General features: G+C 46.7%; 4 protein-coding genes across 4 annotated transcripts; 2 read left to right on the plus strand and 2 right to left on the minus strand.

Annotated features, from left to right (window-relative positions):
* The first annotated feature begins 15,817 nt into the window (after window positions 1-15,817).
* LOC109763333 (F-box/LRR-repeat protein 25-like) lies at window positions 15,818-17,720 on the plus strand. Its single transcript, XM_020322168.4, has 3 exons — window positions 15,818-16,646; window positions 17,000-17,155; window positions 17,245-17,720. Exons 1-3 carry the CDS (start codon window positions 15,831-15,833, stop codon window positions 17,428-17,430), a joined length of 1,158 nt encoding a protein of 385 aa, XP_020177757.1. The 5' UTR covers window positions 15,818-15,830; the 3' UTR covers window positions 17,431-17,720.
* Window positions 17,721-25,117: 7,397 nt separating this feature from the next.
* LOC109763344 (uncharacterized) lies at window positions 25,118-29,918 on the minus strand. Its single transcript, XM_040400181.3, has 2 exons — window positions 29,706-29,918; window positions 25,118-28,469 (listed from the first exon to the last, which is right to left on the minus strand). Exon 2 carries the CDS (start codon window positions 28,453-28,455, stop codon window positions 25,543-25,545), a length of 2,913 nt encoding a protein of 970 aa, XP_040256115.1. The 5' UTR covers window positions 28,456-28,469; window positions 29,706-29,918; the 3' UTR covers window positions 25,118-25,542.
* Window positions 29,919-32,949: 3,031 nt separating this feature from the next.
* Window positions 32,950-35,729, plus strand: LOC109763343 (F-box/LRR-repeat protein At2g42720). The gene is made up of 4 exons (XM_020322180.4): window positions 32,950-33,296; window positions 34,103-34,941; window positions 35,043-35,198; window positions 35,288-35,729. The coding sequence occupies exons 2-4, from the start codon at window positions 34,120-34,122 to the stop codon at window positions 35,516-35,518; spliced, it is 1,209 nt and encodes a 402-aa protein (XP_020177769.1). The 5' UTR covers window positions 32,950-33,296; window positions 34,103-34,119; the 3' UTR covers window positions 35,519-35,729.
* A 720-nt stretch (window positions 35,730-36,449) lies between these two features.
* Window positions 36,450-41,237, minus strand: LOC109763348 (uncharacterized). The gene is made up of 2 exons (XM_020322184.4): window positions 41,150-41,237; window positions 36,450-39,742 (listed from the first exon to the last, which is right to left on the minus strand). The coding sequence occupies exon 2, from the start codon at window positions 39,726-39,728 to the stop codon at window positions 36,651-36,653; it is 3,078 nt and encodes a 1,025-aa protein (XP_020177773.1). The 5' UTR covers window positions 39,729-39,742; window positions 41,150-41,237; the 3' UTR covers window positions 36,450-36,650.
* Between the last annotated feature and the right edge of the window lie 30,586 nt (window positions 41,238-71,823).

Below are 71,823 nucleotides of genomic sequence, written 5' to 3' on the forward strand. Positions count from 1 at the left end.
GCGGCACTGCCTTGAGTGCATGGGGGCACACCGCGGAGCCCCAAGACGGGCGTCTACGCATGCCTGAACACTTTCACATATGCATCGGGACCCGTGCGATGTTTCGGTGACATAGCTACACCCCGAATCCCCCCACCAACTAGAATTCCCTCCGTGTCGACCGTTTCCCCCCTCTGTGACACGGCGATAGCGACGTTCGTAACGGGGGGCAATCGATATACAATCAGGGTATATTTTTTTAGATAAGGCATAACTATCTTATGCAAAAACAAAAACTAAAATAAAGTAAAAATTAGAAAATAAAGTAAAAATAAAAAAAATAGTATGCCGACGGCGAGGCCGTCGGCATACCTGTGCACACACGGAGGTGCAGTCCCACGGATCGATGACGTGGCATGGCGCACGGATCGATGACGTGGCAGAGGGGCCTATGCCGACGGCTATACCGTAGGCATATATTTGCCATAGGTAGTATAAAGCGAAATTTAAAATAAAACTAAAAAAATGTATGCCGACGGCTAGGCCGTCGGCATATCTGTGCACACACGGAGGTGCAGTCCCACGGATCGATGACGTGGCATAGCACACGGATCGATGGCGTGGCAGAGGGGTATGGGCCAGGTCTATGCCGACGGCATCGGCTATGGGCTGGCACGGGTATGCCGACGGCCGCCGTTACCACCCGTCGGCGTAGGCTCAACGTCGTCAAACGGTCAGCGCTGACGGCAAGGGCTATGCCGACGGGCCCCGTAGGCGTACCTCGAGCGGTCCCGACGGCCCCGTCGGCATATATGTATTTATGCCGACGGCTTTTCTACGCCAACGGCCTGCCCTTGGCCGTCGGCATAGCGGCATTTATGCCGACGGATGCCGTCGGCATATATTTGGCCGTCGGCAAACGAAGTTATTCTGGTAGTGATGGCAACATACCTTGTAATACAAACTTGAAGTTGTTTTGCAGCCGTCAAGAAGCGCTTGACCGAGATGGAGACCCTACTCCTGACTGCTCAAGATCAGGCCTAGGCCACCCGGGACGAGGCGTTGGGAGGAGGCACACAAGACGGCCGCCTTTCTCCATCCAGTAGGAGCAAGGACGTGCCGAGCCGCCCGGGACGAGCTCACCCTCATGAAAAGAGCACCTTGGCAGGCATACGGAGCTCAAGTTGGAGAGGGACTCCTTTGCGGAGGGATCCAAGAAGCAGACGCTCCACCTCAAGAAGGCCAATAGGCGCCAAGCAAGTAGCATATAGCAAAACACTACCACATTACTGGCTAGGTAAAAAAACACTCTTTTTGATGTTTCAAAAAGCTATCACCTTTTTGTTCCCTGTTCCCAAAAACCCTAGCCGCCGAATGATTATTACTTTAATCCGGATTATGACATGGAGGGCCCGCTCGTCAGCTTCACGTGGCAAAAAAAAGTCAACACCGTTATGTAAACAGTTAGTTGACCGTTATGACTGGATGGGGCCCACATGTCATCTTCTTCTCCTCCCTTTTCTTCTGTATCCCGTCGGGCAGACCCACCCTACACCCCCGCCGTCTGAGCACCGCGCCGGCGAGCAGCGCCACTGTTGCATGCTTCTACTGCTGCCACCGCCGCCATTGCTGCTTGCCGGTGCTGTGTTCTGCTGTTGTCCTCCGCCGGTACGTGCTGCTGCTTGCCGCCGCCGCCTCGTGCTGCTCGCCGCTACTCTTCGCCGCCAGGTTGCATGCTGCTCGAGCCACCGCGCGGCCCGTGCCGCTGTTGCGCGCGCCCGCGGCCATGCGCCGCCGCTGCTGTTCGCGCTCGCGGCCGGGCGCCACCACCGTTGCTATATACTTTGTGGCTGAGCGCCGCCGTTGCTCCGTTGCTCCTCGCGGCCAGGCGCCACCGCCGCTGCTATATACTTCATGGCTGAGCGTCGCCGTTGCTCCTCGCAGCCGGGCATCGCCGCTGCTCGCGCTCGTGGTTGGGCGCCGTCATCGCTCGCGCTCGTGGCTGGGCGGCCCGCCGCCGCTGCTCTGACGCGTGCATGTGCCGCTGCTCCTCGCGCTCGCGGCCGGGCACGCCGCCGCTGTTCCCATGTGCAGCCCCGGTCGGGCACGCCCTTGAGCTCCGACGCCAGAGCAAGGCCGGCCGACGCGCGCGGGTCTCTTCGCCGGCTCCGACGAGCTCGTCACCGGCGGGACCTGATTGCTTTTTATATTTTTTGGAAAGGACCCGATTGTTTTTTTTGTAGGGACCTGATTGGCTTTTAAAAATATGTGGGGCCCAAGGTTTTTTATTTCGGAAACACAATAATTTCGGACCTCACTAAAATATGCAAAATTTATTTCGGATTTTTTGATTTCAAATTTCACTTAATTTTAATGAATTCTAACATAATTTAAATTTATTTTGAAATTAGTTTGGATCTACCTCAAAATTTAGAGGTTAAAAATATTTCGGACCCCACTGAAATATGTGAAATTTCGGAAATTTCACTGAAATTTCGTTGAAATTTTTAACCCTGGTGGGGCCCACCTATCATAACATGGCAATGGTCAACCTAACAGTCAAATCTAACAGTCAACCTGACGGGTGGGCCAAACATGTCATAATCTTGATTAAAACTTAACGGTTGAGTCATTTGGGGTTTTTATAAACAGGGAACCAAAAAAGTGATAGCGTTTTGAAAAATCAAAAAAAGTGATAGTTTTTCGCTATATACTCGGCGCCAAGCTAGCACCGAGGAGGAGGTGAAGCGAGCCGGCGAAATCATAGCCGGTAAGCCGTATCTTCTGCAATGTATTTTTGGATGTCAAGATTATGCCGAGCTGACTCAAGCTTGGCATACGTAAGCAAACTCAACCGATCTGGCCCGAAGCGTCGCTGTGGCCTCCTAGTTCTCCAATGGGAGCCACAATTCCGAGCACATGCTTGATCGCCTCTTCCAGCTCTAGTTTCAGGCCGCCTCCTGCCCTGCGATTCTTGGAGACCGACTGAAGTAGCTCGGGGAGCTGCAGACGGTTGTTGCTCCGCAAGTGATGAAGGGCATCTTCTAGGTGATTGCTGACTGGAAGGCGTCCGCTGCCCGGGAAGGAGTGTGCCAGTCGTGGGCCATGCGCCATGCCCACTACCCGAAGATCGACATCTCCAGTCGTGGGCCATGCGCGATGGAGTGTGCTTGGCTGACCGAGTAGGATGAGTGAAGTGGAGAAAACATTTGACACTGAAGACTAGGGTTGCAGAAACCATAGTTCTACAGTTTTGTATCAAAAATCATTAATTTCGAGGCAATTTTTTTTTTGCACAAAACACTAGTCACCTGCTTCGTCCGTTTTAATCATGATTATGACAGATGGGTCCCACCAAAAAGGGTGATGTGGCATGACATAATGGATCGCAATAGACAGAATATAAGGGACTACGTTATAAAAGGGTCTAAGAGATAACGTAATTTTTTCATTAAAAAAAGAGGATAAGAGCATCTCCAGCCGTTCGGCCCACAGGAAGCCGAAAAAGAGCCGCCGGGGGCCGAAGCGGCGTTTCCTTAGCACGTGGGGGCGGTTGCGTTCCCAGTCGACGCGCCCCCAGGTCGCCGCGAAAAGGGCGCGAACTCGGCGATATTGCATAGAATTTGTACAAACTCGGCGATATTCGACAGAAATTTGTACAAAAAACAGATAAAACATGCAAACTACCCCTAGAACTACACCTAGCCCTGCTACGCCGTGGCCGCCGCCTGCAATCTACATGCCGAGGAGCCTGTAGAAACAGGTGTAGTCGTCGTCGTCGTTGTCGTCGTCACGCGCCCCGCCGGAGCCGCCGCCGTCCATGCTGCACCCCTGGCCAGGGTCGCCGACGTGTGGTGGGGCACTGGACGGCCCGGCCTCGTCCTCGTCATCGCTGTCGAGGACGATGTCGCCGCCCTCCTCGCGCCTGCGGCGCCGGGCCTGGAGCTTCGCGTATGCCCGTTCGCCGCCGCGGCGTCACCGGGGTACCTCTCAGCCATTGCTCGTCGGTGGGGAAGAGAGGGGGAGTGTTGCTTTGCGTGGCTCTACGAGGCGAGGTGTGGCGACTATGGCATTCACCGGCGGGGAGATCGGCTTTTATAGCCAAGGCGGGGCGGTGAGAGCTCGCATGCCGGGCGACACGTGGCGGGAGCGGGCGGGACGCGCGTCGATGGCGCCATCACTGTGCAGCCCGTGAGGCATCAATGGAGGCTGACTGGCGCGGGAGCGCGGCAGCCTTGGCCAGCCTTGGCATTGATTCCCGCGGGAACCGAGGCGATGAGGACGACGGAGCGGCGTCTCGCTGACTCGGTGGGCCCATCCCGTTCGCGCCAAAACCGCGTCCCCCGACGCCCACAGGCGCCCCCAGCGCGCCGGGTTCGGCCTGGGTCCGCCGGCGCCAGTTTCTGCCCAAATCGGCGAAAACGGGCTCCTGGGGGCGCGACTGGAGATGCTCTAAGGTTCTGGCAACGCTGCTTGCTCGCGCCTGGCCGCCTGGACGCCGGCGCCGCTGCTCGCTCACGAGCCGCCGCCTGCGCCACTGCTACTGCTCGCTCCAGCACTGCTGCTACTCATCGTCGCTGATGCTCGCGACCGGCACTGGTGCTACCCGTCGTCGCTGATGCTCGCGGCCGGCACCACTGCTGCTGCTCGCTCTCGTTGCTGCCCCTTCCCTGCTCTACCTCCCTTGCGCCAATAGCCATGGCTCCGTGAAGGAAATATGCCCTAGAGGCAATAATAGTATTATTTATTTCCTTGTATCATGATAAATGTTTATTATTCATGCTAGAATTGTATTAACCGGAAACATAATACATGTGTGAATATATAGACAAACAGAGTGTCACTAGTATGCCTCTACTTGACTAGCTCGTTAATCAAAGATGGTTATGTTTCCTAGCCATAGATATAAGTTGTCATTTGATTAACGAGATCACCTCATTAGGAGAATGACGTGATTGACTTGACCCATTCCGTTAGCTTAGCACTCGATCGTTTAGTATGTTGCTATTGCTTTCTTCATGACTTATACATGTTCCTATGACTATGAGATTATGCAACTCCCGTTTAGTGGAGGAACACTTTGTGTGCTACCAAACGTCACAACGTAAATGGGTGATTATAAAGGTGCTCTACAGGTGTCTCCAAAGGTACTTGTTGGGTTGGCGTATTTCGAGATTAGGATTTGTCACTCCAATTGTCGGAGAGGTATCTCTGGGCCCACTCGGTAATGCACATCACTATAAGCCTTGCAAGCATTGTGCCTAATGAGTTAGTTGCGGGATGATGTGTTACGGAACGAGTAAAGAGACTTGCCGGTAACGAGATTGAACTAGGTATCGAGATACCGACGATCAAATCTCAGGCAAGTAACATACCGGTGACAAAAGGAACAACGTATGTTGTTATGCGGTCTGACCGATAAAGATCTTCGTAGAATATGTGGGAGCCAATATGGGCATCCAGGTCCCGCTATTGGTTATTGACCGGAGACGTGTCTCGGTCATGTCTACATAGTTCTCGAACCCGTAGGGTCCGCACGCTTAACGTTACGATGACAGTTTTATTGAGTTTTGATGTACCGAAGGAGTTCGGAGTCCCGGATGAGATCGGGGATATGACGAGGAGTCTCGAAATGGTCGAGACATAAAAATCGATATATTGGACGACTATATTCGGACTTCGGAAAGGTTCCGAGTGATTCGGGTATTTTTCGGAGTACCGGAGAGTTACGGGAATTCGTATTGGGCCTTAATGGGCCATACGGGAAAGGAGAGAAAGGCCTCAAAAGGTGGCCGCACCCCTCCCCATGGTCTGGTCCGAATTGGACTAATGAAGGGGGGCGCACCCTTCCTTCTTTCTCCTTCCCCCTTCCCGACTCCCCCCTATGGCGCGCCTCTCCTCTTGGCCGGCTGCCTCCCCCTTGCTCCTTTATATACGGGGGCAGGGGGGCACCCCAGAAACACAACAATTGATCCTTGAGATCTCTTAGCCGTGTGCGGTGCCCCCCTCCATCATATTACACCTCGATAATACCGTTGCGGAGCTTAGGCAAAGCCCTGTGTCGGTGGAACATCATCATCGTCACCACGCCGTCGTGCTGACGAAACTCTCCCTCAACACTCGGCTGGATCGGAGTTCGAGGGACGTCATCGAGCTGAACGTGTGTAGAACTCGGAGGTGCCGTACGTTCGGTACTTGATCGGTCGGATCGTGAAGACGTACGACTACATCAACCGCGTTGTGATAACGTTTCCACTGTTGGTCTACGAGGGTACGTGGACAACACTCTCCCCTCTCGTTGCTATGCATCACCATGATCTTGCGTGTGCGTAGGAAATTTTTTGAAATTACTACGTTCCCCAACAGTGGCATCCGAGCCTGGTTTTATGCGTTGATACTATGCACGAGTAGAACACAAGTGAGTTGTGGGCGATATAAGTCATACTGCTTACCAGCATGTCATACTTTGGTTCAGCGGTATTGTGAAATGAAGCGGCCCGGACCGACATTACGCGTACGCTTACGCGAGACTGGTTTCACCGTTGCGAGCACTCGTTGCTTAAAGGTGACTGGCGGGTGTCTGTCTCTCTCACTTTAGTTGAACCGAGTGTGGCTACGCCCGGTCCTTGCGAAGGTTAAAACAGCACCAACTTGACAAACTATCGTTGTGGTTTTGATGCGTAGGTAAGAACGGTTCTTGCTAAGCCCGTAGCAGCCACGTAAAACTTGCAACAACAAAGTAGAGGACGTCTAACTTGTTTTTGCAGGGCATGTTGTGATGTGATATGGTCAAGACATGATGTGATATGATTTGTTGTATGAGATGATCATGTTTTGTAACCGAGTTATCGGCAACTGGCAGGAGCCATATGGTTGTCGTTTTATTGTATGCAATGCAATCACCATGTAATGCTTTACGTTATCACTAAGCGGTGTTTGACGGTAGCATTATAAGTGTGATGTTAATCCTTTATGTGATGTTAATCCTTTATGCATCTTATCTTGCTTTGTTTGACGGTAGCATTATAAGATGATCCTTCACTAAATTATCAAAGTATAAGTGTTCTCCCTGAGTATGCACCGTTGCGAAAGTTCTTCGTGCTGAGACACCACGTGATGATCGGGTGTGATAGGCTCTACGTTCAAATACAACGGGCGCAAAACAGTTGCACACGCGGAATACTCAGGTTAAACTTGACGAGCCTAGCATATAACAGATATGGCCTCGGAACACGGAGACCGAAAGGTCAAGCGTGAATCATATAGTAGATATGATCAACATAGTGATGTTCACCGTTGAAACTACTCCATCTCACGTGATGATCGGACATGGTTTAGTTGATATAGATCACGTGATCACTTAGAGGATTAGAGGGATGTCTATAATTGAACTTGAATTTATCATGAACTTAGTACCTGATGGTATTTTTCTTGTCTATGTTAATTGTAGATAGATGGCCCGTGCTGTTGTTCCGTTGAATTTTAATGCGTTTCTTGAGAAAGCAAAGTTGAAAGATGATGGTAGCAATTACACGGACTGGGTCCGTAACTTGAGGATTATCCTCATTGCTGCACAGAAGAATTACGTCCTGGAAGCACCGCTGGGTGCCAGGCCTGCTGCAGGAGCAACACCAGATGTTATGAATGTCTGGCAGAGCAAAGCTGATGACTACTCGATAGTTCAGTGTGCCATGCTTTACGGCTTAGAAACGGGTCTTCAATGACGTTTTGAACGTCATGGAGCATATGAGATGTTCTAGGAGTCGAAGTTAATATTTCAAGCAAATGCCCGAATTGAGAGATATGAAGTCTCCAATAAGTTCTTCAGCTGCAAGATGGAAGAGAATAGTTCTGTCAGTGAGCATATACTCAAAATGTCTGGGTATAACAATCACTTGATTCAACTGGGAGTTAATCTTCCGGATGATAGCGTTATTGACAGAATTCTTCAATCACTGCCACCAAGCTACAAGAGCTTCGTGATGAACTATAATATGCAAGGGATGAGTAAGACAATTCCCGAGCTCTTCGCAATGCTAAAGGCTGCGGAGGTAGAAATCAAAAAGGAGCATCAAGTGTTGATGGTCAATAAGACCACCAGTTTCAAGAAAAAGGGTAAAGGGAAGAAGAAAGGGAACTTCAAGAAGAATAGCAAACAAGTTGCTGCTCAGGAAGAAACCCAAGTCTGGACCTAAGCCTGAAACTGAGTGCTTCTACTGCAAGCAAACTGGTCACTGGAAGCGGAACTGCCCAAAGTATTTGGCGGATAAGAAGGATGGCAAGGTGAACAAAGGTATATGTGATATATATGTTATTAATGTGTACCTTACTAATGCTCGCAGTAGCACCTGGGTATTTGATACTGGTTCTGTTGCTAATATTTGCAACTCGAAACAGGGGCTACGGATTAAGCGAAGATTGGCTAAGGACGAGGTGACGATGCGCGTGGGAAATGGTTCCAAAGTCGATGTGATCGCGGTCGGCACGCTACCTCTACATCTACCTTCGGGATTAGTTTTAGACCTAAATAATTGTTATTTGGTGCCAGCGTTGAGCATGAACATTATATCTGGATCTTGTTTGATGCGAGACGGTTATTCATTTAAATCAGAGAATAATGGTTGTTCTATTTATATGAGTAATATCTTTTATGGTCATGCACCCTTGAAGAGTGGTCTATTTTTGTTGAATCTCGATAGTAGTGATACACATATTCATAATATTGAAACCAAAAGATGCAAAGTTTATAATGATAGTGCAACTTATTTGTGGCACTGCCGTTTAGGTCATATCGGTGTAAAGCGCATAAAGAAACTCCATACTGGTGGACTTTTGGAACCACTTGATTATGAATCACTTGGTACTTGCGAACCGTGCCTCATGGGCAAGATGACTAAAACACCGTTCTCCGGAACTATGGAGAGAGCAACAGATTTGTTGGAAATCATACATACAGATGTATGTGGTCCGATGAATGTTGAGGCTCGTGGCGGATATCGTTATTTTCTCACCTTCACAGATGATTTAAGCAGATATGGGTATATCTACTTAATGAAACATAAGTCTGAAACATTTGAAAAGTTCAAAGAATTTCAGAGTGAAGTTGAAAATCATCGTAACAAGAAAATAAAGTTTCTACGATCAGATCGTGGAGGAGCATATTTGAGTTACGAGTTTGGTCTACATTTGAAACAATGCGGAATAGTTTCGCAACTCACGCCACCCGGAATACCACAGCGTAATGGTGTGTCCAAACGTCGTAATCGCACTTTACTAGATATGGTGCGATCTATGATGTCTCTTACTGATTTACCGCTATCGTTTTGGGGTTATGCTTTAGAGACGGCCGCATTCACGTTAAATAGGGCACCATCAAAATCCGTTGAGACGACGCCTTATGAACTGTGGTTTGGCAAGAAACCAAAGTTGTCGTTTCTTAAAGTTTGGGGCTGCGATGCTTATGTGAAGAAACTTCAACCTGATAAGCTCGAACCCAAATCGGAGAAATGTGTCTTCATAGGATACCCAAAGGAGACTGTTGGGTATACCTTCTATCACAGATCGGAAGGCAAAACTTTTGTTGCTAAATTCGGAAATTTTCTAGAGAAGGAGTTTCTCTCGAAAGAAGTGAGTGGGAGGAAAGTAGAACTTGATGAGGTAACTATACCTGCTCCCTTATTGGAAAGTAATTCATCACAGAAACCAGTTTCTGAGACACCTACACCAATTAGTGAGGAAATTAATGATGATGATCATGAAACTTCAGATCAAGTTATTACTGAACCTCGTAGATCAACCAGAGTAAGATCCGCACCAGTGTGGTACGGTAATCCTGTTCTGGAAGTTATGTTACTAGACCATGACGAACCTACGAACTATGAAGAAGCGATGGTGAGCCCAGATTCCGCAAAATGGCTTGAGGCCATGAAATCTGAGATGGGATCCATGTATGAGAACAAAGTATGGACTTTGGTTGACTTTCCCAATGATCGGCAAGCCATTGAAAATAAATGGATCTTCAAGAAGAAGACTGACGCTGATGGTAATGTTACTGTCTATAAAGCTCGACTTGTTGCGAAAGGTTTTCGACAAGTTCAAGGGATTGACTACGATGAAACCTTCTCACCCGTAGCGATGCTTAAGTCTGTCCGAATCATGTTAGCAATTGCCGCATTTTATGATTATGAAATTTGGCAAATGGATGTCAAAACTGCATTCCTGAATGGATTTCTGGAAGAAGAGTTGTATATGATGCAACCAGAAGGTTTTGTCGATCCAAAGGGAGCTAACAAAGTGTGCAAGCTTCAGCGATCCATTTATGGACTGGTGCAAGCCTCTCGGAGTTGGAATAAACGCTTTGATAGTGTGATCAAAGCATTTAGTTTTATACAGACTTTTGGAGAAGCCTGTATTTACAAGAAAGTGAGTGGGAGCTCTGTAACATTTCTGATATTATATGTGGATGACATATTACTGATTGGAAATGATATAGAATTTCTGGATAGCATAAAGGGATACTTGAATGAGAGTTTTTCAATGAAAGACCTCGGTGAAGCTGCGTATATATTGGGCATCAAGATCTATAGAGATAGATCAAGACGCTTAATTGGACTTTCACAAAGCACATACCTTGACAAAGTTTTGAAGAAGTTCAAAATGGATCAAGCAAAGAAAGGATTCTTGCCTGTGTTGCAAGGTGTGAAGTTGAGTAAGACTCAATGCCCGACCACTGCAGAAGATAGAGAGAAGATGAAAGATGTCCCCTATGCTTCAGCCATAGGCTCTATCATGTATACAATGCTGTGTACCAGACCTAATGTATGCCTTGCTATAAGTCTAGCAGGAAGGTACCAAAGTAATCCAGGAGTGGATCACTGGACAGCGGTCAAGAACATCCTGAAATACCTGAAAAGGACTAAGGATATGTTTCTTGTATATGGAGGTGACAAAGAGCTCATCGTAAATGGTTACGTTGATGCAAGCTTTGACACTGATCCGGACGATTCTAAATCGCAAACCGGAACGTATTTACATTGAACGGTGGAGCTGTCAGTTGGTGCAGTTCTAAACAAAGCGTCGTGGCGGGATCTACATGTGAAGCGGAGTACATAGCTGCTTCGGAAGCAGCAAATGAAGGAGTCTGGATGAAGGAGTTCATATCCGATCTAGGTGTCATACCTAGTGCATCGGGTCCTATGAAAATCTTTTGTGACAATACTGGTGCAATTGCCTTGGCAAAGCAATCCAGATTTCACAAGAGAACCAAGCACATCAAAAGACGCTTCAATTCCATCCGGGATTTAGTCCAGGTGGGAGACATAGAAATTTGCAAGATACATACGGATCTGAATGTTGCAGACCCGTTGACTAAGCCTCTTCCACGAGCAAAACATGATCAGCACCAAGGCTCCATGGGTGTAAGAATCATTACTGTGTAATCTAGATTATTGACTCTAGTGCAAGTGGGAGACTGAAGGAAATATGCCCTAGAGGCAATAATAAAGTATTATTTATTTCCTTGTATCATGATAAATGTTTATTATTCATGCTAGAATTGTATTAACCGGAAACATAATACATGTGTGAATATATAGACAAACAGAGTGTCACTAGTATGCCTCTACTTGACTAGCTCGTTAATCAAAGATGGTTATGTTTCCTAGCCATAGATATAAGTTGTCATTTGATTAACGAGATCACCTCATTAGGAGAATGACGTGATTGACTTGACCCATTCCGTTAGCTTAGCACTCGATCGTTTAGTATGTTGCTATTGCTTTCTTCATGACTTATACATGTTCCTATGACTATGAGATTATGCAACTCCCGTTTACTGGAGGAACACTTTGTGTGCTACCAAACGTCACAACGTAAATGGGTGATTATAAAGATGCTCTACAGGTCTCCAAAGATACTTGTTGGGTTGGCGTATTTCGAGATTAGGATTTGTCACTCCAATTGTCGGAGAGGTATCTCTGGGCCCACTCGGTAATGCACATCACTATAAGCCTTGCAAGCATTGTGACTAATGAGTTGGTTGCGGGATGATGTGTTACGGAACGAGTAAAGAGACTTGCCGGTAACGAGATTGAACTAGGTATCGAGATACCGACGATCAAATCTCGGGCAAGTAACATACCGGTGACAAAAGGAACAACGTATGTTGTTATGCGGTCTGACCGATAAAGATCTTCGTAGAATATGTGGGAGCCAATATGGGCATCCAGGTCCCGCTATTGGTTATTGACCGGAGACGTGTCTCGGTCATGTCTACATAGTTCTCGAACCCGTAGGGTCCGCACGCTTAACGTTACGATGACAGTTTTATTGAGTTTTGATGTACCGAAGGAGTTCGGAGTCCCGGATGAGATCGGGGATATGACGAGGAGTCTCGAAATGGTCGAGACGTAAAAATCGATATATTGGACGACTACATTCGGACTTCGGAAAGGTTCCGAGTGATTCGGGCATTTTTCGGAGTACCGGGGACTTACGGGAATTCGTATTGGGCCTTAATGGGCCATACGGGAAAGGAGAGAAAGGCCTCAAAAGGTGGCTGCACCCCTCCCCATGGTCTGGTCCGAATTGGACTAGGGAAGGGGGGCGCACCCTTCCTTCTTTCTCCTTCCCCCTTCCCTTCTCCTACTCCCACAAGGAAAGGAGGAGTCCTACTCCCGGTGGGAGTAGGACTCCCCCTATGGCGCGCCTCTCCTCTTGGCCGGCTGCCTCCCCCTTGCTCCTTTATATACGGGGGCAGGGGGGCACCCCAGAAACACAACAATTGATCCTTGAGATCTCTTAGCCGTGTGCGGTGCCCCCCTCCACCATATTACACCTCGATAATACCGTTGCGGAGCTTAGGCGAAGCCCTGCTTCGGTGGAACATCATCATCGTCACCACGCCGTCGTGCTGACGAAACTCTTCCTCAACACTCGGCTGGATCGGAGTTCGAGGGACGTCATCGAGCTGAACGTGTGTAGAACTCGGAGGTGCCGTACGTTCGGTACTTGATCGGTCGGATCGTGAAGACGTACGACTACATCAACCGCGTTGTGATAACGCTTCCACTGTCGGTCTACGAGGGTACGTGGACAACACTCTCCCCTCTCGTTGCTATGCATCACCATGATCTTGCGTGTGCGTAGGAAATTTTTTAAAATTACTACGTTCCCCAACACTCCGGCCAATAGCCAGCGCCGCCGAGCTTCGCAGCCGCCCTCATCGCCTGCGAACCCAACCCCTCTGGTCCTGTCGACCGGCGATGCCGCCCCGACCCTTGTCTATGGCAAGGACCCCAGCCACCCAGCAAGCTAGCAACACAGCCGCCCGCTTGATCCTCACCCAGCCGCCGCCTCCTCCATCCGTGCCCGTCCCACCACTGCCCGATGCGGACGCGACACGACCGATCGAAGGCCACCTTCCGCCCTCTTCCCTTCCGGGCAACGCTCCAGTGTCCGTACCTCGCCGGCGACGAGACCTCATGAACCGGTCGTGTCGTGCTGCAGTTTTTGCTTGGGCGGGACCCGATTGCGTTTTTATTTTTGCCACAAGGGTGTCTATGTAAATGTAGATACACATGTCTAACGCCGTTTGTGTAGAACCGTTATGCCACGTCAGCTTTTGTGGGCTCTACTTATCATAATCGTCATCAAACGGGCCAAAACAAACAACTAGTGGTTTTTGCAAAAAATTATCCTCGGAATTAGTGATTTTTGGAACAAAACTGTAGGACTGTGATGTCTACAACCCTAGCATTCAATGTCAATGTTTTTTGCAATTCACTCAAGTAGGATTGCCTCTTGCAAGACATAATTCAATAAATGTAATTAGTAGTAGTCCGAGACCTCGAGATGCCGAGGGTATGATGTAAAAAAACTTTCAAGTCCCAGCTACTACACATATTTTGGTTGCCGAAAACTAGTTTGGCCTTGAAAAATTAGTGCTTTCGCCATGCTTTAACTTGACATGCATCTTGTTTCGAATACTGCTTGGTGTAACCAGCTTTCGGCTTGAAACTCTTCAGCCATAAGGCAAACAAGGAGTGCTTCAAAGGCCAACACTACACAATTCGGCTATTGGCCAAAGACATAAGCCAAGAACTACAGCAAAAGAAAAGACAGCAAAATGACTAAGGAAGAAAACACTTAGGTCGGGAAATGACACAAATTTATGCAAGGGTCCCGAGTCCGGCCTAGAGGACCAAAATCAAACAGCCAGGCACATCAGACTCGGGTAAATTATTGAGGAAGATCAACAAATCAATAATGGCACAGAAGCAAATTAACATAAGAGACCCCGGGTTAAAAGGTACCAAACTTTAATTCAAACTACAATGTCTGGTATTTCGAGCTAAACAATAATTTAAACTAAGATAAAAGATAAGCAGAGATAAGCATTTGAACTACATAGCAGAATGGCGTTTCAGAGGTTGGGTTCAAGACTCCTAGTCTTCGCTTCTCAGATCTAATATGCTCCTCCCGTGAGAACCCTGTCAATGATGAACGGTCCTTCCCACGGTATTCTGCGTAAGTTATCAGGCCTCTATTCCTTTATTTAAGGTGTATTATTTTCAACACGGTGATCAAGGCACATAATTATAGACTATTTAGGACGAAATTACCCTTATCTAATTCGTAGATTAGCGGCAAGTAAATCATTTAGGCTAGAAAAGTAAGATATACATGCAATCGGGAGAGAGATAGTTTCCTTTTCTTTCTCTACAAGGAGAGATACATGCAATCAGGGAAGATATACTTTCTTTTTTCTGGAGGGCCAAGATCGAAATTAAAATGAATTAGAACAAATGCACCGTACATTATGAAATTTTATCAAAAAACAAATACACATTATATAAAAGAAGGGAGGGAGTACATAGTTTTTTGATAATCATCATGTATATAGCTGGCCAAATGATACCTTTTTCATGGGCCCGGCACGTAACGAACCTGGTCTGGCACACGACACACCGTGTACCAGGGCTCGTCCGCCCAAGTGACGCCGCCGCAGCCGTCGGCCGCTCCCCTGACGTCGCCGGTCGGCCACCCGCTCCCCTCTGGCCCTCTCCTCCCCCTCGCCCACTCGCCCCCACCCCGGCTCCCCTGTCGGCTTTCGCCGAGACGCCGACGCCAGCTAGCCCACTCCCATCACGCCGCCGGCCGGCCGCGCAGTCCCCTCCCCTCACCGGCTCGCCTCCAACCTGCAGGCCGTCCGCATTCCGCACCATCGCTGCCTCCTCCGCGGCGCCAGACCGGCACTGCCGACCTGCCGTAGCAAGTTAAGCAAGGTACAATTGACCTTCCTTCCTGCAGATCTGGGAAGATGAAGATGAATCAAATTGATGCATACACCGCTCCTGCTTATACTACCATGGATGTCAGTTCATGTTCATCTCAGCCATACAATTAATGTCAATTCATGTTCATGTCATATCGCCTTTGATGCAAATCATGCAATTCTGCTTCCTGCTTATATACAAGGGAATAATTGATGCCATTGCTTCGGAATGTACACATTTGGAACATATTTCCTGAACTGAAATGCTGTGAGATTTGATTGAGCTATTTATGTTATTCGTTTGCCGAATAGTGAGCTTATGTCAAGGATGGTGGTATTTACAGCTTAAACTTTCCACAATTTTCGCTCAAGGCTGCATATGTGTTTCCCTTTCCTGATCTGTATGCTTTTACATATAAGGTTTCATTGTGTGATTGCCAACATGGTTGCTTCAATTGAAATCGTTTCATGCCTTCTTGTGTATCAAGGATTTTTTGAAATTTGTATACCTGTGATTTTGATTATTTAGCATTGCCCTTGCCCTTTGTGGATTCATGCAGCCGTCCTGCTTGATGAGATGTCGGCACCAACATCCATTCCCTGTGGTTCAAAGAGTGCGGGAGGCAACGGGAATGGTGTCGACAGGCTCAGCAGCCTCTCAGACGATCTGCTCCACCATGTGATGTCCTTCTTACCGATGCCGGAGGTCGTGCGCACAAGTCTTCTCTCACCAAGATGGCGCTTTCTTTGGTGCTCTACACCATTCATCTGCATCGACGGCGAAGACTTTGTGGATCAATGCAAGCTGGAGAAGTTCGGGGACCGCTTGCTGCTCTTGCGTGACGGTACCATTTCCTTGGATGAAGCCCGAATCCATGCCTACCGTGCTGATAGTGCCACGTGTTCCGCATGGATTCGTCATGCCATTATGCACAAAGTTCGTCTCCTTCATATTTCTGGATTTCTCCGCTTGGATAGCACAGCAATGTTTCCTTCTCGGCACCTCAAAATAATCAGGCTGCAATCTGTCACGTTGAAACATGGGTTATTTAGGCCGTTGAACTACGACTGCCCTGTTCTTGAACATTTAGAGCTGGAGTTGTGCAGTGTCTGTGGCCATGAGGAGATCTCATCAAGCTCACTCAAGGTTCTGGATATCAGTCACTGCCTCATTATCTCCAGTCTCCTGATTTGTGCTAGGAACCTTACCCATATCTCTATCCTTCACCCATATGCTGGTGCTATAGTAACTAGGGATCTGTCTTCTCTGGTGACAGCTTTGATTAATCTAAGGTCTAAATCTTTTCATCATATGGGCACAGTAATGGATCATCATCTACTTGATGGCCTTCCGCATGCCACAACGTTGGAGCTGCATGCGCCATTACATGAGGTAAGATTTTTTTTTCTTTTCTTACCCATACAAGTGTAGGTGAATGTATTTATTTGCTTTGCTGCACTTGAACTTGTTGTACGGACGTGGTGGTTGCTTTCTTTATTTATAAAGCGGGGCGAAAGCCTATTTCGAGAGAGAATGTGTTTGGTTGCTTTCTTTATTTATAAAGCGGGGCGAAAGCCTATTTCGAGAGAGAATGTATTTGCTTGCCTAGTTAGTCTGCTTCTGGGTTCAAAGTTAAGGGACGGTCTTCTTTTTTTAAACTGACAGTTTCCCCTTGTATATGTTAGTATTATATTTTCTTTGCAACACTAACATGTTCCCTTCGTTTCTGATGGATGAATTTGAAGCGCGCATTTGAGGGAGGTTTGCTAACATGCCCAACGTTTAGCAACCTGACAAGCTTGGTGCTGGGCGATTGGGTCATGACTGCTGACTTCTACCCATTGCACCGCATTCTCCAGCTCTCAGACAAGCTGAAGGAGCTAACTTTGAAGCTCGAAATGGTACTTACTCAAAAGTATATATGTCCAAGTACCAATTGGTCTGCTAGAACTCTTACTAACACTACCACCTTCGTGTTGATATTCTGCAGGAGGAATGCAGCACATGCAAAGCCTTGCCGCCAACAAGGAGAGCGCCGCCGTCGGCCTCAGGCAGCTACCCTTGCATCGAGAGGATCAAAATCTACTGCCGAGAAGAACATCCGAGGGTTGATGAGTTGGTGCAGGCGTTGCTGCCCATTGCCGGCAATGCGAAGATCAGCATCGAGTGGCCCTGATCCATGCTAAAGCAAGACCTCGTTCAAATATCTCTGCAAACACCACGAATAATAATTTATAGAGTAAAATGCACTGGCGGTACTTGAACTTGAGAAGAAAGCACACTTTGGTCACTGTACTTCAAGATACGACCAATACGGTCACTCAATACGCCTGCACGTGATTGTACGGTCACTGTTCACCGTACGCCACTCGTCGCCGCTCCATTTGACCACTTGTTGACCAATCCGAGGCGACAGCTGGCGTTCTCCTGGGCTTTTTACAAGGAAACCCTTGGCTGGCTCTGTAATTCCTCCAGCTCCTTGTCCATTCGGCTTCGATCATAACGACAGGGGAGGAGGTGAAAGGGAAGGAGGGAAGGGCGATCGTCGGCGGCACCGCACCAGATCACCACCACCGGAGTCACCGCACAAGGGCGAGAGGCGCGGCGCAGGCGCGGCGCATCTCATCGCTGGAGCTGTTTCGTCGCGATGTTGGCTGTTCGTCGCCCCGATGGTGCTCCGCCGCCCAACTACAGTAAGCCCTCACATCGCCCCGCCATGGTTCTTGCGCTGTAAGCTACAGGGTCGAAATTTAGAGATGGGCATTGTGGATGGTGTGTTTGTTAGTCAGATATGCCCATCTGTATTTTGGAGATTTGCCTAGGGTTTTCGACCATGATTTGGGGGTTTTGGGTTTGGAGAAGGTGGCTGTTTGTAGGTTATTTGGTGCTGTAGGGTGCTGTATTTTGGTGCATGTTGAAGATGTTGGTTGTATGGGTGAATTACATACTGAAAGTTGGTATCTTGCATCTATTTCTTGCAGTTTATGTGGAACAGAAATTCTGAAACTCTGTTTTGCTCTGTTTTCATGTAAGCAGACAAGCGCAGCAGGAAGTTTTCAGTGCAGTTTAACCATGGTGGTTATTTCCTTGGGCAAGGTACCAATCGTTCATATGTCAATGGTCATCAACTGTGGTACGATGAAGTAGATGCAGTTACTTGGTCTCCAATCATGGTTGAAAACCTAGTTGAAGAGATAGAATATGAGATGGCAGGCAGGCTGAAGGTATATTACTGCATTCCCATTCTGTCAATCAATAGGAATGGGTTGAGAGAAATCAGAGGAGATAGTGACACAGATCAGATGCTCACATTTGTATCAATTGGGCATTACTCATTTAGTTTGTATCTTGACCATGAGGACAGTTTGAATGCTAACCTGACAGAAGATGATGTGGTCAATTTCCCAATAAGGCAGCTACCTCAAGTGTTTAGTCCTTCCAAGAGTAAACCAAATGAGCCAGAAATTGCAGATATTGATGTTGATACTGAAGATGCAAATGTGACAGACCCAATTCCTATACAGGTAGTGTATCCTCCAGAGCATGCAGCAGATGATGGTGTAAGCAAGTATGTGTTTGCAAAAAGGAAAGCATCTGATGGCAGTGAAGATGTTAGTGTGGAGGAGCCAGCTGTGATTCAGACAGCAAGAAATGGTGATGAAGATGTTGTTGAAGGTCAAGGTGAAGGTGTTAGTGTGGAGGAGCCAACTGTGACTCAGACTGCAAGAAATGGTGATGATGATGATGTTGAAGGTCTAGGTGAAGGTGTTAGAGGAAGATACTTAAAAAGGAAAAACAGACAGTGCAACTCATCTAGAGCAGCTAGTTATGAAATGGAAACAAATGAGAGTGATTCAGATGACTCTGACTTTGATCCTGGGGCCATAGTGGACAGTGATTATGATATTAGTGATGGTGATGATGATCTATATGCTGATAATGTGGATATGGATGAGCCTGAAGACAGAAAGTTGAAAGAGAAGCAGAAGGAACAAAAAAAGAAAGTGCCTGTTAAAGGAAATGAGAAAGAAGCACATGACCCAGTAGCACATGATCCTGAAGATGAGTTGTATGAGTCAGAAGGAGATGACTTGTGGGCCCCTGATTCAGATGATGAAGAAATTTACATGAAGTTCAAGGCATTTAGAAATGAGGACCTACAGTGCCCCAAATTTCATGTTGGGCAAGTCTTCCAGACTGTTGAGTTACTAAGGAAAGCAATCAAGGAATACAGTTGCAAGAACAGAGTTGATGTGAAGCTCCCTGTAAATGACAAGAAAAGGGTGAAGGCAACTTGTGATGAGGATTGTACTTGGTACCTTTGGGCCTCTTATGATAGTAGGACAAAGTGTTTCATGGTCAAGAAATATGTACATGAACACACATGTACCAAGAAGTGGAAGATCAAGGCTTTCACTGCTCCTTTCTTAGCACACAAGTAACTTGAGAGCTTTAGAGCTGACCAAGATATGAATCTGAGGAACTTTTCAAGAGTAGTTCAGAAGGAATGGCATATGACACCATCTAGGATCAAGTTGCAAAGAGCTAGAAGGATAGCAATGAAGATTATATATGGTGATGAAGAGGCCCAGTACAATATGCTGTGGGACTATGGAAATGAACTTAGGAGAAGTAACCCAGGCAGCTCCTTTTTTGTCCAACTTGATGATAAAGCAAGGTTCTGCAAAGCATATATGTGCCTGGATGCTTGCAAAAGAGGTTTTCTTCTGGGGTGTAGGCCAATGATATTCCTTGATGGATGTCATATTAAGACTAGGTATAGAGGACAGCTTCTAACTGCTGTGGGAATTGACTCAAATGATTGTATTTTCCCTATTGTTGTTGATGTGGTTGAAGTGGAGGACAAGCCCAACTGGTGTTGGTTCCTTGAGAGGCTTAAGAATGATCTAGGCATCATCAACACCAACCCATGGACTATTATGTCTGATAAACAAAAGGTAAATGATGTTCATGTTCATAACTTGCTGTAGATGACCTTATTTCATTTAGTTCAATACCATATGAAGTAGTTGTTACTTATTTTGCAGGGCCTAATAAATGCTGTAGATGAGTTGTTTCCACAGTCAGAACATAGGTTCTGTGTGAGGCACATGTGGCAAAACTTCCAACAGCAATTCAAAGGTGATGTACTAAAGAATCAACTTTGGAAGATAGCAAGAAGCAACACTACTGTGAAGTATGAGCAGTACATGATTGAGATGAAGGAAATTAACTTGGATGCCTACAAATGGTTGCATGAGCTTGAACCTAACACTTGGGTTAGGGCATTTCAAAGTGATCTACCCAAGTGTGATATCTTGCTCAACAACAATTGTGAAGTATTTAACAAGTAAGAACCAACTGCTCTCATGTTCTCATATGCTATCTGGTACTCTATTCAAATATTTAGTGATGTGTCATTTACATGGACAGGTACATATTAGATGCTAGGGAGCTACCAATATTATCAATGCTTGAAAGAATTAAACAACAATTGATGCAGAGGCACTACAACAAGCAGATAGAAGGAGATAAGATGAAAGGAGACATATGCCCTAAGATCAAGAAAAAGGTTGATAAGCTAACTGAATGGGCAAACACCTGTTATGTTGATGGGGCTGGTGATGGAGTCTTTCAGGTTGGTGATAGAGGGACTGACTACATTGTTGACTGGCACAGTAGTGAGTGTAGCTGCAAGAGGTGGCAGAAGGGTGGCACACCATGTGTACATGCTATAGCATGTGCTAGACATGAGAGAGTTGATCCCCTCCTACTGGTGAACCAATGCTATTCTGTTGGGATGTTCAAGAAAGCATACAACAACATCATCTATCCCTGCAGAGATAAGACAGAATGGGAGAGGATGAATGGACCCCCAATCAAGCCACCATTGTACACCAAGCAGGTAGGCAGGCCATGCAAGAGCAGAAGAAAGGCCCCCCATGAAGTTTCTTGCAGCAATGGTGGCAAAAAAATGTCAAGGCATGGTGTGATCATGCATTGCAACTATTGTGGAGAGCCAGACCACAACATCAAAGGCTGTAAGTACCTCAAGGATGGTCTGCCCCCTCCAAATGTGCAAGCTCCACCACAACCACATGCAGAAGGTGCTCCAAATGTGGAAGTTGATCCAAATGTGGAAGTTGATCCAAATGTAGGAGATGATGAGCAAGTCATTACTCAGGTATGTCTTTCATCATTTCTACTGAAAGTTTTCTAGCACTGTTGCCTAATCATACACATTGCAAAGATATGATTCAAAATTACTTGCACTTCAACAGGAGCACAACTGTCCAGAAAATCATGTCACAGAAGATCTTATGGTTGATCATATGGTTCAAAATGTAAGTTAATGTGCTTCTTTCATGCAATTGATGTTAACTTCATAGATAAAACATGTTATTCTGAACATTCATATGTACTTTTGCCATCCAGAGGCCTCTTCCAAGAGTGGTTGCATCAGGGCCTATAACAGAATCAACTTTCATATGTGCTGCAAGGGCCATTCTCAATCAAACCATGGGAGCTACAGCACAATCCAGCAACAATGGGAGCTCAAGCACAATCCAGCAAGGTGACTTGGCCAAAAAATTGCTTCTCCTCAAGAGGCAGAGAGACAAAGAACTGGAAGATAAGAAGGAAGCACTTCTTGCAGCAAGAAGGGAGGAACAACAAAAGAAAGCAGAGGAAGCTGCCAGGAAGAGACATCAGCAAGAGGAGAAGAAAGCATTGGAAGCAGAGAGGAAGAGGAAGTCACAAGCTGAGAAGAGAGAGCAGAGAAAAGAAGAAGCTGCAATAGCAAAGAAGGCTAAGGAAGAAACAAGGCAGATCATTATGGAGACCAAGAAAGCTGTGGCTGCTGAGAATAAAGCAAGGCAGCAAGCTCAGAAGAAGGCTAAAAAGGAGGAAGCTGCAGCAAAGAAGAGAGCAGAGAAAGAAGCTGCAGCAGCAAGAAAAAGAGCAGACAGGGTAGCTGCTGCTGAGGCTAGGAAGGAGGAAATGAGGCTAATAGGTATTGCTCTTGGCAAGAGGCCTGCAGGTCCAGAGCCTGATTCAGATGATGATCTTGTGCTTCCCAGTAATACCAGAAGCACTTCAATGTTTGACATCTTCAGATGATGTACTTTTTAAACTCCAAGGCATGAGAAATGTTATAATTGATCCACACTGATGTGTACACATGAGTATGGATCAATTGTTGATCATTTTGTAACTGAATGCTGGATATGTTCTGAATTTTGGTACTTCCTAGATCATTTTGTAAGTGAATGCTGGTTATGTTTTGAATTGTTGGTACTTCCCAGATAGTGTTATGTTCTGAATTGTTGGCAAACTTCATATGACAGCAAGATGATAACTTGCACCACATTAACTTCATATGACAGCAAGATGTACACAGAATCAACTTGCATTTGCAGTAAAAGATAGACACTTGCCAAATTAACTTGCATTTGCAGTAAAAGATAGGCACTTGCTTACATGGTGGCAAAAGCATCACTTAGAATGCTGGATAACTACATCAACTACAACTGCAAAGTGGAAACTACATCAACTTCAGACTTACAATGCAAAAGCATCACATAACAGACTAGGCATCAACTACCAGTTCATCTCCAAACAAACTACATCAACTACCAGTTCATCTCCTAACAAACTAGGCAGCATGCTACTGCAAACACTACATCAACTCCATCACTTCTTCAGCATAGAAATGCCTAGCAGCACTGCAACTACAATGAGTGCTGCCACCAGTGCCTTCATCATCACCAATATTTGATTGGCTAAACCTATGAGTGCCTCTGCTTGCTGAGTGGAGATTTGAGCTGCACTTCCACCTGCAGATCTTCTTCCATCTTCAAAGCCTGGAAGATCTACTGCACCTCCACCTGCATATCTTCGATTCCTTGCTCGCATCAGCTCTTCCCTCTTATCCTCTGCAGCTCCTAATGCATCTACGGCTTCATTGCCAACGAGAAAGTGATTATCCAGCAAGTAGCCAACATACTCCAACTCCCAATGCCAGAAATGGTCCTGAAGATCAAATGAAAAGAACAGACGCCAGAAATCACCATCACAACTTCCACAAAAAATCCACCAAAATTAGCAAAAATGACTTACACTAACAGGACACCTGTAGAAGACCCAGCCCTCGTGCTTCTCTGTGTTCGACACATAGAACTTCACATGAGCAGTGCAAAGAGGGCATCTTATGAGCGGCACCACCACCGAACGGCCGCCGAACGATGACCTAACCGAGCTTGTCGACATGGCGGAGTGGTGAAGAGGGCAACGGCGATGGCGGCAAGCTGCTGGAAGAGGGCGGCGGCAAGCAGCAGGGAGAGGGGGGCGGCGGCGACGGCAAGCAGCAGAGGGAGGGGGGCGGCGGCGGCGGCAAGCAGCACAGGGAGGGCGTCGGCGCAAAGCAGCAGGGGAAGGGAGTGGGGAATTAGGGATTCGGTTCAGGGTGAAGGATGAAATTAGATGCGCCGGGCTAATTTACATAAAAAAAACCACCGCAAACGCCAGCTGTCGCCTCGGATTGGTCAACAAGTGGTCAAATGGAGCGGCGACGAGTGGCGTACGGTGAACAGTGACCGTACAATCACGTGCAGGCGTATTGAGTGACCGTATTGGTCGTATCTTGAAGTACAGTGACCAAAGTGTGCTTTCTTCTCAAGTTCAAGTACCGCCAGTGCATTTTACTCTAATTTATAACATGGTTTCTCTTCAAATATCTCTCCCCAAAAGCAAGACCTTGTTTGTGCAAGACTGACTTCTGAGTTATGTGTTGTGTGAAGTATTATTTCTCTGTAGATTAATCTGCCTTGTTTTTCTTTTCTTTTTTTGCAAAATAATCTGATTAGTTAGTTACTGGTGCTAGCTGACTTGTACTATTCTGGTAGCATGATGCTACTGCCTTATTTTGCCTCTCTATTTATGAAGTATAAGTAGAGAGTCAGTCAGTCAGTACCCTGGTTTTACTTGAGCAAACGAGTGAATCTACTTCAGGATTACTCCATCCGTAAAGAAATATAAGTTACCTATATATACATCTGTGATCAGTGATGTGATACCTTCAGTGTAGACACAAGTGGAGAACAAAAAACTCTACTGTATTGCATAATGAAAACAAATAAGTACTCGCTCCGTAAAGAAATATAAGAGCATTTAGATAGTTATCTAAACGTTCTTATATTTCTTTACAGAGGGAGTACTACCTTAACAGTAACAGGCATCTAGATGGTTGTTTCTCACAGAGAAGTATCTTCACAGATTTGCTGACACATGCAATACCTCATTTGCTGACACATTGTGTGCCAATCAATCACTTCTTTTTTGCCTTGTTTCCGTTTTGGGCTTATCACATGGTGTACCAATGCATGCATCCATCCTTTTAGAAGCCACAAATTTATGGATTTATTTATGGGCACAAAATACTCATGAGAAACAAAATGCAAACATAATTAAAGGTTAAGAAAAAAAAGGCAACTGGATAGCTCACTGCAAGGAAACAGAGCTCTACTTCAACTACTTCAACCAGTTTTGCGCTTATATTTTTCAAGAGATAAACTAAAGGAAAAACAAAATGTAGGCTGCATGCCAGTGAAACTTAGGAGCTAGAATGGCAGTGCTGATTGGGCAAGGCAAACATCAACACCTGGAAGAAAAACTATTTGAAACTTGGTTGAAAAATTAGAAGCACAAATGAATAATTATACTTTTTAAAATGAATAATAATGGCATGATTTATGTTCAAAGATCTCGACTCAACAAAAAACCAGTGAAATCCAGCAGGCGCGTGAATTTATCATCTCATGAGTAAATTTAACTGGAACCAAAACAGAAAAGAACTGAACTGAAACTTGACTGAACAAATAATACATTGATAGCATAGTTAAAAGTTCAGAATGCATCACACCAGCAAGCATTGATAGCATGGGAATGGAACCTTAACCGTCTTACTTAACTGGTGAAATGGTGCTCATCAGTTGGCATCACAAATAACCATGCAAGGCTGCTATATGCATGCAGGTTAATTAACAATACGATTACACTGACAATTAAGTTTCTTCATTTTACCAGCCAGCTCGAGCTCGCCCTAACTACCAAAGTCTACTACTACAGTACTAGTTAAGTACATGGCTAAACCAACTGATGCTAATTAGCACATGGGTCTTTCTTTCTGCCAGAAGCAATGCAAGAGATCCACTGAGCACAAGAGAACATCATCTGGGGGCGATTGAGGGCTCCATGGACCACAAGTGTGCCCTGAAGGAAGCAGATGGTGCTAGACGATGGAACGCCTTTTCTGGCTGCCTCCTGACTCTGCCAGATGGACCTTGGAGCAAGGCTGGGAAGGTTTTGTCGCGGTGGCGCCATCTTTCTTCTTGGGGATGGAATGGGGCTCAAAGCCTGGCGGGCCAGCCCAAGGTACCACTGGCGGAGGAGGAGAGACTGCCGCATGCGCATGGAGGGGCTCGAAGCCAGGCGGACCGGCCCAGCCTGCTGAAGGCTGCTGCTGAGAGCTGTCGGCGACATGGCTTGACACAGGAGACCAATCCCTTTCAGCAGCAAATGATGAACTGGCTGACACAGATTCAGGCAGCTGAGACGTTTGAGAAGCAGCAGCATCAGTTCCCTGCCCCCGATAATTCTCTGCGTAAGCTGATTCAGCAGAATAGCACGGTGGCCAATACGACGATGTTGGCACTCCAACCGCCATGGTAGAGGGGTCAGGGACTTTGAACTGGGAGTAGAGACGCGCCATGTAGCTGCCCATATCACTCGGATGAACATTGGCTATTCTGACGGCCAAGATGTGCCCCTCCAGCAGGTAACCGTTCATGTAACTCAGAGCCGCAGCAGCAGCATAAGTATCGGCGAATTTGACGAATCCGAATCCCTTGCTCACTCCGGTGTACCGGTCAACGACTACCTTTGCTTGAGTGATTTGGCCGCATGGCAGAAAGATCTCGGTCAGCCTTTCTGTGGTGATATAGAGCGGGAGATGGCCTACATATAGGTTGGTCAAGTCTACCTCTTTCTGCTCATTGCCAGGAGGCGCCTGCGGTGCTGTTAGACAATCCGCCCGAGGCATTATATTAGGAAGGCCTGCTACTCTCACAGCCAGGGTACTTGCTCCGATTTGGTAACCGTCCATTCGATCGATTGCAGCAGCAGCAGATGAAGGATCGCTGTACCTCACCATGCCATACCCAAGAAACATCCTAGATTGCACAATTTGTCCAAATGGCCGGAAAAGCTCGACCAACTGATTGTCGGTTACTGTTGGTGGGATGCCACCAACATACAAGTTGGCCATGTCAATTTCTCTTGTGGGCTTGCCACCAGCTGACTGTGATGATAAAGGAGCATGCCCTGCTGCAGCGGTTGGACAAGAGTCTGATCGCCTGACTACTAGACTCTTTCCACCAATCAGGTACCCATCCATGTGTTCAACAGCCGTGGTCACTGATGCTGAATCTGCATAGTACACTAGGCTATACTCCAGATTGATCACAACCTTGCTGATCTTACCAAAGGGCATAAAAAGCTCAACCAGCTTATCAGCGTTCATCGACCGCGGAAGGTTAGTGACGTACAGTCTAGATTTCTTCATTTCTAGCGAGGGAATTGGTGAGCCTTGTACAACTGAGCTGGATGCAAGTGGTGAAAGGCCTGCGACTCTGACAATTAGAGTTTCCCCTTCAACCAGTGATCCATTCATTAGTGCAATAGCCTCGGCAGCACATTGAGAATCGGCAAATTTGACAAAGCCATAGCCTTGGTCCGCAGCCACTCTCGCATGGGTAATCTTACCAAATGGCGAGAAAAGCGCAACCAGCTTATCTGTGTCAATGGATGCAGGAATGTTGCAGACATATAGATTCGCCATGTCGATTTCCTTGATGGTTCTGGTTGAAGAGACCTCAGCCACTCGAACATCTATCTTTTTACCCTCAACCAGAAACCCATTCAAATTGGTGATGGCCTGAGCTGCATGATGAGAATCAGAGTACTTCACAAAGCCATATCCTTTGCTTAAACCTGTGGCTTGATCCCTGGGTACCTTTATATCAGTTACTTTCCCGAAAGGCAGAAAATGCTCGAGTAGCTTCAGAGTGTCCATGGATAAGGGGAGGTTGCATACATACAGCCTACACGGGTCAACTTCCTTTGATGGCAGACTGCAAGCTTCTGACACAGCTTGCATGGATGGATAGAATACTGATGTTGGAGGTCCAGCTACCCTAACCTCTAATGTTTTCCCATCAACCAGGCGCCCATTCATGCGTTCAATAGCTGCTGTGGCACTACGAGGTTCAGCATACTTCACAAAGCCATATCCCTGGCTTAAACCAGTGAAACGATCATCCGCCACTTTTGATCGAACGATTCGTCCAAAAGGTAGAAATAGCTCGATGAGCTTGTGAGAAGTCACAGAAGTTGGCAGGTTACCCACATACAGGTTAGTGTCATCCACTTCTTTCAGCGTGACACTGTCCTGAGACAAAGAAACTGTGTGTTCTTGCCTCTTACACAAGTGGCTGTCCTGGTCATCAAACAGAGCTTTCCTTTTCTCCAACTTGGCAGCACCAAAACTTTCAGTACTGTATGTGTAACAAGATACATCAGTAGCAAACCTGACAGACAATCGTTTCTTGAACGGCTTCAATTCGATTTCATCAGTCACTGGTACCGCCTTGTGCTCATGGCTGCTGCCCTTTCTCAGTGTCCGTTTTAGGACCTCTTCCTCATTTTGTTCCTTCTTGATAGCCTGAACAGGACAGTACTTCCTCCCAAATTCCTCCTCGCGAGCCACCTCAACATCACATGGCTCCACTTCACAGAGCTGATCCGTGAAAGGCTCCGCATAATACGAGTCCTGCTCGCCACTGTCTTCTTCATAACAGAGTTCATCAACAAAAGGTTCATCGTAACTGGCATCCTCATCTTCAAGTGGGGTGGCACCATCGCAAGGTTCCTCTCCATTAGCCTCCTCTTCTTCTGCCAAAGGATCTTCACAAGGATCCGCAGCTTTTGTTTCTGGCTCACCCACATTGTCGTCGTCATCATCGTCATCATCGTAGAATTCACGTTCAAATGGTTCTTCTTCTTCACTGCATTCTTCATATTCATCAGCAACAGCACTCGTGCCATCCTCCTGCAGCTGGTCAGCCAGGTCACTTTTGCGCCCCATTCTTGCACCAACGACTGTTTCAGAGGACAAGATTATTTAGCAAAAGCAATACAGGACATCAGTTTGTTATTAACGCAAGTATCGAATGATCAGCAAACACATAGCACAAGTATCAAATGACCAGCACACATATAGCACCGGTGCCTTGTAAAAAAAAAGAGAAATGCAAATGAATCGCTTGACCCATACCAAGTTGCGCGATTTGATAGCCACAGAACTGAATGGAACACACATAGAGAAGTGACACTCCCGCAACCACGACTCCACGAGAGACCTCAGAAAGTGTGGATCACCCACTTCCTCCCATGCTGGTCTTGTTTGATTTGGTGCTGAAACTAGTTCCCTTCCCTTGTTTGTGGAGCTGCATTGTGCTACTTGCTAGTTTTCTACACTCAAGCGTAAGCTGCACAACATGCATGGTGTCTACGCCCTTAACCCGCATCCGAGCCACGCAATGTGTTGCGTACACTACGGTAGTAAGTAATCCCTTGGCCGATATCAAATTGCACAATTTGGCAGTCACAAAACTAAAAGGAACACCCAAATGCCAGTAGAGACCTCGAGATCTCGTGTAACCCGCAAAACATGAATGTTTCCTACATTCTTAAGCCGAATCGAGCCACACAATGTGTTGCGCGCACTTTGGTAGCCACAAAACTAAAAGGCGTACACATAAATCGAACAGCGTTATTCGATTTGGCACTGCAGCTAGTCCCCTCCCCTTGGGGTTTTAAGTGGTTTTAGAGGGTGCCAGATATCTGCAGCACTCACCGTGAGTGACAACCTCCCTGTCCCTGCTACCAGGTCAGATCAAGAGCTGCATCCTGCTTGCTACCAGTGCAGTTTTTTGGCAACACCAAGAACAATCCATGGCCGGACGGAAAAATCCATTCCAGCACCCGTGGCAACCGTCCTACTTACTACATCTGCACTTTATTTCTTTTATTATTCAGTTGATGGGTGATTTTGGTCCGCGCTAAAAGCCCCAGCGGAATCTCCGAATCGGAGCGCCCTGGAGCAGCGGGAATCGCAGTAGCCCGAAATCCCCCTCTTTTGTTTTGGTGGCCCGAAACCCCCACCCGAAACAAGAAGAATCGGCCAAAAGAAGGGGGGGCCAAAAACCCCATTCCTGCGCCGCCAGCAGGAGGATCGGCCGCGGAAAGAACGCCCAATAACGATGCGCGCGGGCTGATCTGGCGGGGAAGAAGCGGCCGTCGGAGGGGAGAGAGAGGGAGAAGCAGTAGTTCTACCTTTCTTGCTCTGCCTCCGGGGACGGACGGCGACGGAGGGAGACGGAGCCTGCCGTGCGCGCGCGAGGGGAGGGGAGAGGAGGCGTGGGGAGGGGGAAGGTGGTGGGGGGTGGATGGATAGGGGCGAGCGAGCAGAGAAGTGCCGGAGGAGTCGGAGGCGTGATGGTGGTGGGTGCGTGCGCCGTGCGGCGTGTGATGAAGAGCGGAGCAGAGCAGAGCGCAGAGCAGCGGAAAAGAAGGGGAGGAAAAGCCTGTCTTTTTGCAGGTGCAGCCGAGGGAGGGAGGGAGAGAGCAGGTGAAGGGAAATAATGGGAGAGGAAACGGTAATTTGCGAGTATCCCAGGGGCTTCCGAGGGAGAATGCATGGAGATTTTTGCTGCCGCGCCTGTCTTGTTCTGCGGAGCAGGGACCTTGTCAGAAAACTTAAGCACAAAATGACCTTCCCACGAAATTATTTCATGAGATGACACTTTTTTGCAACGTCAGAGCCCGTGGCGTTTCTTATCCATATGGAAACGCCAAACCCTCGCGTGTTTCTTCCCTGGCCCACGGTCAAGCCACACCGACGTTTCTCACCTACGTGGCATGCTTGAAAGGCCAAGGGTCATGCCGTTGCTGCCCTGGATTAAGTAGTTCACGCGGGGCCGTGGGTGGGACCCAGCCCAACCGCAGCCCCGCTCGGTGTCATCTTCCCCAGTCGCCAGAGACGAACATGCGTCTCTCTCTCTCTCTCTCTCTCTCTCTCTCTCTCCTTCTTCACCAAATCCCTTCCAAATCGAAGATTCTGCCCATCAAAACTCGTGGATCGAATCATTTCAAAGTTGTTTGAGGATTTCTCCCTTTATTCCTCCAAAGAAACAATCAATCAATGCTTACAACTTTGACAACATTATAAAATACTCTCTAAATCCGCTTGCATTTTACACAATGCTTAAAACTTTTTCTCATACATACATACACATTTGGAATTCTATCTAAAGTCACAAGCATTTGAATACCTATATATAAAGTCACAGGCATATCTAACAAAAAAAGACACTTCCATACAGAATGCTAAATATTTGATCTCTAAATCAATTACTACACATCCCCAACTACATTACCAATGCAGATGCTTCTCAACCAAACTTATCCCAAAGAATTTAGTCAAACTAATTAGGAACAAATAATCTTAGGATTCAACATGATACATTTTTTTATATCTCTAAATCCAATACTATACAATAGCAAGTACTTCAACACAACTAGTATATCTTCCTTCTAAACGAAATCTAACCCGAACATCTTCAAACAAATCACAAAAAACTAATCTTAAGGTTCCACCATGTTTAAAAAAAATGCATCTAAAATAGCTAATTGCTAACTACTCTATAACGTATTATGTAGGATGTTTGAGCCGGATAAAATGATCCGATGGACCCTTGGCGAAGCATGCGAATGGTAGCAAGGATTTGGGTTCGACATTGGAACCATATCTAGTTTCAGATGATGACGTCGATTATTGTGGTGTTGAGGATGAAGAGGACGAGCTGGGATGGGCTAAGCCGGCCACGGAGGAGGATCGCTTCAGCCTCTTTAGTGGATGAGTTATCCATCCAGGCCTTTTTGTTGACATCAGAGAATGGAATGGGGCTCTACTTACTTGTACCTCCCGCCTTCACAACAAGGCCACCTGAAGCCGCCTTGTTATTAGAAAGCATGTCAATATGGTTTTATTGTGTTGTCTAATGTTGTTCCTAATGGCTATGTAGGAATCCTAGATGGGATGAATCTTCACAGCTCTCCGCAACATGGCAGAATATTACGGTCGATGTTTGATTTGATTCTGAGAATGGTCAATCAAATCATGCCTCGAATTTTGATTCTGCGGCCAGCTATACACTTGTACATTTTTCAAGAGATAAAGAACCGCAGGGAATGAAACTTAAAAGTTAACATCCCTATGCTTATGAAACCAAGAAAGTTTGCTTGATATGCTGAATAGGGGATTTCTTGGATAGCCCTCTAGTGAACAGGAGGCAGAGAACATCTTTGTCCAACTGTATAGTTTATTACTCCTAGATATGAAACAAATGAACATGCATATATTGAAATGGTGAAACAACTGTATTTCGGCTTTTCATCATCGTATTACTTGCATGACATTCTACTCTTTACTCATCTGGACTAGCATTTTTAGGTCATATTTCTTGAGTGGAGCATTGAATTGAATATGTATCATGGCATCAATACTCCTTCAGAATTATAGCACAACTCCCGTTGTGAATTAGATGTGAAGCATAATTCTGTTACTTGTTTTCTAGAATACGCACGAGTGTGCGTATGGTATAGGAGAGGGGTAAAGAGCCCCATCCACAGTTTGTTCTCACAAGAGGTTACAAGCAAGAACTCCACACCCGTAATTCTGTTACTTGTTAGCGAGGTTAAAGTTGTGTTTTGGCTCAGTCTTTTAGCCGAGTTCAACCCATGATTTTATTTATTTGGCTTTGGTGCTGACTGGCCATTTAGATGTGCAGTTACCAGCCCCAATGACACGGTGCAGCGATGCAAATCCATCTTCCTGTCGGGGTGATTGCCAGAGTACCATCCCATTTAGATTCATTAATTCACCCCGCACCCCTCAAACACTCCCCATTTCGGAATAACTTCTCAGTAGATCTCCCTTTGAATTCATACATTTTTTTCATCCACCCATTTGGGAGTAATTTGTCGCCATTGTTGTTGTAAACAGAACTATACCAGCGGCATGCATTCACAACTAGCGGATTTTGTATGCACACATTTGGCGCAAATGTATGAGGGTGTATTTGGTAGTTGCATGATTTAAGATATTTCCTGCTCGACCCATTATTCGTTGTTTGGTACGGTGCATAAGGTTTAATTACTTTTTTTTCCAGGAAAAGTCTTCTAGCTCATTCTATTGAATTCCCAATTGCTCGGCAAACCATAGAACATCCCTTGCGTTTTTTTCTTTTGAGATATTCTTTTAGGTTTGTTTTTTCTTTTGAGACTTTTTTTAGTTGAATTTTTTCTTTTGAGATAGAAGACAATCCCTTGCGTAGTATTTTTTTTTTTGAGACAATCTCGCTTAGCATCCCCCCTTGCATACTTTTTTTTTAAGACAATCCCTTGCGTAGTAGCTAGTGTGAAGCACGGGTGGGCCGTAGCCCATCCAGAATTCTGAGAATTTATTATTCTATGATGTCATATTTGCAGATTTTGAGGCCCAAAATGGCAACCCAGCGAGGCAGCGGCCCACTCCTCCCATCACTTCCTCTCCCATCGGACGGACAGAGAGGGAAGCGAGACGGGCACACAGCCGCAGCCAGCGCCGCTCCCCTCCCTCGGCCGTCGCCGTCGGCCGCCCTCCGGCCCTCTCCGAGTCGCCGACGCCAGCTAGCCCGCTCCCCTCCATCGGCCGTCGCCGTCGGCCGCCCTCCGGCCCTCTCCGAGACGCCGACGCCAGCTAGCCCGCTCCCATCACGGCGCCGGCCGGCCGCACGGTCCCCTCCCCTCGCCGGCTCGCCTCCAACCTGCAGGGCGCCCGCAGTCCGCACCATCGCTGCCGACCTGCCCTAGCAAGTTAGCAAGGTACAATTGATCTTCCTGCAATTCTGCTAAGCAAATCTGGGAAGATAAAGATGTACAATTGATGCATACAGTGCTCCTGCTTTCTTATACTGCCATTGGTGTCAATTCATGTTCATGTCAACCATACAATTGAACTTGTCAATCATGCAATGATGCTTCCTGCTTGTATGAATTAGTAAGTACTCAAGGAAAATATACTAAAGTGAGTACATGAACTGTTAACTTATTTTACAGATACTGTATTTGAGGAATAACTTGATGGTCTCCACATTAAGAGTAGTTTTGTAAGTTTTGTAATGGGCACAAATTTCTGTCTGTGACTGATTACCTGTTTACCATGCTCTGCATCTAGCACCATCTTTGCTGCTACTGTTGACCTTATGTCAAGTGTTGTAATTTAAACTGGAATGCTTAGAAGAATACAAAATACTTTTGGAAGAAGTGATTATTGGGTTATTTTGATATCTTAGAGAACATAATTGCTCCTATTAGTGTGTTAACAGAAAGGTGCTACCCGGTTCAGCTTTTTTTTTTTTTTTTTGCTTACCAGTTTGCTCTGAAGCAATGTCGTAAACACACCTCTCTAGAACTAGAAGGGTGGTGGTATTTGCAGCTTAAACTTTCCACAGTTTCTCGCTCGCTGAACTATATGCGTTTACATAACGTTGCATTGTGTGACCGCCAACACAGCTGCTTCATGATTGAAATCGTTTCATGCCTTCGTGTGTATCTAGGATTTCTCAAAATGTGTATACCAGTGATTTTGATTATTTAGCATTGCCCTTGCCCTTTGTGGATTCATGCAGCCGTCCTGTTTGATGAAATGTCGGCACCAACATCCTTTCCCTGTGGTTCCAAGAGCGCGCGAGGCAGCATGAATGGTGTCGACAGGCTCAGCAGCCTGTCCGATGATCTGCTCCACCATGTGATGTCCTTCCTGCCGATGCCGGAGGTCGTGCGCACAAGTCTTCTCTCACCAAGATGGCGCAACCTTTGGTACTCTACACCATTCATCCGCATCGACAGCCAAGATTTCGTGGATAAACGGAAGCTGGAGAATTTCGGGGACTGCTTGCTGCTCTTGCATGACCGTACCACTTCCTTGGATGAAGCCCGAATCTCTGCCCACTGCGTTAATGATACCAAATGTTCTGTGTGGATTCGTCATGCCATCATGCACAAAGTTCGTCTCCTTCATATTTCTGGATCTCTCAGTTTGGATAGGACAGCAATCTTTCCTTCTCGGCACCTCAAAACAATCAGGCTCCAATCTGTCATGTTGAAACATGGGTTATTTAGGCCTCTGAACTACGACTGCCCTGTGCTTGAACATTTAGAGCTGGAGTGGTGTGGTTTCTGTGACCATGAGGAGGTCTCATCAAGGTCACTCAAGGTTCTGCATATCAGTGACTGCCACCTTACCTCCGGTCTCCTGATTTGTGCTAGGAACCTTACCCATCTCTCTATCCTTGACACAGAAATTGGTGGTATAGTAACCAGTGATCTGTCTTGTCTGGTAACAGCTTTGATTAGTCTAATACCCAAATATTTTCATCATAAGTACACAGTAGTGGATCATCATCTACATCTACTTGATGGCCTTTCACATGCCACAACGTTGGAGCTGCTTGCGCCATTACATGAGGTAAGAATGGGTTCTTTTCTGTTTCTTACCCCTATGATGAAACATGCCCAATGTTGCTAGTCTAAGAATGTTGCTTTCGTGTCTGATGAATGAATTTGAAGCGCGCATTTGAGGGAGCTATGCAAACATGCCCAATGTTCAGCAACCTGACAAGCTTGGTGCTGGGCGATTGGTGCATGACTGCTGACTTGTACCCACTGCACCGGATTCTCCGATGCTCGGACAAGCTGAAGGAGCTCACTTTGAAGCTCGAAATGGTACTTACTCAGAAGCATATATGTCCAAGTACCAATTGGTCTGCTACAACTCTTACTGACACTACTGCCTTGATGCTGATATTCTGCAGGATGAATGCACCACATGCAAACTCTTGCTGCCAATAAGGAGAGCGTCGCCGTCGGGCTCAGGCAGCTACCCTTGCATCGAGAGGATCAAAATCTACTGCCAGAAAGATCATCCGAGGGTCGATGAGTTGGTGCAGGCGTTGGTACCGACTGCCTGCAATGCGAAGATCAGCATCGAGCGGCCCAGATCCATGATAACCAAGAACTCGTTGGCAAAGTTGATTTGTTGTTGAGACAGTGTTTTGGAGACGCCGAAGTTCCCTGGTCCATGCGTGTGATGGTTGTTGGATCTGAACTGCTTCGTGAATGTAGGCTGGTTCATGGATTCTGGTGGGTATTCAGTCTATTTTCCCCAGCTTTCATGTGCTTGAACAATTATACCTGGAGCACAACTGCTGAGAAAATCTTTTCGAATGGAATGTGAGCTTCCAAATTATTAGCAAATTCACGCTTCCCCGGTTATATTAGCTATCAAATTCCAGTCTTCCACAAAATAAACTAGCCAGCTTTTGACTAACAATCGTTCAACTTTCATGTGCTGGGAAAAAGAAAAGAATGAGCAGTTGGCTTCTTTAAAAACTAATACAGTAAAGAATTCTCTCATGCTTTCTGAAAATGGCGATTATCGCTAGTACATAATTGACAGATGTATGGGTCAGTTTTATACCTTAACAGTTACAAACATCTAAGTAGTAAATTAAGAATAGTACAAAACCAATATCTTATGTGTCACCGTTAGCTACAGGTTTGCTGATTTGCTGACACATGCAATGCCTTATTTGAATCTAACTATCCAGTGCTAGCTAAGTCTCCTGTCCTGTGCCAATGCATGCCAACTTCTTGAAAGTGTATAAAGATTTTGCCACCCATGATTACAAATTCATGGCCACAAATTACTCGTAAGAAATACTCGCCAACATGATTATAAAGACATGGTTTCTGTTCAAAGATCTCCGGCATGAGAGCACACAGATCCCCACCACAAAACCAACATCTTATGTGTAGATTTTTTAACTGGAATCTGATGCTCTCCTTTTTTCTGAAAACGGAACTTATACTTGGGTGGACAAATACTAGCATAGTTAAAGTTCAGAATGGATCACACCAGCAAGCAAGCATGGAAATGGAACCATTAATCGTCTCAGCTGAAATGGAGGCCATCAGCTGGCGTCACAAATAACCATGCAGGCTAATTAACAATACGATTACGCTGGCAATTAATTGTCTTCATTTTACCAGCCAGCTCGCCCTAACCAACCAAGTCTACTACTACTAGTTAAATACTTGGCTAAACCAAATGATGGTAATTAGCACATGGATCTTTCATTTTGTTCCAGAAGTAATATAAGAGGTCCACTGATGGTGCTAGACAATCGAACGCCTTTTCTGGCTGCCTCCTGACTGTGCCAGATGGACCTTGGAGCAACGTTGGGAAGGTTTTGTCGCGGCGGCAGCATCTTTCTTGGGGATGGAATGGGGCTCGAAGCCGGGCGGGCCAGCCCAAGGTACTGCTGACGACGGCGGCTGAGGGGGAGAGACCGCCGCATGCACATGATGGGGCTCGAAGCCAGGCGGACCGGCCCAGCCTGCTGAAGGTTGTTGCTGCTGCTGAGAACTAGTGTCTGTTGCATGGCTTGACAACTGTTGCTGCTGAGAACTAGTGTCGGCGAGATGGGTTGAGGACACAGGAGACCATTCCATGTCAGGAGCAAATGATGAACTGGCTGATAGAGATTCAGGCGGCTGAGATGTTTGAGAAGCAGCGTCAGTTCCCTGGCCCTGGTTCTCAGTGTATGCTGATTCAGCAGCACAATGGTATGGCCAATGCGACGTTGGTACTCCAATCGCCGTCTTTGAGGGATCAGGGACTGTGAACTGGGAGTAGAGATGCGCCATGTAGCCACCCATAGCGCTTTGATGGACACCGGCTATCCTAACCTCCAAGATGTGGCCCTCCAGTGGGTAACCGTTCATGTAAGTGAGAGCCACGGCAGAAGCATAAGTATCAGCAAATTTGACAAATCCATATCCCTTGCACACACCAGTGCATAGGTCAACAACTGCCTTGGCTTGAGTGATTTGGCCGCATGGCAGAAAGAGTTCCGTCAGCTTTTGAGTGGTGATGTAGGGCGGGAGATGGCAGACATATAAGTTGGTCATGTCGATATGTTTCTGCGGCCCATTGGCAGGCCACGGTTGTTGCAGTTGTGGTGTTGGGGGAGCATTTGTGGCAGCGTAGGGATCCATGGGATTTGTTGCAGCAGCATTGGCATTGGCAGGCCTCTGTTGCAGTGTTAGAGGAGCGTTTGCTGCAGCGTTGAAATCGACAGGATTAGGAAGGCCTGATATTCTCACAGCCAGGGTACTTCCTCCAATTAGATAACCATCCATATGATCAATTGCAGCAGCGGCAGACGAAGGGTTTTCGTACCTAACCATGCCATACCCACGAAACATCCTAGATTGCACGATTTGTCCGTATGGCCGGAAAAGCTCTACCAGCTGATCGCCGGTCATCGTCGGTGGGATACCGGCAACACACAAGTTGGCCATATCAATTTCTCTCGTGGGCTTGGCAGCTGACTGTGAGGAAGCATGCTCTGCTCCATCGGTTGGACAAGAGGAGTCTGATCGCCTGACCACTAGCCTCTTTCCACCAATTAGATACCCATCCATGCGTTCGACAGCCTTGATCGCTGACGCTACATCTGCATAGAACACCAGGCTATACTCCAGATTGATCATGACTTTGCTGATCTGACCAAAGGGCACGAAAAGTTCAACCAGCTTATCAGCGTTCACGGTCCGCGGAAGGTTAGTGACGTACAGTCTAGATTTGTTGATTTCTGGAGAGGCAATTGGCGAGACTTGTACAGCTGAGCTGGATGCTGATGATGAAAGGCCTGCAACTCTGACAATTAATGTCTCCCCTTCAACCAGTGATCCATTCATCAGTGCGATAGCCTCGGCAGCACACTGAGAATCGGCAAACTTGACGAAGCCATATCCTTGGTCTGCTGCCACTCTAGCTTGCGTGATCTTACCAAATGGCGAGAAAAGCTCAACCAGCTTATTTGTGTCAATGGATACAGGAATGTTGCAGACATATAGATTGGCCATGTCGATTTCCTTGGTGGGTCTGGGTGGAGAGCTGTCGTACAATCGGACCTCTATCTTTTTACCCTCAACCAGAAATCCATTCAAATGGATGATGGCCTGAGCTGCATGATGAGAATCAGAGTACTTCACAAAGCCATATCCTTTGCTTAAACCTGTGGTGTGATCCCTGGGCATCCTTATATCAGTTACTTTCCCGAAAGGCAGAAAATACTCGAGTAGCTTCAGCGTGTCCATGGCTAAGGGGAGATTGCAGACATACAAGTGGCTCGGGTCGATTTCCTTTGAGGGCAGACCGTAAGTTTCTGACACGGACTGCATGGATGGATTGGATACTGATGGTGGAACTGAAACTTCAGCTACTCTAACCTCTAATGTTTTCCCATCAACCAGGCGCCCATTCATGCGTCCAATAGCTGCTGTGGCACTACGAGGTTCAGCATACTTCACAAAGCCATATCCCCGGCTTACACCAGTGAAACGATCATCCGCCACTCTTGATTGAACGATTCGTCCGAAAGGTAGAAACAGCTCTTTGAGCTTGTTAGAAGTCACAGAAGCTGGCAGGTTACCCACATACAGGTTAGTGTCATCCACTTCTTTCAGCTTGACACCTTCCTGAGGTAAAGAAACTGTGTGTTCTTGCCTCTTACACAAGCGGCTGTCCTGGTCATCAAACTGAGCTTTCCTTTTCTCCAATTTGGCAGCACCAAAACTTTCAGTACTGTATGTGTAACAAGACACATCAGTAGCAAACCTGACAGACAATCGTTTCTTGAACGGCTTCAATTCAATTTCATCAGTCACTGGTACCGCCTTGTGCTCATGGCTGCTGCCTTTTCCCAGTGCCTGTTTTAGGACCTCTTCCTCATTTTGTTCCTTCTTGATAGCCTCAACAGGACTGGACTTTTTCTTCACAAAGTTTTCCGCATGAGCCACCTTAACATCACATGGCTCCACTTCACAGAGCTGATCCGTGAAAGGCTCCGCATAATATGAGTCCTGCTCGCCACTGTCTTCTTCCTCATAACAGAGTTCATCAACAAAAGGTTCATCGTAACTGGAATCCTCATCTTCAAGTGGGGTGGCGCCATCGCAAGGTTCGTCTCCATTAGCCTCCTCTTCTTCTGCCAAATGATCTTCACAAGGATCCACAGCTTGTGTCTCTGGCTCACTCACATTGTCTTCGTCATCATCATCATCGTAGAATTCACGTTCAAATGGTTCTTCTTCTTCACTGCCTTCTTCATATTCAGCAGCAACAGCATTCATTCCATCACTGCCATCCTCCTGCAGCTGGTCAGCCAGGTCACTTTTGCACCCCATTCTTGCCCCAGCAACTGGTTCACAGAGGAGAAGATTATTTAGCAAAACCAATATAGGATCGGTTGTTAACACAATTATGGAATGACCAGCAAACATATAGCAGAAGAAGCACATACTACAGCACAGACGCCTTGTAAAAAAATGACAAATGTGCTCCCTGTAGAAACCTTGCAATCTAGTGTAAGCTGCACAATATGTTTCCTACACTCTTAATCCGCATCGACTCACACAATCTGCTGCCTATAGTAACCAGTAAATCGCATGAACCACCCCAGGTTGCACAATTCGATAGTCAGGAAACTAAAAGGAACACACGTAAACAAGTGGCACTCCCGTTTACCACAACCGCGGCTCTACGGGAGACCTCGGAAAGTGTGGAGCACCCACTTGCTCCCATGCTGGTCTTGTGTGATTTGGTTCTGAAAAAACTAGTTCCCTTGTGGAGGTGCATTGTACTTGCTAGTTTTCTACGCTCAAGCGTAAGCCGCACAACGCGTGTGCTGCCTACGCTCTTAACCCTCATCGAGCCGCGCAATGTGTTTGCGTGCACTACAGCAGTGAGTAATCACTTAGCCCATATCAACCAGCACAATTTGGCAGTCACAAACAAAACTGAAATGAACACGCACACATAAATCACTTCCCCAAATGGCATTAGAGACCTTGAGATCTAGCTAGTGTAAGCCACACAACATGCATGTTTTCCTACACTCTTAAGCCAAATCGAGGCAGATGATGTGTTGCGCGCGCGCACTTTGGTAGCCATCCACAAAAATAAAAGGAACATGCATAAATGAGACAGCCATGTTTGATTTGGCACGGCAGCTAGTTCCCTCCGTGGCCTTGGGGGTTCAAGTGGTTATAGGGAGTTGCATATATCTGCAGCAGCACTGTGTCTGTGAGTGACACCCTCCTGCTATCTATCAGTGCAGATCAAAATGTGCATCCTACTCTACTTACTAGTACCAAAATTATGTACCCCAGGGCTCCAAATCTGCAGTTTTTTTTCAACAGCAGCAGTAGCAACCCATGGCGAGATGGAATCCACATCCCAGCATTTCCGTGGCACCCTCGTATATTTAATTTAACATATATATATCCGACAGCACTTTGTAGTTTCTTTCAATCAGTCAGAGATGTTGTTGATTTTGGTCGGTGCTAGAAAACCCCAGCAGAATCTCCGAACCGGAGCGCTGTGGAGCAGCGGAAACCGCGGTAGCACAAAATCTTGCCCTTTTGTGGCCCGCCCAAAATAAGAAGGATCGGCCAAAACGAGGGGGCCGAAAACCCCATTCCTGCCTGCCACTGCCAGTAGTGCGCCGCTAGCAGGAGGATCGGCCGCGGAAAGAACAGAGCGGGCTAATCTGCCGGGGAGGAAGCGGCCGTCGGAGGGGAGAGAGAGGGGGAAGCAGTGGCGCTACCTTTCTTTCTCTGCCGCCTCCGGGGACGGACGGACGGACGGAGACGGAGGCTGCCGTGCGCGCGCGCGCGAGGGGGGAGGGGAGGGGAGGGGTGTGGACGGGAGGGTTTCCGCAATGCGGGCGTGGGGAGGGGGAAGGTGGTGGGGGGCGGGTGGATAGGGGCGAGCAGAGCAGAGCAGTCCCGTCCCGGAGGAGTAGGAGGTGTGATGGTGGTGGGTGCGCGCGGCGTGTGATGAAGCGCGGAGCAGAGCAGCGGAAAAGAAGGGAGGAAAAGCCTGTCGCTGCAGGCGAGCCGAGGGAGGGAGAGAGCAGGTCAAGGACAATAAAGATCAGAGGAAATTGCGGGGAGGCCCCTGGCCAAGGCAGGGGAGTGGGGAATGGTTATTTGCGAGCATCCCAGGGGCTTCGGGGCGAGAATGCACGGGGGATTTTTGCTGCCGCGCCTTGTCTTCTTCCGCGGAGCAGGGCGAGCCGCACCTTTTCTCCACCCCCACACGGTCCGACCCGACCCGACCGAGGGGGCCTGGCGCTGGAACGAACGTGTGCGTGTCCCTCGCCGCGCGTGAGTGGGACAGCATAAAGGGTGTGGTTGGCCAACCCAAACGTACATCTGTTTTGTCTGGATTCTGTCCGTTTGGGTCGGTAAAACGGACGACCATGTCTGGTTTGGGCCGTCCGTCGGTCAGTGCACCCAATGCGCGGCCACGTCCCGAATATTGCCAAAAAACCCTAAAAAAGGCATTGCAACTAAAAAAAAAGGCATTGCAAAATAGCTTAAAACATAGTATATAACAAACTTAATTAAACAAACCACGATAGTCATGGCCCGCACATAGTACTTAAGTAGAAATTGAAAAAAAAACTTTAAAATGGTAGATCTGCCGCCCCAGCGCCACCGATGCCGTCACCGTCTTCAGGCACCACATTCCTCCTTGCCGCCGTCCTTGGTCATGTCAACGTAGGGAGGCGGCGTTCAGAGGTTGGAGCGGCAACCCCCAAAATTGGCCGGCGTCCTGTGTGCAGGCTGCGGTGGTGGAGGCCGTGGTGCTGGTGACCACGGCGCCCACGGTGCTGGTGGCGGCGACGACAGCGGGCTGCATGGCATCGTGGTCGTGGACCACGACTGCCCGTACATCGCCTGGTTCCACACCGGGGTGCGGCCGGTTCTTCATGGCCTCCACCATCACCTCCTCCTTCACGTCCAGCTCTGGCACGTAGACGTCCCCAGCGGCCGACAGTGCCAACATCTTCTCCAGACCCACCAACTACGCCTCCTGGCTCCGCTCGAACTCCCTCTTGGAGTCCTCAATGACGACCTGCACCAGCCGCTCCTCCAACTTGGCCGTCATGGTGGGAGCTGCCGGTGGCGGCGGCGATGGGGAGGGAGAGGGTGTCGGCGTCAGGCCGCGCACTCTGGGTGGGCTCGGAACTCTGGAGGAGATTCGTTCCAGTCTCTGTGTCTTTGACGACGCTTGGATTGCGGGGGGTGTTGAATATATTGTGCATGTATATCGTGTCTTGGGCCCACCTCCTAATTCTCTTGTATAGTTGAGGTTCTGGCCCCCATCCTGTACATCATATATACGTGCCCAGTGCACCGATCAATGCAATTTGCACGGCCTAATCCTAGTCTTCTACAACAACGCAACGGTGGGTGACAAAACCAACAGATGCTGAGCAGGGGAGGGGACAGAACTCGGTGCAACTGCCTCACCTGCGACGACCCTTACTTCTGCCACCATGGACCATCACTCTGCTGACGGGGATGCCTCCCTTCAGTTCAATGGAGTGGCAATAGTGGGATCATGCCGCACCCCCACATGAGGAACCTCACTAGGGAACTCCTCTATCTCCTGCTTCCCTCCCTTGTTGGCAACTCTCCCATCCTCCCACTGCGCCGCGCGTGATAACAATGAACACGCTAGAAACCAGGTCGGGTTCCCAAACCCAGTAAGAAACTGCTCCCAAAGAGACAGCCGCCCAGGATGGACAAAACCATAGCACGTTACTCTAAGAGCATCCACAACTAGACTGGCCAAATCCAACCCTATAGACGGTTGCGGGCGCGTCCATGGACAGCGAGGGTCGACCCCTTAAATGTCCTCCTTGCAACCACAACCGCCACTTTTGAAACCTTAAATCCATGCAAACACATGCACATCAATCATTTGATACAAATACACGTAACAATGAATACCACACACAAATAAATTTATACGTACAAAAAAATCAATACATAGTTCAAACATAAAAATTATTCAGGGTGAGAGCATGGAACGTTCTGTGTGGAGTTTCTTTTTGTTCTTTTTCGACGACGACTAGATTTGGGGTTCTCGATCGGTAGTCTAGGACTGCAGGGTGGACGATTGCTTATTTATCTTGTCTCTTATTAGTCATATTTGCTTCTTATCGGTACTCGGATCCATGCTTTTTTCCACTCCATGAATGATGTAATGTTGGGTCATGGACCTCTAATTGGTGAAATATTTATGTACTGGCACATGTATGCCCTATTGTCACTCGTATTATCTCTTTCGTCTCTTTTAGCTGTGTTTGTTGTGATGATCATCTTGTTCACCAACATATGACCTTGCGTGTATGTTTTGCAGTCATATGTTGGGCCGGTCAATATGCACTTCTAGCCCCGCAAAGATTGCACATCTTGGAGCACATCTTGGGCGTTACACACTCCCATCTACCACGTTGTCGTCCTCAAGTACCTCGCTGCCGTGTTGCTGGATCTTGCAGGAAATGCCGCCAAGGGCAACAACAAGAGTTTCATCATCCCCCGACACTTGTTGCTCGCCTTTGGAAGAGGAGCTCTTCGAAAGAGGAGCTCGTCAAGCTACACCCGGTGTCACCATCCTAGGATCCCATGAGACTAAACCTTCTTTCGTCCTCTAGACACAATCCTCTCATGACTGTAGTCATGGACGTATTGAATCTTTCCATACAACTGAACATTATCAGCTTTCATCAATTTCCAATTCAACAGCTAGCATATCATACTTCCTGTTTAATCTCATCAGATCCTGGGACGCGCAGTAATGATAACGCATGGTCATCCATGATACATCTTGGGATAAAAAAAATGTGACAAATCCGCAACTCTGAAGAAAATCAAGCAAAGTGACCATCTCATATCATCATATACCTCCTCGGTTTCACGTAGTAGGGAACCGCCCTTGAGCATGGAACATTGATCTTGGTCTGACGATGTATGACTTCGATCTGTATCCTCTAGCACGTGGCAGTGATGGAGGAGTGAGGAAACAACTCGTAGTCACCGGCAGCCACATATATAGATCTAGGACGAAGCATTCATCCTGGTAAAAAGACAAATAGATGAAAGCAGCTCGCTTAATGCCCAGAGTCCGGTGGCTAGTCGGGGTGTGGCGACTAGTTTGTTGTTGGATGACTATTACCAAATGAATCAGCATAGACACCAGTCGCCGGACTCGCCGAATGAAAATAAGATGCAATGTTCGCCTATATAATTTTGATCCCACGAAGGCAGGAAAAACAAAAACTCCAATATGTTTTCCCCCACTTCTAGATCAGGGCTCTGCCACATTCCGCACGGGAGATCGGGACTTCTCCGTGCAGAACACAACTGCACACAAATAGTTGGCCACACGGTAACTTCGCTGCAGCGGTAGGTCGACGACGTGGTGCGTCGATAGGTCATCCGCAAGCATTGACCCCGCCGCAAGGCGCATAGGGGGTGGCAGGAGGATGTCAGGCCGGAGCTGCGGTGCGTGGGAAGAGCAAATAGATGCCAAGCAAGTGGTAACAAGGGGCGCCAAATGTTCAAAAATGGTAACTTCCGCTCCAGAGAAGTGCAATTTCAGTGTGCAAAAATATGCAGCTTGCATTTTCCAAGCTGTATTTTCCTGAAATGGATGAAGAGTTGAAGACTCATAAAAAACATGAGTCCATTGAAAAAAATGGACGATCCGAACACATATACTAGTGCAATTATCAAGGACGGGTCGATTCGGTGCCCAAGCTCAGCTCCACCCGCGATGAACATAAAATTCAAAAACAATACTAGAAAAATAAAATAAAAAACTGATTTTTTTCATGGAAGATAATTCGGTGCATGAGGCGAGCTCCAATTTTCAGATCATTTGGCCATCTGAATAGCTCTCGGCAAAAAAGACAAATTTGGGGTATGTGAAAAAGTTTCTGTGCACGTATTGTTCTGTCCTAATTTGTCCTTTTTACTGACAGCTACGCATATATCTAAATGATCTAAAATTTGGAGTACACCTCACGCACCAAATTATCTTTCATCCAAAAAATCTGATTTTTTAAATTTAATTAGTATTTTTTATGAATTTTCTCTTCACCGGGTGCAGATGAGCTCTGAACTCATAAATAGATATTTGTATTATTAGCTCTACCCTAATATGATTTGATCTTTGATAAGCACTTCATGAAACGCTACCATTTTTCATGACAAATACTATGCGACGGCATATCTATTCTTCCTTAAAACAGAAATATTTAAGAGCATCTTCAATACAAGATGTATATGCAAAAATAACTACATTTTGCATCTCAGATGCCCAAAAACACCTCTTCAATAGATGGTGTAGATGCAAAAAAAATTACATCCCCGCTTCTCGGAGATGTAAACTACAACACTTCGCGGTGCAAATTTGCATCTCCACCTCTAGGAGATGTAAAAACGCAACCGCCTGCCAACTGCCCAATTGTCGTTCATTTCACTTCCGTGCAACCAGCCGCCCCCGCCCAACTCCGCCGCCAGCCGAATTCGCACCAAATCGATGCCGCCGCCACCCCCGCCCAACTCCGCCGCCGGCCGAATTCGCACCAAATCGATGCCGCCGCCGCCCGCCGCGACTTCGCCCCCCCTCCCCTTCCCGGTCCCCGTCCCCCGCCGCCTGCCTCGGTGATCCGATGGCCACCCGCAGCCGCCGATTCACTTTCGCCCACCGACGAATCGAAGCATCTCCGACAGCTGCGGCTGGCCTAAATTGTTGGGGAACGTAGTAATAATTCAATATTTCCCTACGTGTCACCAAGATCAATCTAGGAGATACTAGCAACGAGAGAGAGGGAGTGCATCTTCATACCCTTCAAGATCGCTAAGCAGAAGCGTTACAAGAACGCGGTTGATGGAGTCGTACTCGCGGCGATTCAAATCGCGGTAGATCCAATCCAAGCGCCGAACGGACGGCGCCTCCGCGTTCAACACACGTACAACCCGGGGACGTCTCCTCCTTCTTGATCCAGCAAGGGGAGAGGAGAAGTTGATGGAGAACTCCAGCAACACGACGGTGTGGTGGTGGAGGAGCTCGTGGTTCTCCGGCAGAGCTTCGCTAAGCACTATGGAGGAGGAGGAGGAGTTGGAGGAGGAGAGGGCTGCGCCAGGGAAGGGGGTGCGGCTGCCCTCTCTCTCCCTCACTATATATAGGGGGAAGGGGGTGGAGGAGGCGCCCTAGGGTTCCCTAGGGGAGGGGCGGCGGCCACAGGGGAAACCCTAGATGGGTTTGGGCGCCCCCACCCCTAGGAAACTTGCCCCCCAAGCCGGGAGGGGTGGCTGCCCTAGGGGAGGCGCCCCCACCTATCCACGTTACGTGAGATGGGGTGGGAGGGGCGCACAGCCCCTTAGTGGGCTGATGTACCCCTCCCCTTGGCCCATAAGGCCCCCCAACGCTTGCCGGGCCCTCCGAAACCCCTTTCGGACACGCTGGCCGTCACCCGGTACCCCCGGAACAATTCCGGACTCCAATACCCTTCGTCCAATATATCGATCTTCACCTCCGGACCATTCCGGAGTTCCTCGTCACATCCGGGATCTCATTCGGGACTCCGAACAACCTTCGGTAACCACATACTATTTCCCATAACAACTCTAGCGTCACCGAACCTTAAGTGTGTAGACCCTGCGGGTTCGGGAACCATGCAGACATGACCGAGACGTTCTCCGGCCAATAACCAACAGCGGGATCTACATACCCATGTTGGCTCCCACATGTTCGACGATGATCTCATCGGATGAACCACGATGTCGGGGATTCAATCAATCCCGTATTCAATTCCCTTTGTCTATTGGTATGTTACTTGCCCGAGATTCGATCGTCGGTGCCCCTATACCTTGTTCAATCTCGTTACCGGCAAGTCTCTCTACTCGTTCCGTAACGCATGATCCTGTGGCTAACTCCTTAGTCACATTGAGCTCATTATGATGATGCATTACCGAGTGGGCCCAGAGATACCTCTCCATCATACGGAGTGACAAATCCCAGTCTCGATTCGTACCAACCCAACAAACACTTTCGGAGATACCTGTAGTGCACCTTTATAGTCACCCAGTTACGTTGTGACGTTTGATACACCCAAAGCATTCCTACGGTATCCGGGAGTTGCACAATCTCATGGTCTAAGGAAACGATACTTGGCATTAGAAAAGCTCTAGCAAACAAACTACACAATCTTGTGCTATGCTTAGGATTGGGTCTTCTCCATCACATCATTCTCCTAATGATGTGATCCCGTTATCAACGGCATCCAATGTCCATGCTCAGGAAACCACGACCATCTATTGATCAACGAGCTAGTCAACTAGAGGCTTACTAGGGACATATTACGGTCTATGTATTCACACATGTATTACGGTTTCCGGTTAATACAATTATAGCATGAACAATAGACAATTATCATGAACAAGGAAATATAATAATAACTATTTTATTATTGCCTCTAGAGCATATTTCCAACAGTCTCCCACTTGCACTAGAGTCAATAATCTAGTTCACATTGCCATGTGATCAACACTCATAGTTCACATCGCAATGTGAATAACACCCAAGAGTTTACTAGAGTCAATAATCTAGTTCATATCACCATGTGATTAACACTCAGTGAGTTCTAGGGTTTGATCATGTTATGCTTACGAGAGAGGTTTTAGTCAACGGATCTGCAACATTCAGATCCGTGTGTTCTTCGCAAATCTCTATTTCATATTGTAGATGTTGCTACTATGCTCCACTTGGAGCTATTCCAAATTGTTGCCCCACTATACGTATCCGGTTTGCTACTCAGAGTCATCCGGATAGGTGTTAAAGCTTGCATCGATGTAACCCTTTACGCCGAACTCTTCATCACCTCCATAATCGAGAAACATTTCCTTATTCCTGAGGACAATTTTGACCGCTGTCCAATGATCCACTCCTGGATCACTCTTATACCCCCTTGCCAGACACGTGGCAAGGCACATCGCGGTACACAACATGGCATATCGTATAGAGCCTATGGCTAAGGCATAGGGGATGACTTTCGTCCTTTCTCTTTCTTCTGCCGTGGTCGAGCTTCAAGTCTTAAGTTCACACCTTACAACTCAGGCAAGAACTCCTTCTTTGACTGATCCATCTTGAACTCCTTCAAGATCATGTCAAGGTATGTGCTTTGTGAAAGTCTTATCAGGCGTCTTGATCTATCTCTATAGATCTTGATACCCAACATGTAAGCAGTTTTACACAGGTCTTACTTTGAAAAACTCCATTCAAACAACCCTTTATGCTTTCCAGAAATTCTACATCATTTCCGATCAACAATATGTCATCCACATATAACTATCAGAAATGGTGTAGTGCTCCCACTCACTTTCTTTTAAATACAAGTTTCTTGAAAACTTTGTATAAACCCAAAAAGCTTTGATCACCTCATCAAAGCGTATGTTCCAACTCCGAGATGCTTGCTCTAGTCCATAGAAGGGCCGCTGGAGGTTGCATACCTTTTAGCATCCTTAGGATCGACAAAACCTTCTGGTTGTATCACATACAGCCTTTCCTCACGGAAACCGTCAAGGAAACTTTGTTTTGACATCCATCTGCCAGATTCCGTAAATGAAAATGCAGCAACTGCTAATTCTAACAGACTTTAGCATCGCTATGATTGAGAAAGTCTCATCACAGTCAACTCCTTGAACTTGTCGGAAACTTCTTTGAGACAAGTCGAGCTTCATAAATGGCGACATTACCATCAGCGTCTGTCTTCTTCTTAAAGATCCACCAAAGTCCATACTTTGTTCAATGGCTTGCCGATCATCGGGCAAGTCCACCAAAGTCCATACTTTGTTCTCATACATGGATCCTATCTCGGAATTCATGGCTCCTAGCCATTTGTTGGAATCCGGGCCCACCATCGCTTCTTCATAGCTCATAGGTTCATCGTTGTCCAACAACATGACCTTTAAGACAGGGTTACCACTCAGAAGTTGTACACACCCTTGTCGACCTATGAGGTTCGATAGTAACTTGATCTGAAGCTCCATGATCATCATCATTAGCTTTCTCTTCAACTGAGGTAGGTGCCACAGAAACGTTTTTCTGTGTTGCGCTACTCTCTGGTTGAAGTAAAGGTTCAACAACCTCATCAAGTTCTATCTTCCTCCCACTCAATTCTTTCAAGAGAAACTCTTTCTCGAGAAAGGGCATGTTCCTAGCGACAAACACTTTGCCGTCAGATCTGAGATAGAAGGTATACCCAATCGTCTTGTTTGGGTATTCTACGAAGACACAATTTTCCGCTTTGGGCTCGAGCTTTTCTGGCCGAAGCCTATCAACATAAGCATCGTAGCCCCAAATATTAAGAAACAACAACTTAGGTTTCTTGCCAAACCATAGTTCATACGGTGTCGTCTCCACGGACTTAGATGGTGCCCTATTTAAAGTGAATGTAATTGTCTCTAATGCATAACCCCAAAATGATAGCGGTAGATCGGTAAGAGACATCATAGATCGCACCATATCCAATAAGGTTCGATTACGACGTTCGAACACACCATTACGCTATGGTGTTCGAGGCGGCGTCAACTTGAAACGATTCCACCTTGTCTTTAGTGATTGCCAAACTCATAACTCAGATACTTTTCCCTTGATCAGATCGTAGGAACTTGATCTTCTTGTTATGATGATTCTCAACTTCACTCTGAAATTGTTTGAACTTTTCAAACGTTTCAGACTTATGCTTCATTAAGTAAATATACCCATATCTACTCAATTCATCGGTGAAGGTGAGAAAATAACGATATCCACTGCGCGCGTCAACACTCATCAGACCGCACACATCAGCATCTGTGATTTCCAACAAGTCACTTGCCTGTTCCATTGTTCCAGAAAACGGGGTTTTAGTCATCTTGCCTATGAGGCATGGTTCGCATGTGTCAGGTGATTCAAAATCAAGTGACTCAAAAGTCCATTAGCATGGAGGTTCTTCATGCGCTTTACACCAATATGACCTAAGCGGTAGTGCCACAAGAAAGTGGTACTATCATTATCAACTCTACATCTTTTGGCATCAATGTTATGAACATGTGTATCACTACGACCGAGATTCAATAAACCATTCACATTGGTTGCATGACCATAGAAGGTATTATTCATGTAAACAGAATAACCATTATTCTCTGACTTAAATGAATAACAGTATTGCAATAAACATGATCTAATCATGTTCATGCTCAACGCAGACACCAATGCAAACAACATTTATCTAGGTTCAACACTAATCCCGAAGGTAGAGGGAGCGTGCGATGGTGATCATATCATCCTTGGAAACACTTCCAACACATATCGTCACCTCGCCCTTAGCTAGTCTCTGTTTATTCCGTGGCTTTTGTTTTGAGTTACCAATATTAGCAACTGAACCGGTATCTAATACCCATGTGCTACTAGGAGTACTAGTAAGGTACACATCAATAACACATATATCAAATATACTTTTGTTGAAGTTGCCAGCCTTCTTATCTACCAAGTATTTGAGGCAGTTCCGCTACTAGTGACCGTTCCCCTAATAGAAGCACTTCGTCTCGGGTTTGGGTTCTTGGGTTTCTTCAGTGGAGCGGCAACTGGCTTGCCATTCATGAAGTTTCCCTTCTTGCCCTTGCCCTTCTTTGAAACCAGTGGTCTTGTTAATCATCAACACTTGATGCTCATTGTTGACTTCTACCTTTACGACCTTAAGCACGACGAGCAGCTCCAGGATCAACTTCCCTTGCATGTTATATTTCATCACAAAGCTCTAGTTGGCTTGGTGATAGTGACTGGAGAACTCTGTTAATCACTTCTCTTATCTGGAAGATTAACTCCCACTTGATTCAAGAGATTGAAGTACCCAGACATTCTAAGCACATGCTCACTGGCTGAGCTATTCTCCTCCATCTTGTAGGCAAAGATCTTGTCAGAGGTCTCAAACCTCTCAACACGGGCATGAGCCTGAAATACCAATTTTAGCTCTTGGAACATCTCATATGTTCCATGGCGTTCAAAACGCTTTTGGAGCCCCGACTCTAAGCCGTAAAGTATGGCGCACTAAACTATCAGGTAGTCATCAGAACGTGTCTGCCAGATGTTCACAACATCCACAGACGACGCCAGAGGGGTTGGCACACCGAGCGGTGCATCAAGGACAGAAGCCTTATGTGTAGCAATGAGGACAATCCTCAGACTACGGCCCTAGTCCGCACAATTGCTTACAATATCTTTCAACTTAGTCTTTCTCTAGGAACGTATTAAAACATGGAGCTAAAGCGCGAGCTATTAATCTACAACATAATTTGCAAAGACAATTTAGACTATGTTCATGATAATTAAGTTCATCTAATCAAACTATTCAATGAACTCCCACTCAGATAGACATCCCTCTAGTCATCTAAGTGATACATGATCCGAATCGACTAGGTCGTGTCCGATCATCACGTGAGACGGACTAGTCATCAACGGTGAACATCTCCATGTTGATCGCATCTACTGTACGACTCATGTTCGACCTTTCGGTCTCTCGTGTTCCGAGGCCATGTCTGTACATGCTAGGCTCGTCAAGTCAACCTAAGTGTTTTGCATGTGTAAATCTGGCTTACACCCGTTGTATTCGAACGTTAGAATCTATCACACCCGATCATCACGTGGTGCTTCGAAACAACGAACCTTCGCAATGGTGCACAGTTAGGGGGAACACATTCTTGAAATTTTAGAGAGAGATCATCTTATTTATGCTACCGTCGTTCTAAGCAAATAAGATGTAAACATGACAGACATCACATGCAAATCATAAAGTGACATGATATGGCCAATATCATCTTGCGCCTTTTGATATCCATCTTCGAGGTGCGGCATGATCACCGTCGTCACCAGCATGACACCATGATCTCCATCATCATGATCTCCATCATCGTGTCTTCATGAAGTTGTCTCGCCAATTATTACTTCTACTACTATGGCTAACGGTTAGCAATAAAGTAAAGTAATTACATGGCGTTTTCATTGACAAGCAGGTCATACAATAAATTAAGACAACTCCTATGGCTCCTGCCGGTTGTCATACTCATCGACATGCAAGTCGTGATTCCTATTACAAGAACATGATCAATCTCATACATCACATATATCATTCATCACATCCTTTTGGCCATATCACATCACATAGCATACCCTGCAAAAACAAGTTAGACGTCCTCTAATTGTTGTTGCATGTTTTACGTGGCTGCTATGGTTTTCTAGCAAGAACGTTTCTTACCTACGCAAAAGCCACAACGGTGATATGCCAATTGCTATTTACCCTTCATAAGGACCCTCTTCACCGAATCCGATCCGACTAAAGTGGGAGAGACAGACACCCGCTAGCCACCTTATGCATCAAGTGCATGTCAGTCGGTGGAACCTGTCTCACGTAAGTGTAAGTGTAAGGTCGGTCCGGGCCGCTTCATCCCACAATGCTGCCGAATCAAGATAAGACTAGTAACGGTAAGCAAATAGAACAAATCATCGCCCACAACTACTTGTGTTCTACTCGTGCATAGAATCTACGCATAGATCTAGCTCTAATACCACTGTTGGGGAACGTAGTAATAATTCAATATTTTCCTACGTGTCACCAAGATCAATCTAGGAGATACTAGCAACGAGAGAGAGGGAGTGCATCTTCATACCCTTCAAGATCGCTAAGCAGAAGCGTTACAAGAACGCGGTTGATGGAGTCGTACTCGCGGCGATTCAAATCGCGGTAGATCCGATCCTAGCGCCGAACCGACGGCGCCTCCGCGTTCAACACACGTACAGCCCGGGGACTGTTGGGAATCGTAGTAGAATTTTAAAATTTCCTACGCATCACCAAGATCCATCTATGGAGTATACTAGCAACGAGGGGAAAGGAGTGCATCTACATACCCTTGTAGATCGCGAGCGGAAGCGTTCTAATGAACGGGGTTGATGGAGTCGTACTCGCCGTGATCCAAATCACCGATGACCGAGTGCCGAACGGACGACACCTCCGCGTTCAACACACGTACGGAGCAGCGACGTCTCCTCCTTCTTGATCCAGCAAGGGGGAAGGAGAGGTTGATGGAGATCCAGCAGCACGACGGCGTGGTGGTGGAAGTAGCGGGGATCTTGGCAGGGCTTCGCCAAGCTTCTGCGAGAGGGAGAGGTGTTGCAGGGGGAGAGGGAGGCGCCAGGGGCTGTGGTGCTGCTGCCCTCCCTCCCCCCCACTATATATAGGCCCCCTGGGGGGCGCCGGCCCTGGGGGATCAGATCTCCAAGGGGGGGCGGCGGCCAAGGGGGAAGGGGGGGTTGGCTCCCCCCAAGCCAAGTGGGGCGCCCCCACCCCCACGGTTTCCAACCCTAGGCACAGGGGGAGGCCCAAAGGGGGCACCCCAGCCCACTAAGGGCTGGTTCCCTTCCCACTTCAGCCCATGGGGCCCTCCGGGATAGGTGGCCCCACCCGGTGGACCCCCGGGACCCTTCCGGTTGTCCCAGTACAATATCGATTACCCCCGAAACTTTCCCGGTGGCCGAAACTGGACTTCCTATATATAATTCTTCACCTCCAGACCATTTCGGAACTCCTCGTGACGTCCGGGACTCCGAACAACTTTCGGGTTTCCGCATACTAATATCTCTACAACCCTAGCGTCACCGAACCTTAAGTGTGTAGACCCTACGGGTTCGGGAGACATGCAGACATGACCGAGACGCCCCTCCGGTCAATAACCAACAGCGGGATCTGGATACCCATGTTGGCTCCCACATGTTCCACGATGATCTCATCGGATGAACCACGATGTCGAGGATTCAATCAATCCCGTATACAATTCCCTTTGTCAATCGGTACGTTACTTGCCCGAGATTCGATCGTCGGTATCCCAATACCTTGTTCAATCTCGTTACCGGCAAGTCACTTTACTCATACCGTAATGCTTGATCCCGTGGCTAACTCCTTAGTCACATTGAGCTCATTATGATGATGCATTACCGAGTGGGCCCAGAGATACCTCTCTGTCATACGGAGTGACAAATCCCAGTCTCGATCCGTGCCAACCCAACAGACACTTTCGGAGATACCCGTAGTGCACCTTTATAGTCACCCAGTTACGTTGTGACGTTTGGCACACCCAAAGCACTCCTACGGTATCCGGGAGTTGCACGATCTCGTGGTCTAAGGAAATGATACTTGACATTGGAAAAGCTCTAGCAAACAAACTACACGATCTTTTATGCTATGCTTAGGATTGGGTCTTGTCCATCTCATCATTCTCCTAATGATGTGATCCCGTTATCAATGACATCCAATGTCCATAGTCAGGAAACCATGACTATATGTTGATCAACGAGCTAGTCAACTAGAGGCTTACTAGGGACACGTTGTGGTCTATGTATTCACACATGTATTACGATTTCCGGATAACACAATTATAGCATGAACAATAGACAATTATCATGAACAAAGAAATATAATAATAACCATTTATTATTGCCTCTAGGGCATATTTCCAACAGGGACGTCCCCTCCTTCTTGATCCAGCAAGGGGAGAGGAGAAGTTGAGTGCTACCTCTTGAGCACTGCGTTGGTTTTCCCTTGAAGAGGAAAGGGTGATGCAGCAAAGTAGCGTAAGTATTTCCCTCCGTTTTTGAGAACCAAGGTACCAATCCAGTAGGAGGCTACGCACGAGTCCCTCGCACCTACACAAACAAATAAATCCTCGTAACCAACGCGATAAGGGGTTGTCAATCCCTACACGGTCACTTACGAGAGTGAGATCTGATAGATATGATAAGATAATATTTTTGGTATTTTTGTGATAGAGATGCAAAGTAAAATAAAAGCAACGGAAATAACTAAGTGTTGGAAGATTAATATGATGGAAAATAGACCCGGGGGCCATAGGTTTCACTAGTGGCTTCTCTTAGGAGCATAAGTATTTACGGTGGGTGAATAAATTACTGTTGAGCAATTGATAGAATTGAGCATAGTTATGAGAATATCTAGGTATGATCATGTATATAGGCATCACGTCCGAGACAAGTAGACCGACTCCTACCTGCGTCTACTACTATTACTCCACACATCGACCGCTATCCAGCATGCATCTAGAGTATTAAGTTCATAAGAACAGAGTAACACTTTAAGAAAGATGACATGATGTAGAGGGATAAATTCATGCAATATGATAAAAACCCCATCTTGTTATCCTCGATGGCAACAATACAATACGTGCCTTGCTGCCCCTACTGTCACTGGGAAAGGACACCGCAAGATTGAACCCAAAGCTAAGCACTTCTCCCATTGCAAGAAAGATCAATCTAGTAGGCCAAACCAAACTGATAATTCGAAGAGACTTGCAAAGATAACCAATCATACATAAAAGAATTCAGAAGATTCAAATATTGTTCATAGATAAACCTTATCATAAACCCACAATTCATCGGTCTCAACAAACACACCGCAAAAGAAGATTACATCGAATAGATATCCACAAGAGAGGGGGAGAACATTGTATTGAGATCCAAAAAGAGAGAAGAAGCCATCTAGCTAATAACTATGGACCCAAAGGTCTGAGGTAAACTACTCACACTTCATCGGAGAGGCTATGGTGTTGATGTAGAAGCCCTCCGTGATCGATGCCCCCTCCGGCGGAGCTCCGGAACAGGCCCCAAGATGGGATCTCGTAGGTACAGAAGGTTGCGGCGGTGGAATTAGGTTTTTGGCTCCGTATCTGATCGTTTGGGGGTACGTAGGTATATATAGGAGGAAGGAGTACGTCGGTGGAGCTACGTGGGGCCCACGAGGGTGGAGGGCACGCCCAGGGGGTAGGCGCGCCCCCTACCTCGTGGCTTCCTGGTAGCTTTCTTGACGTAGGGTCCAAGTCCTCTGGATCATGTTCGTTCCGAAAATCACGTTCCCAAAGGTTTCATTCCGTTTGGACTCCGTTTGATATTCTTTTTCTGCGAAACTCTGAAATAGGCAAAAAACAGCAATTCTGGGCTGGGCCTCCAGTTAATAGGTTAGTCCCAAAAATAATATAGAAGTGATAATAAAGCCCAATAATGTCCAAAACAGAAGATAATATAACATGGAGCAATCAAAAATTATAGATACGTTGGAGACGTATCAAGCATCCCCAAGCTTAATTCCTACTCGTCCTCGAGTAGGTAAATGATAAAAACAGAATTTTTGATGCGGAATGCTACTTGGCATAATTTCAATGTAATTCTTCTTAATTGTGGTATGAATATTCAGATCCGAAAGATTCAAGACAAAAGTTCAATATTGACATAAAAATAATAATACTTCAAGCATACTAACTAAGCAATTATGTCTTCTCAAAATAACATGGCCAAAGAAAGTTATCCCTACAAAATCATATAGTCTGGCTATGCTCTATCTTCACCACACAAAATATTTAAATCATGCACAACCCCGATGACAAGCCAAGCAATTGTTTCATACTTTTGACGTTCTCAAACTTTTTCAATCTTCACGCAATACATGAGCGTGAGCCATGGACATAGCACTATATGTGGAATAGAATGGTGGTTGTGGAGAAGACAAAAAGGAGAAGATAGTCTCACATCAACTAGGCATATCACTGGGCTATGGAGATGCCCATCAATAGATATCAATGTGAGTGAGTAGGGATTGCCATGCAACGGATGCACTAGAGCTATAAGTATATGAAAGCTCAACAAAAGAAACTAAGTGGGTGTGCATCCAACTCGCTTGCTCACGAAGACCTAGCGCATTTTGAGGAAGCCCATCATTGGAATATACAAGCCAAGTTCTATAATAAAAAATTCCCACTAGTATATGAAAGTGATATCATAGGAGACTCTCTATCATGAAGATCATGGTGCTACTTTGAAGCACAAGTGTGGTAAAAGGATAGTAACATTGTCCCTTCTCTCATTTTCTCTCATTTTTTTATTTGGGCCTCTTTTCTCCTTTTTTATGGCCTCTTTTCTTTTCTTTTTCGTCCGGAGTCTCATCCCTACTTGTGGGGGAATCATAGTCTCCATCATCCTTTCCTCACTTGGGACAATGCTCTAAAAATGATGATCATCACACTTTTATTTTCTTACAACTCAACAATTACAACTCGATACTTAGAACAAAATATGACTCTATGTGAATGCCTCCAGTGGTGTACCGGGATATGCAATGAATCAAGAGTGACATGTATGAAAGAATTATGAACGGTGGCTTTGCCACAAATACAATGTCAACTACATGATCATGCAAAGCAATATGACAATGATGGAGCGTGTCATAGTAAACGGAACGGTGGTAAGTTGCATGTCAATATATCTCGGAATGGCTATGGAAATGCCATGATAGGTAGGTATGGTGGCTGTTTTGAGGAAGGTATATGGTGGGTGTATGATACCGGCGAAAAGTGCGCGGTATTAGAGAGGCTAGCAATGGTGGAAGGAAGAAGAGTGCGTATAATCCATGGACTCAACATTAGTCATAAAGAACTCATATACTTATTGCTAAAATCTACAAGTTATCAAAGCAAGGTATTACGCGCATGCTCCTAGGGGGATAGATTGGTAGGAAAAGACCATCGCTCGTCCCCGACCGCCACTCATAAGGAAGACAATCAATAAATAAATCATGCTCCGACTTCATCACATAACGGTTCACCATACGTGCATGCTACGAGAATCACAAACTTTAACACAAGTATTTCTCAAATTCAAAACTACTCAACTAGCATGACTCTAATATCACCATCTTCATATCTCAAAACAATTATCAAGCATCAAACTTCTCATAGTATTCAACACACTCATAAGAATTTTTCTTTTACTAATCTTGTATGCCTATTATTGTTAAAGCAAACTACCATGCTGTTTTGTAGGACTCTCAAAATAATCTAAGTGAAGCATGAGAGAACAATAGTTTCTATAAAACAAAATCACCAACGTGCTCTAAAAGATATAAGTGAAGCACTAGAGCAAAAACTATATGACTCAAAAGATATAAGTGAAGCACATAGAGTATTCTAATAATTTCCGAATCATGTGTGTCTCTCTCAAAAGGTGTGTACAGCAAGCATGATTGTGGTAAACTAAAAAGAAAAGACTTAAATCACACAAGACGCTCCAAGCAAAACACATATCATGTGGTGAATAAAAATATAGCTCCAAGTAAAGTTACCGATGGAAGTAGACGAAAGAGGGGATGCCTTCCGGGGCATCCCCAAGCTTTGGCTTTTTGGTGTCCTTAGATTATATTGGGGGTGCCATGGGCATCCCCAAGCATAGGCTCTTTCCACTCCTTGTTCCATAATCCATCAAATCTTTCACCCAAAACTTGAAAACTTCACAACACAAAACTTAGCAGAAAATCTCGTGAGCTCCGTTAGCGAAAGAAAACAAAAGACCACTTCAAGGTACTGTAATGAACTCATTCTTTATTTATATTGGTGTTAAACCTACTGTATTCCAACTTCTCTATGGTTTATAAACTCTTTTACTAGCCATAGATTCATCAAAATAAGCAAACAACACACGAAAAACAGAATCTGTCAAAAACAGAACAGTCTGTAGTAATCTGTAACTAACGCAAACTTCTGGAACTCCAAAAACTCAGCCAAAATAGGAAGACCTAAACAATTTGTTTATTGATCAGCAGCAATTGGAATCAAAATTTTATCACGTTCTGGTGATTTTTAACAATTATTTTCGTGAACAGAAAGTTTCTGGAATTTTCTGCAAGATCAAATAACTATCATCCAAGAAGATCCTATAGGTTTAACTTGGCACAAACACTAATTAAAACATAAACCACATATAACCAGAGGCTAGAACAAATATTTATTCAACGACAGAAAGGAATTATATTGGGTTGTCTCCCAACAAGCGCTTTTCTTTAAAGCCTTTTAGCTAGGCATTGATAGTTTTAATGATGCTCGCATAAAAGACAAGAATTGAAGCGCGAAGAGAGCATCATGCAATACGTGACAAACACATCTAAGTCTAACATACTTCTATGCATAGGCATCTTATAGAAAAACAAATTATCATAGCAAGCAAAAACTAGCATATGCAAGGAAGCGGAAAGGAACAATAGCAATCTCAACATAACGAGAGGTAATTTAGTAACATGAAAATTTCTATAACAATATTTTCCTCTCTCATAATAATTACATGTAGGATCATTATCAAATTCAATAATATAACTATCATATTCATCATGGGCTTAAATAAATTTTCAAGATCCTAAGAAAAATCACCCCAATCATGATCATTGCAACAAGTAGTAGACATAGCAAAACTAGCATCCCCAAGCTTAGGGTTTTGCATAATATTAGCACAATTGACATCAAGAGAATTTATAATAAAATTATTGCAATCATGCTTTTTATTCAAGGAACTATCGTGAATCTCTTCATAAATTTCTTCATCACAATTTTCAGATTCACAAATTTCAAGCAAAACTTCATAAAGATAATCTAGTGCACAAAACTCACTAGCAATTAGTTCATCATAATTGGATCTCTTAAAAAGATTAGCAAGCGGATGAGGATCTATAGATCTTAGCTTCTCCGTTTAGGAATAAATACTCAACTATTTCAACCAAACGAGAAAACGAGACAAGAAAGACATCAAGGCGAACGGAAAAAGGGCGAATAAAACGGCAAGGGTGAAGTGGGGGAGAGGAAAATGAGAGGCAAATGGCAAATAATGTAATGCGGGAGATAAGGGTTTGTGATGGGTACTTGGTATGTTGACTTTTGCGTAGACCTCCCCGGCAACGGCGCCAGAAATCCTTCTTGCTACCTCTTGAGCACTGCGTTGGTTTTTCCTTGAAGAGGAAAGGGTGATGCAACAAAGTAGCGTAAGTATTTCCCTCAGTTTTTGAGAACCAAGGTATCAATCCAGTAGGAGGCTATGTGCACTCGCACCTACACAAACAAATAAATCCTCGCAACCAACGCGATAAGGGGTTGTCAATCCCTACACGGTCACTTACGAGAGTGAGATCTGATAGATATGATAAGATAATATTTTTGGTATTTTTGTGATAGAGATGCAAAGTAAAATAAAAGCAACGGAAATAACTAAGTGTTGGAAGATTAATATGATGGAAAATAGACCCGGGGGCCATAGGTTTCACTAGTGGCTTCTCTCAGGAGCATAAGTATTTACGGTGGGTGAACAAATTACTGTTGAGCAATTGACAGAATTGAGCATAGTTATAAGAATATCTAGGTATGATCATGTATATAGGCATCACGTCCGAGACAAGTAGACCGACTCCTGCCTGCATCTACTACTACTAGAAGAACACCCGTGCGTTGCAACGGGGCCACATTAACTTTAAGAGTTTAATATCAATTATGTTAATATTACATTTAATATTCTCATACATATTAAGTGACATTGACGACCTTTTTTACCATCAAATTCTCTCTCTCACACACACACACACCCTCTCCCTCCCTCTTCCTCACTCTCTCTCCCCCTCTCCCTTTCCCTCCCTCTCTCTCTCTAACACACACATATCCATCTTATTGGGTACGGGACCATAATCCATCTATTTCACACGCACACACGCTAGTGCATAACAATATGGATTATGTGTATTATATTTGCCACCACAACTGAGGGAATTAATTTCATGTAATCGGCCAGCCACAGCTCCATGACAAACAATACATCTAAATTCTCAGCGTTATTTTTATGTAACATTGGTGAGAGGTAAACGACGGTGATTGTTTCCTTTGTTTGGAGATTGATTACCATCCGTGAGTTAAGCTGGGTACTATAGAAGAATCTGATTGTGATACGTGAATTGATTGTTGCCTTGTACGTTTGGTTTTGGTATTTGAAGATTGATTACCATCCGTTAGTTGGGTTACCAAAGAAGAAATCAATCACCATATGTAGAAAAAGGAACTACATTGCACATGCTTACACCTCATCTACTCGTGAGAATATATAGAATTGGAGCAAACAAAATAAGTGCAGACGAGAGATAAAACATCAATGAGGATCCCTAATGTCTTGACTAATATGTTGTCCTCCAGCTTGAGAAGCATGCACCTACAAGAAATTGGGAGGTGGGAGGGAGGACAAAAAAAACCAGGGGAGGTGGGACGAAAATAAACCCGGAACGGAGACTACCAACTGAGATATTAGGAGTAGAGATCATTTAGTTGATAAGAATAAATAGAAAACGTGTTAAAAAGGAGAAACAGATTAGAATAAATTGAAAAACCAAAAGGACGATGTAAAAGGGGATTCGCCCTGCCCCCCGGGCCTTGCCACCGAACCGGCTCAGCGGTCCAGTCCCGCGCGGTCGTCTTCTCCTGTTCCCCGAGCCGCGTCGCTACAGAGTCGGGCTCCTGCCCGACCACCTCGCTGGCATCGAAGGGGAATGGATAAGGGTGACGCCCTGCCTTCCCTGCCCCCATGGCCTCACTCCTCCTCGACGCCCCCTCCCAAATCCACTTCTCCTCCTCGCTCGCTCGATCCCGTCGATCTGGACGAAGTCAGACGCCACGGCCACCATGACCGACCCCGTCCACACGGCCACTGCCCTCCCTGCGGGCTAGGAGCTTGTCGAGGAGCTCTGAATGCCTTCGCTACTTCGTCTGCGCCAACGAGATCAAGTCCAGCACCCCCGCATCAACGTCGCTGCCGTCTTCCTCAACCTTGGGCCACCGCGACATTGCCGTTCGATCCGCCCCGCCCCGAGCTCCTATGTCTTCCCCTAGGGCGCCATTGACACCGCCAGTCTCTCCTCTTGCCTTTCCCCTGTTTCCCCTCTCATTTGCTCCGTTAGGTATTTCGCCGTGGCCGAGAACCGCCGTCCGCCATGGCCATTGCAGGGGTAGCCACCGAGCTCCTCGGATTGACCCCGTGGCACATGCCCGCTCCTATGCACGCCCATGCCCGAGCCTGCCGCTCTTCTTCCGCACCCGCGGGGCCACTCCCTCTTCATGCCCATGCCCGTGCTACACCGCATCGGTCGCGCCCGCCGCTGCCGTCGCGCTCGTCGTAGCCACCGCACCACTGTGCCCTGCGTGATACACACCCTGGCCGTGCGCCACACTCTCGCTGGCTGCGCTCGCCCCGTCTGCTGCCGCCTATCCCTTCGCTCGCCCCGTTGTCGCGCCCCTGCCTCGCGCCGCCTCCAGTCGTGGCCATCTTCTGCCGGCCGCCCCCTCAGCCACGCCGGCCGCATCTCTGCCCTCCACCGTCGGCCGCTCGCCTCACCTGCTGTGTGCTGCTTCCTGCTGCTATGCGCTGCTCTACCGCTGGTACGCTGCTGCGCCATGCCCTCGACACCGCCGTGGACAAATGTGGCGGAGGGATTGTTAATGGAGTACGAGAAGGAGGTGGCGGAGAAGGTGTGGAGAGGCAGGAGGTCTGGGGTGGTGTCACCTGGCTATGGTGGAGGTGTTTATGCGAGAAGGAGCCGGAGTGGAAGGAGAGGTCACAATTGGAAAGAATCGCAAAAGAATCATAACCCGGAGATCTCATTCCAAAAAATGCTAATATCGATCGAGGGGTGATTTCCTTCAATAGGTGGAAAACATAGGAAATATTGGTTGTTATCAAGGAAAGGTAAAAATTTAGGAAAGTTAGGATTTTTGAACTGATTTCTATGCAAATGGGGTTTTATTGTTTGGTAACGTGATATCAGTATTTGCCTGTTTGTGACGTGTCTGATTAGGAAAGTTTGCAAATGTTAAGAAACTATTTATTGGGAGGAAAGTTGTGACGTGTCTGTTATTTGTTTCCTAAAACAAAATTCACTAATAAGAGAAATCGATTGATTTAGATAAGTTAGGAAAGTTAGATTAAAATGTATTATTTGTTTTCTAAAAATCTGTTATTTGTTTCCTAAGACAAATTGAACCAATAAAAGGAATCGATTGATTTGCATAATTTAAGGAAGTTAGATCCGTGATTTGTTATACGTTAGGAAAGTTCTAGTTGTAATAAAGAGTGGAGAGAAAAATAAACCGATGGACCAGGGTGGGAGGGGGTGGTGGGAGGAGAGACGGAAAAAACCCAGCGAAAATAAACCATGGAGACTATTCACCAAGGTGGGAGGGGGTGGTGGGAGGAGAGACGAAAAAAAACCAGCGAAAATAAACCGCGGAGACTATTCACCAACTCGTCCATTAGGAGTAGAGATTACTCCACACATCGACCGCTATCCAGCATGCATCTAGAGTATTAAGTTCATAAGAACAGAGTAACGCTTTAAGCAAGATGACATGATGTAGAGGGATAAATTCATGCAATATGATAAAAACCCCATCTTGTTATCCTCGATGGCAACAATACAATACGTGCCTTGCTGCCCCTACTGTCACTGGGAAAGGACACCGCAGGATTGAACCCAAAGCTAAGCACTTCTCCCATTGCAAGAAAGATCAATCTAGTAGGCCAAACCAAACTGATAATTCGAAGAGACTTGCAAAGATAACTAATCATACATAAAAGAATTCAGAAGATTCAAATATTATTCATAGATAAACTTGATCATAAACCCACAATTCATCGGTCTCAACAAACACACCGCAAAAGAAGATTACATCGAATAGATCTCCACAAGAGAGGGGGAGAACATTGTACTGAGATCCAAAAAGAGAGAAGAAGCCATCTAGCTAATAACTATGGACCCGAAGGTCTGAGGTAAACTACTCACACTTCATCGGAGAGGCTATGGTGTTGATGTAGAAGCCCTCCGTGATCGATGCCCCCTCCGGCGGAGCTCCGGGACAGGCCCCAAGATGGGATCTCGTAGGTACAGAAGGTTGCGGCGGTGGAATTAGGTTTTTGGCTCCGTATCTGATCGTTTGGGGGTACGTAGGTATATATAGGAGGAAGGAGCACGTCGGTGGAGCAACATGGGGCCCACGAGAGTGGAGGGCGCGCCCGGGGGGGGGGGGGGGGGGTAGGCGCGCCCCCTACCTCGTGGCTTCCTGGTAGCTTTCTTGACGTAGGGTCCAAGTCCTCTGGATCATGTTCGTTCCGAAAATCACATTCCCGAAGGTTTCATTCCGTTTGGACTCCGTTTGATATTCTTTTTCTGCGAAACTTTGAAATAGGCAAAAACAGCAATTCTAGGCTGGGCCTCCGGTTAATAGGTTAGTCCCAAAAATAATATAAAAGTGAATAATAAAGCCCAATAATGTCCAAAACAGAAAATAATATAGCATGGAGCAATCAAAAATTATAGATACGTTGGAGACGTATCATTGAGGGAGAACTCCAGCAGCACGACGGCGTGGTGGTGGAGGAACTCGTGGTTCTCCGGCAGAGCTTCGCTAAGCACTATGGAGGAGGAGGAGGAGTTGGAGCAGGAGAGGGCTGCGCCAGGGAAGGGGGTGCGGCTGCCCTCTCTCTCCCTCACTATATATAGGGGGAAGGGGGTGGAGGAGGGGCGCTAGGGTTCCCTAGGGGAGGGGCGGCGGCCACAGGGAAACCCCAGATGGGTTTGGGCGCCCCACCCCTAGGAAACTTGCCCCCCAAGCCGGGAGGGGTGGCTGCCCTAGGGGAGGCGCCCCCACCTATCCACGTTACGTGAGATGGGGTGGGAGGGACGCACAGCCCCTTAGTGGGCTGATGTGCCCCCTCCCCTTGGCCCATAAGGCCCCCAACGCTTGTCGGGCCCTCCGAAACCCCTTTCGGACACGCTGGTCGTCACCCGGTACCACCGGGACAATTTCAGACTCCAATACCCTTCGTCCAATATATCGATCTTCACCTCCGGACCATTCCGGAGTTCCTCGTCACATCCGGGATCTCATTCGGGACTCCGAACAACCTTCGGTAACCACATACTATTTCCCATAACAACTCTAGCGTCACCGGACCTTAAGTGTGTAGACCCTGCGGGTTCGGGAACCATGCAGACATGACCGAGACGTTCTCCGGCCAATAACCAACAGCGGGATCTAGATACCCATGTTGGCTCCCACATGTTCGACGATGATCTCATCGAATGAACCACGATGTCGGGGATTCAATCAATCCCGTATTCAATTCCCTTTGTCTATTGGTATGTTACTTGCCCGAGATTCGATCGTCGGTGCCCCTATACCTTGTTCAATCTCGTTACCGGCAAGTCTCTTTACTCGTTCCGTAATGCATGATCCTGTGGCTAACTCCTTAGTCACATTGAGCTCATTATGATGATGCATTACCGAGTGGGCCCAGAGATACCTCTCCATCATACGGAGTGACAAATCCCAGTCTCGATTCGTACCAACCCAACAAACACTTTCGGAGATACCTGTAGTGCACCTTTATAGTCACCCAGTTACGTTGTGACGTTTGATACACCCAAAGCATTCCTACGGTATCCGGGAGTTGCACAATCTCATGGTCTAAGGAAACGATACTTGGCATTAGAAAAGCTCTAGCAAACAAACTACACGATCTTGTGCTATGCTTAGGATTGGGTCTTCTCCATCACATCATTCTCCTAATGATGTGATCCCGTTATCAACGACATCCAATGTCCATGCTCAGGAAACCACGACCATCTATTGATCAACGAGCTAGTCAACTAGAGGCTTACTAGGGACATATTACGGTCTATGTATTCACACATGTATTACGGTTTCCGGTTAATACAATTATAGCATGAACAATAGACAATTATCATGAACAAGGAAATATAATAATAACTATTTTATTGTTGCCTCTAGGGCATATTTCCAACATAAATGCCTTCCTCGGCGAGGTCTACGATGGGCTAGGCTTCTTCTTAGCCTAGACCCCCCCCACCGGAGTTAGGGGAGGCACGCCACACCGCCCGCCCGACGGCCGCGAGCCTCGGCCGTTCTTCCGGCCGCCCAACGCGTCAAGCTCCCGCCTTCTTCTCTGCCGACCTGCGGCCATCTCCTTTGCCGAGCAGTCACCACCGCCCGCACCCGCCGCCGCCGAACGGTCGCCCAACCCGCAGCCGGCCGATTTCCTCCACCCTGCAAGCAAGGTGTTCGACGAAATTCTCGGAGGTAAAAATTCATGGTTTTTTTTGTTGGGGTTGGAGAGTTAGTTTGACGGTGATTTCCCGCATTGTAGATGAGTTCAAGTGACCCCTCTTTCGTGGATGATTCCTCGTCGGATGTGGAATTTGATTTGAACGAAGAAGAGGACATTGCTATGCTAGTGGTGATGCACAAGGGGAAGAAGCCGAAGCACGGCGGTTACGTATATGGTGCAAAACTATGTTGTATGTGTGCTGCATTTGATCTTGTGGATTTGATGAATTATGTAATAATTTGATATTGTGGACTTGATATTGTGGACATGTGAAATTTTTAAGTTGATCTTCGGATGTTTTATTTCAATTTATGCGGCTGAACAGCGGCTATACAACAACTTCACAGCAGCTACAGCGGCCGCGCGGCTGGCGGCCGGTTTTGCATCTTCTATTGGAGTTGCTCTTTTATATCTTCATTTTGCATCATCTGTTGGAATTGGCCCTTTTTTGGAGATAAAAAAAGCACTTTTTAAAAATGTAAATTTTTATATCTCCTGTTTCACATCTCCAAAAAAATTCTATATATTGAAGATGCTATGCATGTACGTATATCAATCAAATACCCCAATGCGCGAAACCTTTTGGCTACGCACGTACGTACGCAGATCCAAGGTTTGACCAGCGAGACATACGGAGACGATGGATCATGGAAAGCATTGACTGCACCGCCATAGTCCGGTCGGCCAGGAACCTTCGTGGAACGCGCGTGGCCTGGCATGGCCAGCTATGCATCGATTTGTTTCCCCTAAAGTCTGACTCGTGCAGCTGCGCTCGTTCGCTCGCGCGAGCGCACGCGCTCCAGCCGTCAGATGCGATGATAGTGACAGCTAAGGGGACCGCGTCCCATAATTACGGAAGAGATACTAACGCGCATGCATGTGCTGACACACTCTTCATTCCGTTTCATTTAAAAAAAAGTAATAACTTTTCAACCGAGCGTCGAAACAAAGATCCGTTTTCACCGTTAGGTTTCTCGCGACGAGATCTTCAAAACTAGATCCCATATGAGCACGTTTTGATAATTTTTAAAAAAGAAGCAACTTTGATCCTAAACGAGGCAACTTTAGTTTTAAACATAAGCAACTTTTATTAAATTATATGTACTAATGAATTTATCAAGCAAGTATGTCATATACCACTTAGAAATCACGGCAAATAATATTTTTGACCGTATATGGGCAACTAAGCATCTTCGGCAGCCAACTTTGGTGATGTCAACATATTTTTTGATAGGATAGTTGCATGGATTTGCCAGGACAGTTGCTTGGTTTTGTTATTGAAATTGTTTGTTTTTTGTTAAGATGGTTGCTTGGTTTTGTTAGGTCAGTTGCTTGGTTTGCTTAGACATTATGCATTGTGTGTTTTGATAATGTAGTTGCATGGATTTGCCAGGACAGTTGCTTGGTTTTGTTAGGATAGTTGCTTAGTTTTGTTAGGACAGTTGCTTGATTTGTTAGGACAATCGATTGTTTTTGTTATGACAGTTGCTTGGTTTACTAGGACAGTTGCTTGGTTTACTAGGACAGATGCTTGGTTTGTTAGGTCAGTTGCTTGGTTTTTACACAAACCAAGATGATAAGAAGTCATATTAGACAAACAAGAAGAGTTGCTTACTGATAACACTAAAGTTGCCTATATACTACACAGAGTTGCTAAAAAAAAGTTCATCGATACCTATCCATATGAGATCTAGTTTTGAAGAACTCGTCGCAAGAAACCCAATGGTGAAAACGGATCTGAATTTCGATACTCGAATCAAAAATTATGGCTTTTTAAATTTTTTGAAACTCAAATTAATGCATGCGAACTGACGTGGCAGAGCATCTTCCTAATCACGCAGGGAACAGCAGAGTGTGATTGTTTTCGCGCGCGGGTGGCTGATTTTTCGTTTCTGGCTGTCTGATCGCGCGCGCAGGTGGCTCTTTCCTTTTCTGGGAGAGCGCTCGGGGCTGCGATCGGGCGCCCGTGCGCCCGCGAGCCACGTCCTGCCGGCTCGCTATTTATTCGGCGCCCCGGCGCCGCCATCGATCTCACAGCAGCGCAGCAGCGAAAAACCCAATCTGCAGTCCTGTCGTACGAATTTCTTTGTAGGCGATCTCGATCGACGACCGTGGCTTCGTGCGGAAGGCTCTTCGTCTTCTTCTTGGTGGCCGCCGCTCTAGCCGCGGCGCCGGCGGCGTCGATGGCCGACGTAGTGCCGCTTCCCACCGGGCGTCGCCACTTTGCTGCTCCCGCCCCGGCGCCGGCCTCCATGCCGCCGGCCGCGTCCCCGGCTCACCACGGCGCGAAGAGTCCCTCAACGTCGCCGTCCGCTGGCGCCGCAAGTCCGTCGTCCAGGGCCGCACCGGCTCAAGGTGGCGCGTGGGGTCCGTCGCACGCTCCGGCCCCTTCGGCTTCTGCCGGCGCCGCAGGGTCGTGGTCCAGCAGGACCGCACCGGCGGCTTGGAGCCCGTCGTACGCTCCGCCACAGGCGCCTCCGCAGCCTACTGACGACGGCGCGAAGAGCCAGCCTCCAACCGGCGCAACGACGCCGGGCCAGCCGGCGGACACGGGAACACCAGCAACGACAAGGCCAGGCGTGACCAGCGGCGCCGCGGCCGGCATGCCAGCCACGGTCCTCACGGCCGCTGGGTTGATGGCCATGATGTTGCTCTTCTAGGTCCATTGATCAGTTGGATATATATCTGGGTGCCCGGGTTTATATGCAGTAGTTATCTAGTTCAATTTATAGTTCGATATGTTTTTGTGTGCATTTTTACGCAGAGTCAAGAGGAGAGAGCTAGTGTATGTTATTATTATATTTCTAGAAAAGTGAAGCTATTAGTCGATCTAGTCGAGTCTATGATCTAGTTTATACGAGAGGGAACCGGCAGCTAGCTTAGGTTCAAGCATGTAATCTACGGATTATTCGTGAATTAGTTTTATATACAAGTGTGTTCTTCGTATGTTTTTAGCTATGGTGTGCAATTTTTCTATCTTCTCTAGTTACCAAATTAGCCTGGTCAATCAGTCTTGTGCGTACGTTTAATTTGTCGATTCAAATCAAACCGACCTCACTCCACAATACAATAAATTCAGGTTGAATTCACATTGAATCAATCTTTTCTCTTGGTGCCTCGCATGAACGTGTCTTGCCCCAAAAAAGCAAGCACCAATCCATAAAAAAACAAGAACCACGAAGAGAAAATGAACGAAGAGAAAATGAACGAAAAGGTCATAGGCAATGCAGAAATTAAAATTACACATTGGTCCTGGAGAAATCGACGCCTTGTTGCTCTTGCACTCGTTGGCAGCGCCGTCAATGCCACCTCTAAACCTCCATAATATAATCAGAGCCAGAGAAAAGTTTGTTAGCGCAATGCTCGTGAAATCGTTGTTCGGAGTTGGATGATGCTGTAGTACCTTAAAAAAAGATCGACATCCCAGATGAGAAGGTGATGACGACGACCACTCCCCACGGCCGAAATTGGCCCCAACATTGATGGTTAGAAAAGGAGCTATCAAGACATGAAACAAATGCTATCCACCCATGGATGAAACCTTCCAAATGCATGATCCAGAGAAAGAACTAGACCAACCACTCCAGAAGAATAGACAGTCTTCTATGCCGCCGATGAGATGGAACAGGAGTAAATAAAACTAATGCTCGATCCGCAAGCCGTCGTCGTCGCCGCCATAGCGCTGCCGCAACGCCGATCCAGGACCCTTGTCGGCAAGGAATGATGGAGCGATGTCGAAAGGGAGACGATCTACGGAAAGACACAACTATAATGGTGGCCCACCAACAAAGCAACGGAATACAAGTACTTCCTCCGTCCCATAAAGCGTCTCATATATTTGTCTAGGCACGGATGTATCTAACACTAAAACAGGTCTAGTCACATCCGTATCTAGATAAATCTAAGACAAACTTTACCATGGAATGCATGCACTTTGGGCCAACATGGATGAAAACTAAGGGTATCTCCAAAGTGGTTCCTCGAAACTGACTAACTATCCGTCCACGGGCGGACGCGCACGTGGACATGAATACAGAGCCATTCATCCAACACGGTGCCCTAAACATTTGCCTCTATTATTTTCCTATATCCAAAGCACTCAAAATAATATAACAATAGCACAGTTCGTCCATAGATAACATGCAAATATCCTATTAAACAAAAGTTCAAATATAATAAATACTAGATCCAAACATAATGGGATGTTCAACAAGTTTTTAAAACTCATTGATACAAATTCAAGGTTACTCAAGTCCGCAAAAGTTGTTCATCGAGACAACGTATGAACGTGAATGGCCTGCCCTCCGTTGTTTGGTACAACAAGGCAACGTGTAGAGGCTATCAACATGATGACTGTCAAGTTACAACATTGAGTGAATGAATAAATTGACCAACATGTAGAGCAGTAAGAAGCAAAACTTACGATCTGTGCTTTTGACACACCCCGTGGCAACATTCTCTCCACTTGTGCAATCACACTGCAACCCTTCATGACGGAGTTGGAGATGTTGTACCAGCGATGTGCTAGCGACTTGGCATTGCGGTCATGGATCATGTGTAAGTTATAAGGCGCGAAGTGTTTTTGCTCATGGGACCAAGAGTGGATATTTGGGCAAAACACCCTGCCACATTACGTCATGCCTAGAAGCCCACAGTTCCGACCAACCACGCATCGCACAACAACTAATTCTCGCTCACCTAACACCCCGCTCACCGTCAGACCTATCTGTCTGTCTCGCACTGAAGACGCGCAGGCGGGGCTCAAGACACGCAACCTCAGCAGCGCCAGCAGATAAGATAAGGTCGGACGAGAATGGAAAGCATCTCGTCCCGCCCGTCTCTCCTGCCTCCCCTGCACGCATTTTTCTTTCCTTCCCGCGAATACGGCCTTCTTCGGGGACCAAACCGCAAAACAGCACCCGTCCCCGCGCGCAAACCGGCTGCTCCGTCGCGTATTTTTCAAAACCATCGTCGTCTCTCTGTCCCGCGGTCAGACAGACATGGCCATGGCGAGGTCCGCTCTCCTCTCCTCTCCTCCTCCCCCTCCCCCTCCTATGTAGTCCCCTGGTTACCCCGTGCTGCCTGTGTCGCTCGGATTCATGCACGCGGACTCGCCGAGGGCTCCAGCGTGGGGGATTTCATTTACCTGAAGATTAGTACAGCAATAGAGTGCGGCAATAGAGTAGTGGGAAGGCTTCTGGGTATGGATCGATGGGCATTACACTGTCGGTCAGATCAGCCCCCCAGGAAATCATACTAGTGGCCTAGTTTGCTGAGGGTTGTTCCAGGAAGGGGCCCTGGTTTGCTTGGCATCTGTGGGTCTGCATTTCCGATGCCTGAGTTACTGTTATC

Source organism: Aegilops tauschii, chromosome 2 (assembly GCF_002575655.3).
Source record: "Aegilops tauschii subsp. strangulata cultivar AL8/78 chromosome 2, Aet v6.0, whole genome shotgun sequence".
Taxonomy (NCBI): Eukaryota; Viridiplantae; Streptophyta; class Magnoliopsida; order Poales; family Poaceae; genus Aegilops; species Aegilops tauschii.

Bases quoted from the DNA above. Each gene is read 5' to 3' on its own strand.
- LOC109763333 (XM_020322168.4), top strand. From the start codon at position 15,831: ATGTCGGCACCAACATCCATTCCCTGTGGTTCAAAGAGTGCGGGAGGC. The intron at 16,647-16,999 runs GTAAGATTTTTT...ATGAATTTGAAG, and splicing joins TGCATGCGCCATTACATGAG to CGCGCATTTGAGGGAGGTTT. The intron at 17,156-17,244 runs GTACTTACTCAA...GATATTCTGCAG, and splicing joins TAACTTTGAAGCTCGAAATG to GAGGAATGCAGCACATGCAA.
- LOC109763344 (XM_040400181.3), bottom strand. From the start codon at position 28,455: ATGGGGCGCAAAAGTGACCTGGCTGACCAGCTGCAGGAGGATGGCACG.
- LOC109763343 (XM_020322180.4), top strand. From the start codon at position 34,120: ATGTCGGCACCAACATCCTTTCCCTGTGGTTCCAAGAGCGCGCGAGGC. The intron at 34,942-35,042 runs GTAAGAATGGGT...ATGAATTTGAAG, and splicing joins TGCTTGCGCCATTACATGAG to CGCGCATTTGAGGGAGCTAT. The intron at 35,199-35,287 runs GTACTTACTCAG...GATATTCTGCAG, and splicing joins TCACTTTGAAGCTCGAAATG to GATGAATGCACCACATGCAA.
- LOC109763348 (XM_020322184.4), bottom strand. From the start codon at position 39,728: ATGGGGTGCAAAAGTGACCTGGCTGACCAGCTGCAGGAGGATGGCAGT.